The sequence below is a fragment of the Solanum verrucosum genome, unplaced genomic scaffold, assembly GCF_900185275.1.
Source record: "Solanum verrucosum unplaced genomic scaffold, falcon-dt-bn FXZP01000277.1, whole genome shotgun sequence".
NCBI classification, from domain to species: Eukaryota; Viridiplantae; Streptophyta; class Magnoliopsida; order Solanales; family Solanaceae; genus Solanum; species Solanum verrucosum.
The window spans coordinates 1,850,095-1,919,943 of record NW_026019945.1 but is presented as its reverse complement, the minus strand read 5'-3'; the positions used below and the strand labels follow the sequence as shown (position 1 = coordinate 1,919,943).

The window sequence follows — 69,849 nt, the reverse complement described above, 5'->3', positions numbered from 1 at the left end:
CAAAAAAGAACCTGGGAATGTGAATATAACATGTCATAGCTTCAAGCCAACAAATGACGTGATTTTAAAAAGAAAAAGTATGGAGATCGAAGATTATAATAGTATGTAACTGAGTATTACCGTACTCTTAGTAGTATAATTTAGGTATCATATATATAGTTACTTTCTTTTTTATTTTGCATTACAAATTTTTGTCCTTTTTTATTTTATTTATGTACTTGGAATTTTTTATTAGTTTTTGTATGTGAGTGAATTTAGATCGAGATGTTTCAGACATGTCAAGAGGAGGTGTGAAATTGGCTAGTGAAGAGGTGTGAGACGTTAAATATAGCAAGAGTTAGGAAAGGTAGAGGTAGGTCGAAAAGAAACTTGGAGATGTGAATATACATGACACATCATAGCTTCAAGCTGACGGATGACGTGATTTTTAAAAGAAAAATATGGATATCAAAGATTATAACAGTATGTGGTTTATTCTTAGTAGTATAATTTAGGTATCATATATAGTTACTTTCTTTCTGATGTTGTATTAATATTTGTTGCTTCATTTGTTTATTACATGTTTGTTGTCTCTATTTTATTTTTTTGTATTTTCTTGCATCACTAATATTCTTTTAAGTTGAAATTTATGAAAAATAACTTCTCTACTCTACAAATAGAGATATGCGTATGTCATACCTTCCAAATTTCATTTTTGAGACTACACTGAATTTATTGTTATCGAAGAAAAGTTTTTAAAATTCAAAAAATCGATCAAAATCAAAACCATTTTTTTGAGTGAAAGTTTTTCTACTCACAATATTTCAATTTTCTTTTAAGTAAAAATACGTGTCTAAATACAATTTCAACTTTCAAATACTTACTTTTTTCTCTCTTCAAACAGAAAAAAAAAAAGCATTCAATCTATATGTCATTAATTAAAAAAAATAAACAAATAAGGTCCATCCACGTGTAGGAAGTAGGATTTGCAACTGAAAGGACTATTCACTTTATACACACACCAGTGACACAGAGAGTCGGGATTGTCGTGTTCAGTACTTCTCCGATGATCAAATTTCGCCGGTAACGTCGGTTATCGGTCGCCGTGGTTCCACATTTATTGTCTACTTTTGCTACCAAAAGCTTCAGTTTCCGAGTTCTCATTCCTTAAATGGCCACAATCGTCTCTAGTGAGCTCCTTTTTGCTTCTCTTTTAGTGTATCGTAACCTCTTTCGGTTTCCGTTGTGGTTATGGCTTCTGATGTTGTTGATGTATCAAACGTAGTTAATATTTATCTTTTGGCATTTGTCACTTCATTCGATTTTTTTGGGTGTAAAGTCTCTTTAGCTATTATTATCCCTAGTTTTCATTCGACACTTTTTTATTTTGGTTCTCTTTGTGTACATCTAGCTATCAGTAGTATTATCACTGTTCTCGTAGTTTTTTGTTATTATCTATTGTTTCTAGTGCTAAGCTTATTGCATTATTTGCTGTAGCTACTATTTAATGTTTTGCATATTATCTGTCATGTCTTCTTTACTTTGGTTATTTCCTTTCCAAATGGCTTTGTTATGCGCTACTTGAGTCGAGGATTTTTCAGAAACAATGCGCGGGTCTTTCAGAAATACACTTGCTATGTTGTTGTTGTTGGTATACATCTAATCTTTTGTTGGCTAAGATGACTACTGATTCAAAAAAAAGTTCCTAGGACACCGGGCTTAGTTAGTTGTGTTGTGTAGTCGAATCACATATTAATGATTCCCAAAATTTGCAATGATCCACATGGGAAAGACTACCCGTTGACTAGAAATGGACATTTGGCCTAACTCCAAAATCTAGCTTATAATGTGAGGATTGTTCAAGAAAAAAATAATCATTCCCTCGATCAATGTGGATTGACTCTAACACCAATGCATACTCAAGTCCGAACGTGTGGAGCATGGATAACATGGCATAGGATCGCAACAATAGGTAAATTAAGAGTAGTGATGGGTCTAGCTCTGGTATCATGTAAATAAATGAACTTTAGGTCTAACTCAACCCTATAGTTTTGTTCATTAGTAGACAACAACCCATTTCCTGAATCATCGTGGGACTCTAATGGAGCTCTTAATGGTAAATACTAGCAAGTACAAGTTGGACCACTTTTATAGAAGCTAATTAATGATATTTACACTTTGCTTGGATGTTACGTATTGTTTCATAATATATCGTACTGTATTATTTTAATAAGTACAATGTTTGGATGGATCGTGTCATTTTCCGTCGTTATAAAATGTCACACATCAATAATTTGAAGGATAAACCTACAAAAAAAAAACTATGGTACAAGGTAGAACTACTATAAAAAGTTAAGGTAAAGGATAAACAAGATTATTAAATAATAAGTAAAGACAAAATGAGAAGAAGAAATAAGGTAATGATGTGATCACACCAAATCGGTCGTTGCACTAAATAGGACATTTCGCCGTTACCTAACGATGGATTTAGCAATACGATACGATAAAACTTAATCAAAACAAACCTTATATTTAAACTAATAGTACAACATTACAATGGATAACAACCATCCAAACAAGGAGTGAGGGCTTGAACTTTCAGGAAAGCTTAAAAAGATGTAAAACCTGGATATAACATGAAAGCATAATTGAACTAAAATAAACTACATTGAATTGGATTGACAAAAAAGGATAATAAGAGTTGTGGATGTGTTGTGTTGGATGCCTCGTTACCTACTGTAAAAGTGTCGATCATTTTATATATATATTGTAGATTTAGAAAAGGAAATTAAGCTACCCTGACTATCTTTTTTATTTTCTTCTAGACTTGCTCCTTAAGTTTTGTATAAGTGGATCATGCCCACATATTATGGGGATGGTTGATACTTATCGTATAAGTAACTGGTTTGTTCCTTGTCCCTCACTCCTTGGGGAGTTAGTTTCTAACTAGATCCTTTGCCTATAAGTAAGTTAGTTTCTAACTAGATCCTTTGCCTATAAGTTTCTTTGGACTTGGTCAAACACAATAACTATTTCCATGGTAACTTGGACCTTGATTGATTCTACGACGTAGCTACCTGGGCTTAGTTAGCTAAAGGTATGATCACAGTCATGCTAATCTAATTGATTCAGACCCGTTTTAACTTGTTGTTGTGAAGACTCAAAATCATTATCTAGTTGATAGGCTTGCGTAAGGTGTAGAGGTGTTGTTTTCAACTCAGTTGAACTGGCCTTTGTCTCATTGTTTGGGCTGACTTGCCCCTCGGCTCAGCTACACTGGCCTTTGTCTGAACTGAAGTTTTGGATCGAATAAACTACCCCTAATCTCTGTCGAACAATGACCAAGTGGGTTTAATTTAATGTCGGTATTATCACATATAAATCATGTTGTTTCCTTCTTCTGTTTGGGGTCTTGGGGAAGAGGGTCAATTTCAGTTGAAGGGCATGATTCAGTCGTGAGGCTTCTAATGCATTAGGCTGATAATGAATATGTCTCATTTCTAGGATTTGGATGGTTTTACTAAGTTTTAAATACTTTGATTGTCGCGCTTAGTAATTCATTGATGGTGTTACAGATCCTAGTCTTCTTTAGTTTGATTTCCACACGTTAACTAATGAGAATCTTATGCTTCAACTTGCATTTGTGTTTGCCCATTTACTGCTAAGTTCCATCTACTAACTGCTTTTTTCCTTGTCCAGGGAGTAGGTGGCACACAATTAACAGCTTCAAACGGCATACTGCTTTGGAAGTGCATAACCCCGAAGGCGGAGAAGATAAGATCAGCAATTTACATGATTCCATTCTTCTTCACATTCTTTCATATCTTCCTACCAGAGAAGTTGTGGGCACATGTATACTTTCAACAAGGTGGAAGAATCTTTGGACTTGTGTTGAAAACATTGACTTTGATGATTCATTTCTCTACTCAAGTAGGGTTTTTGGTTATCCGATGAAGGTCACTACTTTCATGCACTTTGTTCACAGATTTCTTCAACTTCGAGAAGAATCAGACATAAAAAAGTTTCGCCTTTCCTGCCGTGTTTGCTTCAGTGCCTCTCATGTCTGTTCATGGCTTTCAATTGTCATTAGGCATAATGTTCAAGATCTTGATCTCTGTCTTTTTGTAGAAGAACCTTTTATGTTGCCTCAATGTGTTTTCAGTAGCAAGACACTTACTTCTCTAAAACTTGAAATGAATTGTGTTCTTGAACTACCTACTAGTACTTGTTTTCCTTTCCTTAAGACCTTGCACCTATGTCTTGTCACATTTCGGGATGATAGCTCAACCCAGAGGCTGTTATCTAGCTGCCCTATGCTTCGGGAGTTGGCTATATTAGATTGTGAATGGATGAACTTGAAGCTAGTTGCAATTTCAATCTCTTCATTAAAGAGTTTGATAATCGACGATTTGCCTTTCTTTGGCTCCACTGATGATCTAAATGGCTGCAAAATCAAGATTGATGCAGCAAGTCTTACTTTCCTCAAGTACAGTGGTTATCTCTCAAATGAGATATGTTTGTATAATCTATCTTCCTCAGTCAATGCATCAATTCACATCCCAATTCTGTATGAGAAGAGAAATCAAATTGCTTTTCGTGCTGTTAAGCTCTTTAGAGGGCTACACAAGATTAGTGCTGCGAGAATATCTAGCAGGGCTATTGAGGTAATTACTAACCTAACGGAAATTAGCTACAGAACATCACAGTCTAGAATGTTGAATGTCTAAATATGCAGTACTGATGTTTTTTCTTTTTTTCCTTTTCTGTGATCCCACCTTGTTGCTTGGCAAAGTCTCTCTTCATCGCTGATATAGAGAAAGACCGACTTCCAATATTTTATAACTTGACGCATTTGGAGCTGAGTATGGAACTTGAAAATCATTCCATTGGACCATTGAAGGAACTGCTCCAATGTCTTCCAAAGTTGCAATCGCTTCATTTTTCTGAGGTAGATAGCTTTGGCATTGTGGACTTGTTTATAATTTTTTTTCAATTCACATGAGTTCTTTTCTATTTTTCATACCATTCAGGGACTTGACCCCTGCATGCACCTTTGTGAAGATGACTGGAACTTGAGATCTGTACCACCCTGTTTCTTGTCTAGTCTCAAGACAGTGAAATACAGCAATTTTCATGGTAATGATACAGAGATTTCTTTTTTAAGAAATTTGCTGGAAATTGCATTAGTTTTGGAGAAGCTGAACATAGTTTGTTCAAAGAGACCTTTTGGGGACCTAAAGAAGCAAAAGGAAGTTGAAGATCAACTGCGGAGTGGGCACGGAGGATCAGTGTCTTGTGCTATCAAGTTTATGTAAACCTAAAAGAGCTTTTACATGTGAGTTCCTTTTCCATCAAGAAGCTTATTAGTTTTCCTTGTCATTTTTCTTTCTATGCAGAACTGTGGCATTTGTTTTTTTTTCTTCTGCTTTGGTTCATAATTCGATTTACTAGCTAAATATCTGAATCAGACTTCTCAGTGCAGTAATGAGTTTAAAAGCCCAGATTCTACCCCTTGAGATATGAACTTGAGTTTTACTAAGAAAGCATGATGAGTTTCTCGTCATTTTCAGAAGGTCCGTCTTCGGTGGATTATACATGAGTTACTTTCAAGTTGCTAGGAGCTAGTTATAAGTTGGGATTACAAAAAAGGAAGGGTTATGAATGTTTCAGACTAACATAGAAGTACATCTATCCAGGAATGAATTTTAGCTTAGTAGCTACTACTTGAAAATCACATTTTGCACATATGCTGTCCAGGTCAAAGTAAGATCTCTTGTCTATTTCTATTTTTGTGTATCTATGGTCCACCGAATGAAAATAGGTCTCTTTATGGTATAAAAAGATTTGCCTGTGCGTGCACCAAAAGCTCACCGTGTTAATAAAGCTAATGTTTGACTGGACAATTATATTCAGACCCGATTGTTCCATCTTTCAGCAACTTAACTGAACTTCTGCACATGAGACTAATGTATCAAATTAGATCACCATTAAAAATAGATGGTGGGTAATCTCTTATTGAATATCCGGTTTGTTCTAGTTAGGAGTTAGGATTCACATTCACAGGGTTTCTTATTTTAAAAGGCAGTGTTGCGAAGAAATTCTTGAACTAGAACCTCTTTGGACTTTTACGACTGGAAACATCAAAGAATTCTTCTTTCCTCAAGGAGTTGAGGCCAGAGTAATTGCAATATGCATCGTTAATTATTATAATTACTGTTACATATTAATCAAAATAGTCTCATTCTTTTATAATGATGATAATATTTTGTGTATCTGTGGTCACCAGATGAAAATATGTCTCTTTATATAGTAGAAAAAGATTTGCATGTGCTTGCACCAAAAGCTCACCATGTTAATAGAGTTGAGGTTTGACTGGAAAATTATATCCAGACCCGTTTGTTCCATCTTTCGGCAACTTAACTGATATTCTGCACATGAGACTGTGAAATTAGATTACCATTATAGATTGATTAATGGGAATCGCTTTATGAAATCTGGTTTCTCTAGTTAGGATGTACATTCACCGAATTTCTTATTCTAAATAGCACAGTGCAGCGAGGAAATTGTTGAACTAGAACCTCTTTGGACCTTTACGAGTGGAAACATCACAAGGAGTTGAAAGCACGAGTAACTGCAATATGTAAATCTACTTTTGGAGCCTGTCGAAATTTGTTTTTTCAAGTCTTTCAGCTAGTCAAGAAGCCGCCAATTTAACTAAAGTTATATATGTCATTATACTTGGACTTTGAAGAATTTCATGTTGCACTTACACTTCTTGATGCAGCAAGTAACTTCACCTAAATCGATATCAAACTCATGTCTTGCACTGCAAGATTAGTGTGATTTTCTTTTTCATCTTTCATGTGTCAAAAATATTCTGCTCGCTTAAAAATGAAATCAGTTGACAATTTTAGACACTTGGTAGTGCTGCAGTATTGCATTTTACAAGCCCTTGTCTGTTAAAGAGCATTTAAGATGGTGTGTAGACCTGATACTAACATTTTAATGCTTATTAGCTTCTTATTGTATGTGTATGTGATGCAGTTTCCAACAAGCAGATATTTTGCAAGCATTAGCTGTGGATCCGGCGCTACAATTTTTGGTTCCTTTTACAAGTGCAACACCATGCTTTAGTACACTTCTTGGATCAGTTATTTTTTGTAACAAATTCTGCAGATTCATGTAAATCAGTTGGAACTTCTTTTTTCATTTAGGTCACAAGTCTTTCTGAAGTAGTGGAATCTGACTAGTGGAACAGGTAAACAGTTAACTTAGCGATGGACCCTTTACCCCTTTTTTGTCATTTATTTTGTGGGGGATAGGCATAGGTGCTTGGTAGATGATTTTGTGATTGTTTTTAATTCAAAAGGAATCAAGCATTGTAAATCTACTATATGTGATATAGCTGACTCAGTCATATGAAACAAGGATAGGGAAAATATTTTATAACAAGTTTGGGTTTTTTGGGAAAGAAAGTTACACATGCATTGATCAAGTTCCAATGTCTGTTATTTTGTGTGTTTTACATGAAGTTTTATGCATTATGTCTTGTTTTACAATTGGAGAAATTGAGTTTTATCTTTTTTTTCATACTCTGCTGATATGTAGCAGTCAGAAAAATTAGAAGTAGAACTATCAGAGGGTTTAAACTCTCTTGATAACCATCTTTCAACTTAGTTTCGTAAGTGGAGTTTGGAGAACGTAGAATGTATGCAAATTTTATGCTTATTTTTACAGAGTAAAGAGATTGTTTTCGATAGATTTTCTTCTTATCAAGGGAGGAAAAGCATAAAGAAATGGAAAAAGAATAATTGCTCCAAAAAGCATTTCTTTTCCATCTCGATTTACAAATGTTGTTGTGGAGGGTTGTTATTATACCCTTTGGATAAAAATGTCTTTTTATTCCAATAAAAAGCCACTTATAAGACTTGGTTCTGTCCCATAGAGAAAAACCAGACAAGGGGCAGAGAACAACTGCAAAAAATTCTCAGATGTACCTATATTTATTAAATGACACAGCTTTTAAAATAATCTAACAAGAATATGCCAATTCAGAGAACTTTTTTAAAAATAATAATAATGTAGGTCAAACTTTAGCACTTGATATTGTAATAAATTTATGTTTCTTTATGTCCTTATCAAAGAGCAATTACAATGCACTGAATCCAGTACTGCTTTTTTGATTATTATGTTCATTATAAAAAGAATAAGACTATTTTAATTGATACATTAGACTAATAATTCTAATAATAATAATGTGTAATGATGCAATCTCTTTACTAAATTTACTCAACTAAACACATGGTGTGCCCCTTACGCTTCAAGAATTGAAACTTGTGGGTAAGTTTTGACAGTGAGGGGTTATCTTTGTCAAAGGCCCACTTAGAGCAGTACTAAATATAAATTCAAAAAAGAAACTTATTTGGACATCGTTATTTAATTTATGTGTCTGAAATTATATATGGTTGAAGTTCAAATGTTTAGTCTTGACGACTTCATAATACTAAGTGTACTTTTTTTAAGTGGTGATGTGTGTAATGATATTTACTTGTTTGTGATAAAAGGTACTTTAACATCTTTACGAGATTAAAAAATAAAAAAGCTCTGAGGATTGGGGCAAACGGCTAGTGATAGACTGCTCGAGTTGTTTCCTCAGGGCAAATGACTAGTGGACAACTGTTCGAGTTGTTTTGAGGTGAAAGTGAGTCGTCGTTTATCGATCGTCAGGTCCTCGACGGCTGACTCTGAGGTTAAAGTGAGTCGTTATTTAGCAATCAGGGGATGAACGAGCGTTTCATTCATTGGGCCCTTGATGGCTGGCAAGATAGGTGGGGAATCACTCTGGATCTTCTTTTTTTGGGCTATAACTTTACCGAGCCGACTAGCATTCCTTTTCACTATGCATTTTTTCGAACAAAGAAGACGATTATCAGATCGAAACTGCTCGTCTCATACTTCTGTCTATCTCATATGTGCGGAACCTAATCTTTTTCGGTTCCAATCTCTCCGACGAATAAGATTTTTTTTCTTTTGAGGTCGTCTTTGGGCATTAAACAATAACTCAAAACTGATGCAAACAAGAAAAAATCAATTATTTAATCAAACAAAGAATTGTAATATTTCTTTTCAATAATCATATAATAATATTTCTTTCAAATAATTATAGACAAAGAGAATAATTTTAACGGTCTTAAAATAGCTAAATGCCTTATCATCTAATTAGCAACGCACAATAGATACAAACATTTCAAGGTGAAAGACAATTTCCCAAGTCCTTACAAATAATTAATGAGTTGTTTGATGGAATATTATCTTATCACAATCATATATTAAAATAATCAATACCCAAATACCTTACAAATAATTGTTGGGGATATTTAAGGTATTATCTTTTCCGTACATATTAAACATTGTTAAAAAAATAATTACTAGAAGATTTTATATTTATTTATATCATGTTAGAAGTCAATAGCATGTTAGGTGCTCAATTATTTATTACAAAAATATGCTATCTTTTCTCTTTTGGTATAATATAATTTATGACACAAAATAAAATAAAAAAATGTTACTTAAACTTTATAGTTGGGAGAATTTATCTATTTTTACGAGTTAACCATAGTTGAATAGCAAAAGTATAAATGACATCAAGTAGCTATATTTGTAGAACTCATATTTAAAACATTTTAAAATTTAATCAATTTTGACAAGCTTCAAACTGAACCTATTGCATTTTCTTGGCTTTATCACAATTCAATTTCAGTTTAGACAGTAAAAATTTAAAAACTTTAAATTTGTATATCTGAAGTAAATTCTGGAATGATTAAATTTTAAATATTTAATAAAGGTTTTAAAATTAACTAGTGCAACTTCACTTTGAATATATAATAATATACTCATGTTTCTGTTAGTTTAGTTAGGTTTTTGAATTATTTAATCTGATTAATTTAAATTTGTGTCGGATAAATCACTTATAGCTTGTTTAGACAAGCTTTTGAAAGACCAAAAAATATTTATTTTAGAAAAAACAAGATATTTGATCAAGTTTTGATGAGAAAAGTAATATTTCAGGAGAATAATAAAAATTACTTTTCAAAAACTAAAGAAAATAATATTTCTTCGTACTTCTTTTTAAATCAAATTTAGAAGTTTGATCAACCACCGAAAAAAAATAATCTTTGATTAAAATCAAAGGGTCACAATCTACCTACCAATGTAGTCACTCATATTATGTTAGAATTTGGTATGGTCAATACTCAACACCTATTGAATGAAAATTTTGCATCACACCAACCATCATTTCCCCATTTCTATTCCCATTTATTTCACATTCAAATCTCATGTAATAAGATTTGGAAAAAGTAAAACATATGTAACTTTTATTCCTATTTTATAGTAGGAATTAAGAGATTATTTTTGATAATTTCTCAGCTCAATTTTACAATCAAATTATACAAGTAAAAATATTATTTCATCCTTCGTAATTTATATATATTTAATATATGAAAAAACAGGTCATATTTTTAAAAAATTAAAATTGATTATAATTTATAGTCACACAAATAATTAACTTTAGAGCTCAAATTTTAAAAATCTTCATTTATTTCTTAAAATTGTGTTTATAGTCCAACACTTCCACATAAAATTGAGACTGAAGGAGTAGGTGACTTTCCGTATTTGTTAAAGTGCACTTAAAGGTACTGTCTAGTGGTCAATAATGTGGGTTGAACATCATGAAGTTTTAAATTCAATTCTCAATAAAGAAAATAATGCTTAATAGAGTGTATTAGTAATACTTCCATTAGTAATGTTTGTATTAGTTATGCATATATTATATCTTATGCATTATTTGGTTTTGTGCATTAAAATAGTATTAATTGTATAAAAATATTTATTTACAAAAGTATCTTCACAATTATGGTGAAAAAGATGTAAAAGTACTTTGGATGGGTAATTATGTCTTTAACCATGCTAATGAATGTACTAAATCCCTTTACAATACTAATACCTAGAAATTCATGATATTGGTAATACACTCTTCAATACACAATAGAGAGTGTAACTAATGCAAACATTTGTAACTAATGCAAACATTAATTATACATAACATGTAAAAGTGTACCAAATAATGTATTACTAATACACAAAGCTAATGCATGCATTATTTTAGCTAATACACTCTACCAAACGATCCCTTTAAGTGATTTCTTTTCATTTGTTATATTCAGATGGACAAAATTATTTGATATTTGTTATTGATGGAAGGTAAGAGATATTCCATAAAAATTAATCGAAATTCACAAATTGACCCGAACACTATGATTAAAAAAAAAACGGAGATATTTATAATAGTGTAATATATTTGTAAAGAGCAAGGTTAGAATAAAAGAAAAAAAAAAAAGCATGATAGTGTAATTGAAATATCATCATAGGGCAGGCGTTATAATAGAGGAACCAAAAAAAAAAAGACCCCACCTTCCATCAAAACTCTTCTATACTAGTATATACTTTTTGCCAGCCACCCTAGATTTCTACTATTCCAACATACACTTTCTTCCATAAATCCTTGTTTTTATACTTAAAAACTTTTTTGTGGATCATCACATCACATGGTCGATCTTGTTTTATACTGAGATTTCAATACTCTTTTCTGTGTTGTTTATCAGACAATTAGATCTCCTAAAAATCTCTCTTCTTCACTCACACGGAGTGCACATGATTTTTCAGGCTCTTTCTACGTAGACAGAGCCGTGAAGAGAACCCTTTTTTCAAGTTTTCTGTAAAATCTTGATCTGGGGTTTTGCTGGTATTATATTATTTTCTGATCTTTATTATAAAAAAGTTTTAATTTTTAGTCAAAACCCATCTGAATTTTCGCTTGCCAGCTCAAAGGATTTTGAACCATGATCTCTACAGTGAAGCAATCGGCTTTTACAATCAATGGGTGTGATTTTATTCGGTCAAAGTCTCAATCTTTGGCTTCTTCACGCCGTATCTCTGTACTTCCGCCATTACCGGCGATGAAGTCTCGCCGGAGCTCCGGTGTATCTATTTCTAAGCCTGTTTTTGTTTCTTCTGTTGAGAGTTTTGGGGGTTTGAAGAGATCTAATGAGAAAACTGATAGCGGTTTGGTTAAGTGTAAGGCTTATGAAGCGGATCGGGCTGAACCGATTGAAGGACCTGAATCGAAAACGGAGGTGGCAAGGAAGATGAAGATCGGTGTTTATTTTGCTACTTGGTGGTTTTTGAATGTGATTTTTAATATTTATAATAAGAAAGTGTTGAATGCTTTTCCATTCCCTTGGTTAACATCAACTTTGTCACTTGCTGCTGGTTCACTTATTATGTTGATTTCTTGGGCTCTAAGAATTGCAGAAGCTCCTAAAACTGATCTTGAATTCTGGAAAACTCTATTCCCGGTAAGGAAAATTGTGTTTTTTGGATACCCAATTGTGTAAAGACAACAACTTTATGATTATTTTCTTGTTTTGATGATATTTGTGGACATAATTTTGATGTTTTATGCCTTGTTATTAGGTTAGTTGTGGTTCTTGTGTTCTGTTTTGTAGTGTTTGGTTCTCTAGGGATCTAGTCTATGGTTATTGTGATAGTGAAATTTTTACCTGCCATAGATCTTGGGTTTAGTTTTTTGGGGGCTCTGTGGTTTTGGTTTAATGAAGATATATTTGCCAACATAGTACCTAAATTTGATTTTGATTTTGATTTTGTTTGGATTTAATGTTGAGAGAAATGTTTTCTGGGTTTGGTGACAGAGAATACAAAACAACAAAAGGTGTTGGTTTTGAAGTACACAACAATTGTTTCATGAAAATGAAGTTTTGTTTTCTTGTGGATGTAAACCATAAGAGACCTTCAATCCTAAGTGATTTAGTTTCTCCTTTGTTTTGGTGGACATGCACAAAGACAGGCTTGGATACTGTCATTATCTGAGAAAAATTTGTATTTTTGTGGATGAAAACCGTAAGAGACCTTCAATGTTAAGTGATTTGTTTTCTCCTTCGTTTCGGTGGTCAGAGTTATTTGATACATGTATTAGTGTGAGATAGCACGTAGATGTGCACACAGACTAGATTGGATACTATCATTATCTGAAAAAAGTTTGTATTTTTGTGGATGGAAATGATAAGAGACCTTCATGTTTAGTGATTTCTTTTCTTCGTTTTGGTGGTCGAAGTTATTTGATACATGTACTAGTGTGAGATAGCACGTAGACGTGCACACGGTCTAGCTTGGAACTATCATTATCTGAAAAAAGTGTTGTTTTTTAGTGCCAAACAGAGTCTTTAATCACTGTTTGTTTTCTTCCTGTTTTCTATTCTAGGTTGCCGTTGCACATACAATTGGGCATGTGGCAGCTACAGTGAGCATGTCAAAGGTGGCAGTTTCATTCACTCACATCATCAAGAGTGGTGAACCTGCTTTTAGTGTTTTGGTTTCAAGGTTCCTCTTGGGAGAGTCATTCCCTACTGCCGTTTACTTATCTCTTATCCCCATCATCGGTGGTTGTGGTCTTTCTGCTCTTACAGAGTTGAACTTCAATTGGATTGGTAATTACTTAACTTTTACTAGTTTCTAAGACTTAAGTTCCCCCATCATTTGTGTTGATTCTCTTGCCTGCTGCATGGTAAAACATTTTTCAATGTCAATATACTTGTATACACAGAATTCTATGGAAATTTGATGGCAAATCTTTGGTAGCATAAGAGAATAATACTCCTAGCTGTAACAGCTGTAATATTAGACTGTATTTGGTATGATATGCTATGTTGCTCGGACTCTTCAAAAATACCCACGGGTGCGTATCAGATTCGCCAAAAGTAATGTATTTTTGGTGAATCCAACACGGGTGCGGCATCAAAAGTGGAGTCCGCACAACTAAGATGATATGATCTTTTTTCAAAATTTCCATGAAAAGATAACATTTTTTGGTAACCAAATATCACAATTTGACTTATTCCAGGAAATGACCCTTTCTCTCAGGTAATTCAGACTTCTCGAGTTTGGTAATTCTTCAATTAATGGAAGGATCGTTATGTGATGCATTCAATCATTTTGTGTTTCTAAGAGACCTTCCTTGTGGATGAAATTGTATCTGAGTTTTTACTAGGCTGACCTGTTTTTTTGTTTAATCAGGGGGCAGTGGCCTTGACATTTAGTGATGTCTTTAACAATTAAGTTGGTTTTGAGTGTTGAACACAACTTTGCTTAATGAATTTGTTTGCTGATGATTTTATTTGTTTTTGTTGGTTTGTCCATGTTAGGTTTCTCGGGGGCTATGATCTCGAACGTGGCATTTGTCTTCAGAAATATATTCTCCAAGAAGGGTATGAAGGGGAAGTCTGTTAGTGGGATGAACTACTATGCTTGCCTGTCTATGCTGTCTTTGTTGATTCTCACACCATTTGCCATTGCTGTTGAGGGACCACAAATGTGGGCTCTAGGATTTGAAAAGGCTGTATCTCAAATTGGTCCCCAGATCGTCTGGTAATCACATGACTGCCATCCTATCTGTTTTTACATTTTGTGTCATCAGCACTTTGCCATAAATGGCTCCGGTTAAATAATACTCCCTTCCTTGCACTTTATTTGGCAAGGTTTAGAGTACGAGGGTTAAAGTATTCAATTATTTAAGCTTTTGGAAATAAAATTTACATATTTGGAAATTACATAAAAATTACTTTTATATGTCATAATAGGTGATAAATCAAAATATTTAAGAAAGGTGTGGTCATGGAGGAACCTATTTAATTCCACAAATACTAATGTTGTCACTTAAATTGAAACAATGAGTGTACTACATTTGACTAGAGTAATTTTAATCATTTTAGAGATTTATATGTCAATTGAAAATGTAGAGAACTTTTAGTGCTAGAGAAAACTAGGTTTATCAATATTATGGAACATATTTAAATAGAGCGATAAGGTCTTTCTTGAGATTGAGATATTTGTCATCGTTATTTGATTCCCGTAAGTTGTTGTATGTAAGAGCAGTACATATTTCACTTCATCTGAATTTTACTACACTTAACTGTAGCTTAGCTTTCCCTCTTCTCAATGAGTGAATTGGTATTAAGAATGTGAGGAGGAAGGATTTTGTGAAATCAGTTGCATCACATACTTAATTTAGCTTTGGTGTTGAATGTGGTGAATGTTTATTGATAACAGGTGGATGGCGGCCCAGAGTGTATTTTATCACCTCTACAATCAAGTTTCATACATGTCTTTGGATGAGATCTCTCCATTGACATTTAGTATTGGAAACACCATGAAACGTATATCAGTAATTGTCTCTTCCATCATTATCTTCCGTACACCCGTCCAGCCAGTCAACGCTCTTGGAGCTGCCATTGCAATTCTTGGAACTTTCTTGTACTCACAGGTGATAATTTCATTTTTTGCCTTTCTGTATCAGATGTGATTGATTGTTCGTTCCTCGATATAAATTTTTGAAGTCTATAGCTTTTTCCACTTGAATGGCAAGCAAACTAGTTTTCTCCGTAACTATTGTCATTAGAAACACGAGAATGAGAGATAGCTACTTTCCCTTCCTTTGCACAACAATCTTCACTGGGATCTTTTTAGTTCCTCTCTATATGTGTGTGCATCTTTTCTTCCCTTCTTCTTTTGGGTTAGCACATCATAATTGTACTATTTGTTATTCGAAACTTAGAAACCGTCTTTTTCTCAACGAAGGCAAATCATTTGGAGGGACGTAAGTTACCATATCAAAAAATACGTGATGCCAAGTGTGTTTCCTTCAAAATATTGGAATGAAATGAGTTCATACGGAGGTGATAATTTATATAACCAACTCCAACTAGCTTGGGGTTTGGGATTGAGGTGTTTTTTTGTTGTGCAATAAACCATGGTTCTGCATTTTCTTGTATCACCAATCTTTCAAAACGGATCCCTCTTCGATAATGCTCGTGATTTGCTGCTCTTTCTCTGGTTTTCCTGTATTTTTTTGCGCTAGTTTCATTTTTTCATTGCTTGTCCTCTATTAACTTAAAACTGTTTGAATGTTATGCAGGCAAAACAATGAAGAGTGGAATTTGCATACTGCATTAGGGATAAAAGACGTTGAAGAGACCTTGAGGTGTTGCGATAACGTCTCTCAGGATCCTCAGTCTACCCTTACTTTGGGTTGAGCATGGAACTTATGAGTATGTAGATAGCAATAATGAGTTAAAATTAACTCAAATCCTATAGAGTTACAAGGCTGGTTTCCCTGTTTTGTTATTATTCGTAGAGACATCAACAAGTGTACTAATAAACTGGTTGAGAGTGGTATAAATTAGTTCATTTAAGCATAAACCTTGCAGAATTTGGCTCAAATAAACAGCATGATTGCCTTAACTAGCACTCCATGTTTGACATAGATCGATCAGAGACCGATTAAGGTGAAATTTGGCTCATGAACATATCGAAGAATCTGAACAAAACACATACTTCCTGGTGGAAACACCACTAGTAGAAAGTTAGAAACCAAGTGACGAGAAGTATATATGGACCTTTTAACAATCAAGAGAATTGGGTTCTGGGTTCATGAATCAACAGCTCTATCAACAAAATTTTCGACAACAATCTTATTTAACTTACAAAATTTGTTGTGCCATAAAACAGAAAATACTCTTTTAAGTTACCTTTAAAGTACAAAGAACTCTTTGGGATAAGTATTACCAACTTCTCCATCAAACCTTCAAATATTTAATAGCAGTCTGAACATCTTTATCTCCTCTCCCACTGCAGTTAAGCACGACCTTAGTTCCATTTGCTAGAGTTGGACACAGCTTCTCTAAGTAGGCCAGAGCATGAGATGTTTCCAGAGCGGGGATGATACCCTCTAAGCGAGATAACCTTTTGAAGGCTGCAAACATGAGGCATTAAGTGATACACGAACGGGTTTGTAAGATACATCATAAAGATGCAGCATAAGTGAGCAAGTTATGTAAAGTTTAGAACAAAGAATAAGTGAAATCATGTATCACCTTCCAAAGCCTCCTCATCTGTGATGCTATAATATTCTGCTCTCCCCAGATCTTTCAAAAAGCTGTGTTCTGGCCCAACTCCAGGGTAATCCAATCTAATAATCCGTTAGGGGAATAAAACCAGTTAAGAGATGCAATGATTTGATTTGACCAAACACACTTTATTTCAGTAGCGTCAAGTGTACCCACAGGATTTTGTAATAGCAAGCAAAATGAGCACATTAGTAACAAGCAAGGTTCAAGTAATTACCCGGCACTTATAGAATGTGGCTCAACTATCTGCCCATCTTCATCTTGCAGTAGATAGCTCATAGCTCCATGCAGTACTCCTACCTCACCCTTTGTTAAAGTGGCAGCATGTTTACCGCTATCTAGACCAAAACCTGCTGCTTCAACCCCAATCAACCTCACATCTTTGTCATCAACAAACTCATGAAACAGTCCCATAGCATTTGAACCTCCACCAACACATGCAACAAGCACGTCTGGTTTCCCACCCCACTTTTCCAATGATTGCTTCCTTGTTTCTTTACCAATCACTGCATGGAAGTCCCTAACCATCATGGGGTAAGGGTGTGGTCCTGCAACAGATCCAAGTATGTAGTGAGTTGTTTCAACATTTGTAACCCAATCCCTTATAGCTTCTGAAGTAGCATCCTTGAGCGTAGCAGTTCCAGAGTGGACTGCTCTAACCTGCAATGTTAATTTTGGGAGATGTAATTAAATAGAGTGATTCAAATGCAATGGAAAGATCTCTTACAAAGTATAAGATAAAATTATGTAATCTATCCCAAGAATAAAGAGGGAAAAAGGAAGAAGCTTAACCATTTACATTTTACAGGGACGTATAACAGAAGAAAGGCGATGGTTCAGCGAAAGACGGTCCTCAAGCCCTAAATAGAATTCTAGATGGTCTTCAGATCAAAATAGAGGCAGGGTAATTTTTTTAAAAAGAGATGAATATAGAGGCAGTGTAGGTAATGCAAAACAAGAAAATTTCCCGGCAACTTCTCACTTTGCAAATATCTGACAGATTCAAGTATTTTAATAAGATTGCCTCTGCCCGTCTGTATACATCTTATCCTACTCCCTAAGTTCATGGATATCATTATTCATATCACATTCTGTTCTCCCCTTTTACCAATAGTTTGCAATCAACCTTTTGTTCATGTACCGATGAACCACACTTACTAATCATTCCTGCAATTGAGAATTTATGAATGCAAGAAAAACACAGTACATTTACAGTGAAATTCATCTGTGGAACGTAGGGAAGAAATCACAGGATTTTATTGAACAAGTTAGTGTCATTGCAGATAACCAAGCCAGTTATTAGAAGGTGCAGAGATCTCAGTGAAACCACAAAGTTAATCAGTGAATCTTTAATCAATTTTCAATCTCTCCTCAAGTAAGCTATGATCAGAGCCGTCAATTTATAATGTATGATACAGACCTCAGCTCCAAGCAGTCGCATTCTGAAGACATTCAATGCTTGCCTCTCCATATCTTGAGCACCCATATAAATAACACAGTCCAAGCCAAACCGAGCACAAACAGTTGCAGTGGCAACACCATGCTGACCAGCCCCTGTCTCGGCAATAATGCGTTTCTTTCCCAAGCGCTTGGCAAGCAAAGCTTGCGCAACGGCATTATTGATTTTGTGGGCACCAGTGTGGTTTAAATCTTCTCTCTTCAGGTAGATCATTGGCCCTTCACCATCTGGACGTTTATAATGTTCAGTAAGTCGCTCAGCAAAATAAAGAGGGCTCTCTCTGCCAACATAATCTCTTAATATCCCATCTAGTTCCTTCTGCAGTCAGCATAAATGGAGTACAAACAAGTTAGAAGTTTTATAGGGGTCAACAATTCTTCACAATGCCATACAATTGAAATCAATCAATCCATCAGCGACACCTCAATTCCGAAACAGTTTGGAATCAAGCTTCTGAATCATCTATATCCCTTTCTATCTTTTCAAGTCCATTTCATTCAAAAGACAACATAATTTCTTGTATTACTAAGATTAGGAGTTCGTTAAGAGAATCCCTTTTTGATAAGATAACATAATTTTGTTGATGTTCCGGACAACCTTATTTACACGTGATATACCAAAAATCAGAGATCAAGAGCATAAGCTCACAAGTCATAACTACAGCACTTTATATCAGAAAAAAAACTTGAATTGTGCTAAATTTCCAGCAAAATTGTAGCTCCTGCAGTTTCCAAAGAAATTATGCTCAAGGAAGATACTACCATTTACTTAAAACACACACGCGCACACAACGATATTTGCAGTCTAAGCTAACTTACTCAACTATTTCAACATGTTAACAAACACAGACTTCGAATATCATAAGATACTAGTCAACTAGTTTCATCATTTCATGATTGAATAACAAAAAGAAAAGTTTTTTTTATTAGTTTCACTCTTCATATTTCGAAGGATAAAAGTAATGCCTGCGGTAATGTCCAATCAATCAGATCCACTCTTATTACAGAATGCTGAATGCACGTCAAAAAATAACAATATCAACTAATCTCAAATCCTAAAGTTAGCATAGCAAGCAAAAACGGATTCTGGATTCAAAGTTTACGAGTTTCTATAACAATTTCAAGTTGATATACAATAATAAATGGATTCACAATGAAATATTTAGTAAAATTCTAAATATATATACTAGATCCTCCAATGTAGTTTAGCTAAACTATATATGTATCTTTCATATATCCATTTCATTCAAATAATCGAAGAAATGAAACAAAATCACCAATCCGAGAATGCAGTTAATCAAACACCTGAAAGTCCTGGTCTGTAGCGAGCGAATTGAAGGCGGTTTCCAGTTCATCGAGAGCATGCATTAGAGTTTCCGGTACATACTTACCACCGAACTTTCCAAACCGGCCAAACGAATCGGGTCGTTGAATGGCGGCGGCATCCATTGATTTTTCGGTGAGGACACAAGCTATGGCTGGTGGATTGGTGGGTGAAGACGTCATTTTGATGAATTTGAAGGGTATTTGCGATTGAGATAAGGAGGAGAAACGGTGAGGCCTCGGTAGCGGTAGAGCTATTTGGCTCGGTGAGGAGAAGGCCATGTTTGGATGATTTATGAAAATAAAGCAAATCTAGAATCTTTGTTTTTTTATGACACTATAAGAGGTCAGTGGGACCCAATTAAAATGACGTGGATTATTTTGCCATTTTTAGAAGAAAAAAAATTGGTTGAAAAGATGGGTGTTCGATTCTTTGATTTGATTCTTTTATTTATATATAACATAAAAATCTAATTTCAAGAAAGAAAAAATTAATAGTTATAATGAACTGTTGTTATAAAGAGGTATGATTGTCGCACTAAACTTTTCTTCATATATTCTATTAGTATTACCAAATACAAGAGCCCTTTAATATGGAAAGGTAAAATATCGTGGAAACTTTGCTGAATTTATCATCAACCTTGATTTCGCTATACACTCAATAAGAAAGGTGAAAAGGAAATACAAATATTACATGTTAATGAATTCACTACTCCCTCCTTTTATATACAAAACATAACGTAACAGTAGTAGTAGGAAGAACTAGAAGTCAATAATTGGTTCACCAATAGTAAGATTTCTCTTGACAGACCAAGGCAAGTTAAAGAGCTTTGCCATTATGAACTTAAAGATCTTATTCACATTGATGTTATGTGTTGAACTTGAGAAGAAAAGTGTTGCTTTCATTGCCTTTGCATATGTCCTTGCCTGCAAAACACCAATGTGCCACATACTTATTATATCAGTACAATATGAGATGACGGAATGCAATGGAATGAGTCAGTATGTTCAGAACAAGTGTTGTCTTATTATACGTATATATAGTTCGAGCTGAATTGATAGGGTCAGTTGAACTGACAGAACGTGCTCTAGATTCTAATTTCGTTATATCTTGCCTACTACTTTTGTTTTCTTGGTTTGTTGGGGGTGGGTGGACTCTGTGGTAGGGGACTGGAGGATGACAATAACTAACCCAAAAGACTAGTTCCTTTCATCTTCTCAGTATTTATAAACAAAATTAAATTTTTCATATTCTTGTGAAAACGAAGTTTGCAACTAAAGCAGGAAAATTCGGTTTATAATGCAAATACCACCCCAATATATGTGGGGGTCACCCGTCTTCATTTATGGAGAAGCGAACATTTGAGGAACTTGTTAGGATCACATCGCTTTCCTACTTGCACAAAGTAGAAGTGTACAAACATGAGGAAGAATGGTCTTTAATGATATGACGATTGAGATGATTACATATATTAATTAATCACGATTAGTGATAGAAGGTTCTTTGAGCCGAGGGTCTTATCATAAACAACTTCTCTACCTCTAAGGTAGGGGTAAGGTTTGTGTACACTCTACTTTGTCTAGACCCCACTTTATGGGACTACACTAGGTATGTTGTTGATTAGTGATAGAAAGTGTATATAAAGGGGTGTGTTTTGTTAGTTTGGTGTGTGAGTTAGTTTTTTCTGTAACGAGTAACGACCTCTACATTTATAAGGCTTAAAAACCATTTAGAAGAAGGAATGAAGGAAACATTTAAGTATATTATGTTGATCAGAATTGTACCTGTGTCACCACAGACCATTGAATGTCTGGTGGAAGCTGAACAAAATCATCAAATTTGGTCCCAATTAGTATTGGAATAGCAGTCTGTATTTGTCAATTATAGAAGAAAAAGATTAGACTTAATTACCTTAGCTAACAATGTTTTAAATTCTATAAATCATGTATTATAATTGTTCCTTCCATCCATCATTATCAAGAACAGTATTTGACTTCGTAATCTTTACCAATACATATTAAATTAGTTTTCATTGGTAAAGAACAACAGAACTTAGTGATAATGATCATCATGATTGTTATTCAATTGATTTCTTTTAATAGCCGTGGTGTACGGACCAACTTGGAGGCACCACGACTAATTCCACAGGTATGTACAAGGTAACTCTATCTGCCAAAGTTCGGACATATGAGAGGAAATCACCTAGTGTTTGAACCCGAGACCTCATGGTTCTCAACCCCCTTTATTGACCTCTAGACCACACCCTTATACGCCGTTGTTCAATTCATTCTTCTTGAAAGTTGAAGCTAATCAAGTTTTGCTAATAACGACGTATTCTGGTCATTAAGTTTCAATCATTCAAATCTAAATGAACCAACTGATAAAGTTATCATCTTCAAGAACAAAAAGTAACTAAAGTACTACCTTACTTATTGCCATATGCTACTTTTTATTCAAAAGAGTGAAAGTAGTTCCAACTACTGTCATTACTCAGTTCCTTTCAAAACTTTACTTCAGTATATCAATAAAGTCCCAACCACTATAGTTAAGTTGCTGTTTGTACTACTTTTTCTTTTATTTGGTGAAATGAATTGCTACTGGCTAGTGAAAGTCTCATCCAACTTTTTTCTTTGTTAGTAATAAGTAAAAGATGATTCTTGGTTTTAAAGTTTACTCCTTTTTTCAAGAAAACAACATCAAAGTGAAAGAGAAGTTAAAGTTTCTCACCTGATTCCACTTTCTTGCTTCAGTATACCAACTTATCACACTGAAATTGCAAAAAAAGAAAAACAAAAGCTTTTAATAACGGTGTTCAAGTTTTATGCACTAACAATATAAGAAATACGAATAAATCTTCTTCTTGTTTTGACAGTATCAGATTAAAGCTACATACTTGTTCAATGTACTCCGGCTAGTGAGATCGAACATAAAGAGAATGGCAACAGCATCTTTACAAGCAATTGGAATCTGATCAAATGAGCTATGATCACCTATAAACCAAAAGTTTAATTTCAAAACCGAATTATTCACTGCATTGATTAAGCTACATTAACAACCTTAAAAGTGAAAAAATTGGCCTAAGCATTATTAGCTTTCCAGATTAAGGAAGAAAATTAATGAACATACCTCCTACATCCCATATTCTAAATGCAATTCGTGCACCTCGTACAACTAATGTTTTATCCATTAAGTTCAATCCCTTCATCTGCAAGCACCTCTTTTCTTGTTCATCACCTACATACTTAATCTGGAAAACAAAAATTTAAAAAGTTACCAACAGTGTTAAAAAAGCTGTTTCTTTGTTTAAGCATAAGAAGTTAACATTCTAACTCGGAAATCAAGGGTGTGAACTCGTGATCAATAAAGTGGAAAAAGGCCAATCGGGCGTGTTTGGTGGGGTGAAAAATATTTCCAATTTTCTGATGTTTGGTTAAATAAATTACTTTAAAATGAGGAAAATGATTTCTTGTGTGTTCCCCACATTCCACCCCATCCCAACCCCACCCCTAGATCATCCAAACCCCACCACCTCCCAACCCCACCCCTTGATCATCAAAATCCCTGCCACCTCCACTCCCCACCACATTCCAACCTGTATATTTTGCTAAATAACATATAGTTGCTCTTGGGGTAATATTTTTTTTGGCTTACTTAGAAAATAAATAAAAGATGCACTCGTTTTCCAAGAAAACATGTGTTCATATAAAACATTTTCCTTCATACCAACACACTAGAACTCAAATTTCACTAGAAAAAAAAAATCATCCAAATCTTGGTGAATAGTATTGTTGCTCGGACTCTTCAAAAATATTATCGAGATCCTAAAAAAACATGCTTTTTGGAGGATCCAATATAGGTACATCAACATTTTTGGAAGGCCTGATCAACCCAGGCTCATCAGTTACTCGATAATAGTCTATATGTTCCTAAATTGGTCCGTACACCGGGGCAGAGCTAGAGCTTCGCCTACAGGTTCCACAGAACCCAATAAGCGGTTTTTTTCTAGAATTCAGAACTCATAAACTCAAAATCATAATTCTGTAAACATAACAAAGTAAAATACTAAGCTAAACAGAGAAAATTATGTTAAGCTTACCACAAAACTTGTTTTACCAATCTGACAATCACCCAAAATACTGATCTTCAAAGTAACTAAATCTGAATCACTATCATACCCACTACAAGTTGCAGTTAAAGGATCACCTTCTCCACCACCTACCCCATACCCTTCAACTTCCTCCATAGCCACCGGAGACGATGAACTTCTTCGAGACAAACGCCGGTACCTCACCGGTTTCCGGTCAGTTGAACAAACAATGATTCTTTCCCAAATAAAACGAAAAAACTCCCTAAAGATTGAAGCTTTATCAAATATCTTCCACCTAATCTTGACTTGAACTATTTTCCGGCAAATATTAGTCATTTTTTCCGGTGAAAAATCATGGGTTTTCTGAGCCATGATGTAGTAAATACATAAGAACTGATTCTGGGTTCCACATTTTGACAGTCTTTTTCTAGTTGGAATTTTCTGGTTGGATTTATTTGTGACTTTGTGAAGACGATGACAAATTGTTGACCTGTATGTGTGTGTTTTTTAGGAATGTAAAAAAGAGACGGTCCAATTTGCCGGCCGGCGTCCTGTTTTGATGTAAACGTGGGTATATAGGTCAATTGTTAGGCACTTGCTACAATATATAGAGGTTATATGTAGGGGTAAATGTTAAAAGACCGACAAAGTCTCTAATGAGATGGGTGGACTCCTTATAAGACTTGGGCAATCCTCATTCATTTGAGCTAGCTTTTGGGGTGTGAGTTAGGCCTAAGACCTAATCTAACATGGTATCAGAGCAGGGTCCGTCTCACTCGTAATCTAACAATCATTTTCATTAAGGGTATTTTTGAAGTATAAAATTGTTGAGTTCGATTCGAGGTTTGAGTATAGAAAAAAAATTATATTTACTTGTGTCTTTAATATGAATTCAGATTAACCAGACAATAAAGAAGAAAATAATTTAGAATTGTTGAGTTGATTCGAGATTTAATTATGAGAAAAATTATATTAATGAACATTTTTCACTTGTAGTTGGATAGATAAGAAGAAAAGTGAAAGGAGAAATAGAGAGGGAGAAAACAAGTATCTCGTGAGGAAGGTTTTTTTTTTTTTTTTTAAGTAGATTAGGAATTTGGACATAATTTGACTTCTTACTTGTTAAGGGTCGTTTGGTAGGTAGGGAAGTAATTTATTTATGTATTAATTTTTGATAACTTAGTTTGATAGTATTTAGTTAAGATGTAAGTTTATAATTTAGAAATTTGTGTTATAAAATATAAAATAAAATAGCTAATATTCATATAATTGATACTTATTCAACTAATACATATATCATTCAGCTAGCTACTATATAATCCCTTAAAAACATAATAAAAAATTAACCTTAGGTATGTTTTACATTTTGAGTTCTAAAAATAAAGAACTTTTTTACCAAAAATTACTTGATTTATAACTTATAAGATTATTAATATATTAATTCTTCGTTGGAAATTAAATCTTAATCTATTGAAAAATTTTAATCATTTCATTCACCGCTAAATCATGGCTTTATCGAAGCTTACCAAATTATTTTATCTTAAGATGAAAACATACATTATTTAACTTAAGAGAAATAAATTAATGAGAAAGAGTCAAGATTTGATTGGTGGATACAGATCATAGGATATTTTAAAAATTTTGACATGCTAATAAAAGAATAAAGTTAAACAAAAAAAAGCTGCAAAATAGCATAAGAATGACTCATACTTTTGTGCTTTTCCACAAAAGCATTTTGTTAGAATTAATAAAGTTTATTTATGCTCTACTTTTTTCCCAGCTAATCAGGTCCATAACTTTTTTTTAGTACTTCATAGTGTGAATCTTGTTTTATACTTTAACAACAAATTTAAGTTTTGGTTTTGCACAAAGTGAGAATATTATAGTCTCTGTGTTTTAATTTATTTGTTTTACTTTTCTTTTTAATTAGTTTATTTAATAAAAATTATCTCTTAATTTCAATATTTCACATGACATAGCTAGATTATTCATGTTGATCGAAACTTCTTTAAATCTTGCTCTTTCATTAAAAAAATTCTCTCAATTTATATTATTGTTGTTTGCAAATCATCTACTCGTATTTATTTTTGTTTTTTTTGTTTTCATTCAGTGATCGGTGTTCACATTAGAGCCCGATCAAATATGGTTTTAGGTCAGAAAGTTCCACATTAGGGGTAAAAAATTCCCTAACAAAGATGATTTTCTACTCAAAGAAACTCAAACTCTAAACATCTGGTTAAAGATGAAGGAGTACTCATTTATTCGTATTTTTCCTATTAATAGAGTTTTGGTGTACACAAAACAAAACAAATGGACTCTCTGTGTCCTAATTATTTGAAAAATAAAAGTCATAATTTGTCCTTCCAACTTTAACTATGATTTAAAACTAGGGTAATACTAAATGGTCAGAAAATTTGATCAGAATTTTGTTAGAAAATTTTAAAAGTGTATAATATCTTTTTTATTTTAAAATAAAGTGATCTCTTTCCATTTTTTAATTAAAAAATATGAAGTTAAAAGGATAAAAATGTTCAAAAAGGTAAAATAACATAGGTAAAATACCATTTTGGCCAAATTTTGACCAAATGTTCTGGCCAAAAAGATTTTTCCTTAAAACTAATACTACTAGATTTGAGTGTTGTAGACTAAGGGCAAAAACAGAAGCGATTATTAGGTATGGAGAGGTAAATTTTGAATTTATAAACTTAGTTCCGCCCTTGATTTTTCCCTAACGACGAGAATAGTTAAAATGTAGTATATAAACTTATTCCTTTTTAAAAACAATTGTAATGAACTTCTCTATTTTCTCTTAAAATTTAGAATTATAGTATTATAATTATAAAATTCTAGAAGCCAACACTAATTAGCGGATTAAACAGACAATTGTAGAAGTCAAATGTCTTAATCAACTTTGTAATGAATATAAAATAAGACACAAATTAATTACGTGAGATTCTTCAATCAACCATTAAATAAAACTATATAAAAATAAAATAAACTGACTTTAGTTCATATTTTAATTATCTAAAGAAAAATAATTCATGCATGCATTATTTTATAATATAATAAATAGAATTTAGGTAGAAGGCGTGACCATGAAGAATCCAACATGCCACATATCATTAATTATGTGGATAAAATTAAAACTGAAAACGACCTTCTAGCTAATTGAATGATTAATTATTCAATTTACCTAGAACAAAAAATTAATGATTTGTTAAGAATGTATTTTTTTTTTTTGGGTCATGTTTGCTACTTTCATTAATTCATTTAGGGTAGTAGGGGTAGGTACATTCAAACTTCCAAAATGGACTTTGGTTGATAGCTATTACAAATTAAATCACCTAACTTTAGATATTATAATAAAGTCATTGTGTTGGTTGCAATGTTTGGAACTTGAAGAAAAATGAAAAGTTAAGTATAGTGGTACCAAACCTAGAAGAATGATTTATCAACAATAGATAGATGTATTAATAGAAGATTGTTGTTATAGCTCGATACTTAATATTGATGATCTAAAATTGATAAAATATTCAGTAGAATAATTAACGTGTGTTCGAAAATTCTAGTGAAACATAAGTGATTATACGTTATTCTTTTTTAATTTAGTGATAAATTTTAAGATTGTAAATTTAACGGTGAGTATGCATAAGATGCTTTCAAAGACAAGACGAAAATTACATGTCCAAGAGCATCAACTATTGAAGCTTGATACAAACCATCAAATGGCATTGCAACCTTATACATCGAAGTATAAGATATTACAGTTCAAAATACTTTCATTCAAATAATAGTTAAAATTATTCTATTTTAAATTTATCTCAATGCTTCTTAAACATTCTCAAATATGTCTAAAATGTGTAAGAACAAATTCTTGCATTCAAACAAATCGTTTGTGTTTTCTTTATCTTGGTAGATATTTTGGTTATATATAGCTAACACAATTTCATTGCTCCTAATATATAATAATAGTTTACGTTAGATTACAATATATATTATTCTATTTTGCTTGTAGTCTTTCAATCAGAGTCAAATTATTAGGCAACATTACTTGATAAATGAAATTAATGTAGAACAAACACGTGTATGCAAAACAAACAAAAAAATAAAAATAAAGGTCACATACACAATCTCATCAATGGGGCTAGCCCCAATAGACCGTGGCGGAACCACCTTATTCTGGGGTTATAGTTAAAATAATTTTTTAGGTATATATAATAAATGTCAAATTTTCTTTGATTATTCGTGTGTCTATTTCTTCTTTATTGAAAATTCTGGCTCTAAACGGGCAATAGATATGTTTTATAAATTTGGAAATTTGATTGATACATCTGCTACTAATATATAAGTCTTGATAATCACACAGCTCGAAGTCAACATGTCTGTATCAATTGTGTGGTTTTCATACTCATATAAGTAGATTTATATTTTGCCTTTGATATTCTATATTATTACTTCACTTATTCTATACAGTTTTGTAAATAAAGCCATAATTTGATGCTTCTGCAGTGCTTTTCCAATTTATATTTGGCCCTTAATATTGTTTTTTATTACTTCAGTTGTTTTGTACTTTTCTGTAAATAAAGCTACATTTTTGTGCCTTTTAAAGATGCTTAAATCATTCTTTCTTCCTTCATTATCTTTGTTTGCTACTGTTTATTCCAACTTCTTATTATTAATTAATGAGAAATATAAATAATTGATCTAATTAATGAGAAATATAAATTTTAAATTTAATACCACGTTCATTCCAATTTTAGAAATATTATTTGACTAAATTTTGAAAAAGAAAAGACGACATTTCAAATTTGTATTCTAAAACAAGTCTCTAAAAATATATTAAAATTTGATTAACTCTCCATATTTCACATGTGCCATATAAATTGGAATAATGAAAGTAACATATATTATTTGAAAATTACGTTATGAATATTATAAACCACAACTTATAGTATTTAAAAACATATAAAAAATTAATTAACTCTCAGAATTTCACAAGTGTCACATGTAAATTGGGATAGGAAATAACAAAGGGTGTGTTTGGTACAAAGCCAAAGAAACATTATGTCAAGAGAATTTATATATTATCAAGTAAAATAATATGAATTTCCCAAGATATAACATTGTATGATATTATATGGAAAAAATCCTTTTGGCCAGAAAATTTGGTCAGAATTGTAAAATAACATATTTCACACTATGTTATTTTATCTTTTTGAACATATTTACCCTTTTAAATTTACTACCTTTTAATTAAAAAATAGAAAAAAGATCAGTTTATTTTAAATAAAAAGGATATTCTACACTTTTAAAATTTCTGGCCAAATTTTCTGGTCATTTAGCATTACCCGATATTATATATTGAGAAACATAACGTAATATTTATGTTGGACCGCACATCATTGAAAATTTCAAATTTTATGCATAAATCGCATTTACTCCATGCGTTTTATTCTTTAGTTAATGATTTTCGCTGCATTTCCTTGTTTGTCCTCTTAATTGCATTAATTGAATTTACAAAGTAGCCTATATTCTCCATTATTATACAAGAATTTTACTTTATTGCACATATTCACCAATTTATTAATTTATTCTCACATAAATACACATACATTTAATAACTTTACTATGCCAAATTTAATAACCAATATAGATATAGAAATTGTTTTATATCTTGCTATTTTTGTTATCATTTTTCTTATAATTCTGCATCGAATATTTTTTTTTTTGTGTTGAGGGTTCATCGGAAACACTTTCTACCTCAAAAAGGTTGGGACAAGGATTGTATACATTCTACCCTACTCAAACCATACTTGTGAGATTACACTTGATATGTTATTAATTGTTGTTATTACTTAGCTTATATACTTCTTAATATATATAGTTACAAAGATTGTTTTGTTTCTTGCTATTTTGTTATTTCTTTTGTTATAATTTTGTGTTGGATAGTTTCCTTTTGAGTCGAGAGTCCTTCAGAAACAATTTCTCTACCTCATTAAGGTAGAAATAATGTATGTGTACATCTTACATCTATGGGGTGTAATCTTGACAAAAAAATAAAAGTAGGTCAAAAAATTTATATGTAATATTAACAAAACACGATGGGGTGAAATGTGGGCGTTAGTGAACTTTGTGTTTGAGCTAATTTGCATAGCTTACACATCATTGGTCCCAAGCTTGAATAAAGAAAGAACGGTCGCAATAAACTTTACGATAGTCTTAAAATCATCATGAAATATTAGTCAATTTTATGATAAATATTTATATATAATACAGACATTTTTTTTAAAGAAATATCTGAATTTTGTTCTAGCTGGAAATTTTCCACTAGTAGTATAACTTCCTAATTTCTTTATTCCCAAGTTATATCATTTACAAATTTAATTGTATGGACCTTGTTGCTTGTGGCATAGATATCGTTGCCGTTAATCAATATACCTTAGTTAAAAATATTTAACTAGAGACAACCTACTTGTAGGTTGATGAAAACAAACTTTTAGCGATTAATCTGAGTTGTGGCGGGATGGTCAAAATTTATTTATTTTGACCAGTGATATCGGTTTGATCTATTTTGAAATGGAAATAGAATTCCATTGGAAGCACTGCTCTCAGAAATAGACTCTATAATATGTGAATTTGAATTTAGTCGACCCAATACAAATACCATATATTAATTGAGAAAAAAAAAGAATCTTTTTATATTGATTAGTAAATTTATGAATATAATAATTATTAGTTATATACTTATAAGAAATGGAATGATGAATATTTTATGGCCAACAATAATATATGCAACAAATAGCTAGGTACTAATCTAATTAATGTTTACTAAACGCATGGATCTTAATTATCTTGCAGGACTAGTTGGTTGTGTAACAATTTGAAATTCACACTATTAATTATTATTTTTTGGTAATAGTAGTTGTCAATAATTTTTATTTTCTTATAAGTATCTTGATGACGGTTCCAAATTTATTATTAAATAAACCATCAACATATTTTGATTTTAGAGACAATTCTTCTCGTATAAATAATGATGTTCGAGTCAGCTAATTTGAACTTTTATTTTATTAAGGAAAATGTTATTTTAATGGAATCACTACTCAAACACGTAATTTCCAAGGGAAAGCCCGTTGGAATAGGCCTCTTTATAACATTTTTAAATAAAAACACTTTATTATAAAAATTAGTTTTTTCAAAACTGATTTTTTATGTTATATTTTATCTTTCTATAAGATCACCGATAATAGCTTTAGAAATACCGATCAAATATTTTGATACTTTATTATATTATATGACAAAGAATATTATATGAATATAAGTATCTATCATTGAAAAAAATTCCTTTATTTACATAAAATGTGATTAATTAAGCTACATTAAAATCCTTACATGCATAAAATTAAAAAAATGAAAATTTTAATTTTATGTTTCTTTTTTACCTATAATAGCCAAATATTATTATAATAATTGTATATCAAATGATTTTTATAGCAACCAAAAGTTTTCAAAACAAACGATATTGTTATAGAGATAGTTCGAGAGAAGGTCCAAAATAGTTCCTCATCTTTGAGTTAAGACTTAAAGTCATTCTTGAGTTTTCACATGGAGCACTAATAGTCCCTCATTTTAGCAATATTGGTGCACTTTTGGTCCTCCCCTAAATTTTTGCCTATTTTTTAACATTAATTTTCTTTATAATTTTAAATAAGGAATGTCCCATCATCTTTTTATATATTTAGTAGAAATAATAACTTCATGTGAGAGATTGTGAGAAGAAAAACGCCTTGTTTTGTTTAGTAGAAATCGTATTGCAGGTAAAGTCGAGAGGTTCATCACGACGATTTTACGTGCAATAGTACAAATTTGCATGTCATATGTTAAAATGTTCTTAGTTTAGCTACAGTAATATTTATATTGAATAGAACAAGGTGTTCTTCATCTCACCTTTATTTTAGATATTTTATTTGTGTCTAATTGTGATTCACAAGTCACGCCATTCATGTAATTTGTTATTTAAATGGAAGATTCGTAAATTAATTATGAAAGATAAGGGATAAATGCAAAAATATCTTGTTTTATTCATATAATTTGTTATTTAAGTGGAAGATTCGTAAATTAATTATGAAAGACAAGGGATAAATTCAAAAATATCTTGTTTTGTTTTCCTCTAAAATATTTCCGTTTATTATAAGCTAAGCAAAGCTATTCATCTGGTAGATATTTTAGTCAGCTAGAAATAATATTATTTACAAACAATTTAGCAACGAAGAATTTCAGTCTCTTTTGTAAAGAATTCTCATATACTTTCTTGATCAGATTATTAGTTCATTTTACGTCAATAAGTGAATCGATCTAATAATTAATTATAGAGAATGTAATAAAAAAATAAGCAAACTTTTGTATGGCGAGGTGTTTGAAGGTAACTTTTGATAACGTTGATGCATTAATTCTTTTTATGTTTGCCGTTTATATTGTTATGATAGATAAAGTAGGAACTTCTTTTTGCATGTTGCGGTCCTACCTTTTGTTATGATGTATAAGTACTAACATAAGTATATATCATTCCTATGAATATAAATATAAAAATGATCTAGTGATCATTAACCAAATAATTAAAGGTCTTGTAATCACAATATTATGAATTTCAACAAGCAAAAAAACAACAGATGTAACTTTTCTAAGCTTTGCTTGCAAAAGGTATTTCAATTTACTATAATTAATATTAAATTAAAAAACGTCATAAGTGTTGGCCCACGTTGGGTGAGTTAAGGTAGTTATACAATTAATCAATTAATTAATTAATTTCTGAATTACAAACTGTCATTAGGTGAAATAGCTTTTTCACTTTTATCAATTATTATATGATAAATTAATCAAAATAATAACTACTACATTCACTTGTTGCATTCTTGTTTGATGAGAAATTGATTACTCAATATTTTACTTGTTGCATTCTTGTTTGATGAGAAATTGACTGCTCAATATTTTAAGTTGGTGATAGCTAAAATTAAAAGCAAAAAAATTGAAAAAGAGATAAACATCGTATGAACCAAATATGGATTTTTTTTTAAAAAAAATTATGGTTGGTGAAGAATATAACAATAACTACATTAATGGGGATTGCATATTGAATATTGATAAATCATCAAGTTAGAATCAAGATTAATACGAGTTCGATCAAATTCAATAACTTTGATTCTAATTCATCACCTTTTTATGCATAATTATAGCAAAGCTAAAATTAAGGTCAAATATGAGTTCGATCAAATTTAATAGCTTTGATTCAAATTCATCACCTTTCCATGCATAATTGCTAGAAAGGTCAGATATGAGTTCGATCAAATTTAATAACTTTAGTTCAGATTCAATATTTACATTAACAAATTCATTAAACGTATATAAAAATTAAATTGAGAACACAAATTATTTATACTTGATATTGCTAATTTGAAATTTGGAATTTAAAAGTTCAAATTCCGACTCTACCCATCGTGTTCAATTATACATTCTTGTTTTTGTTGCAACACGTAAGAAACACGAGACTCATGACATAGGTGACTTTTTACATGTCTTATTTTAGTTTGGTTTAGAGATAAAGATGTGACAACCATAGAACATCTTTCTCATTTTAACTAGCAACTTCTAATAATAAAAGATCATAATATAAATGTATATTTTTCATTTGATAGCTAAGTTGTTTAGTTCACAAATAAAAATAATAATTGAGGTATGATACGAAGTTGTGAAATTTACACAATGACAAAATGAGAATAACGTCTTAATATGATGATTGATGGCAACATTTCAACTATGAAGTCCATCAATTAGTGTTCCAATTTTTATTTTATTTTTGTTTTTTCATCCCATCTCGATGTCTGTTACGATATAGATTAATTCAAATTCACATTAAGACATCACCACTTTGAGAGTAAAACACTCTATATCAAAAAGATATTATTTCAATCTTTTATTCTCCTAATTATTCAAATTTCAGATACACTCATAAAAGGTTAATAAAAATAAAATAAAATTGAGCCACCCCATCAAGCCTTATGTTGAAGCTGGATGAATTGACCTCAACGTAGATTGATCTTTAATTTTATCTACAAAAATGAATTGATTTTTATTTTTTACCTTTTAGTAACTAAACTTATATCTTTTCTACTGAAGCATACATTCTTTAGAAATTGAAGTAAAATAAAATATAACTTGAGAAATATCATAATATGAAAAATATATACTTATATCCCGTAAAGAAGTTTTTTTTTTTTAATGAGAAACATAAGTTAAAGACCGACACAAAGTAAAGGTCATAAGTACCAATAGGCAATGACCATTTCAAAAATGGCTATAAATGAAACTATGGATCAGCCCAATGAATATGACCCTTAGGCTTTGGCCCATTTAGCCCATCACATCCATCAAATTTCCTTAGCCCATTGGTCAGACGAATTCAACCCGAACACCTATTGCTCCGCCGCTCGGAGCACACTAGTCGCCGGTCGACGATCGCCGCCCGTCGCCGCCACCGTAAGTATTTTTACTGTCTACTTAGTTTCTGAATTTATGAAGTCTTATTATAGTTTTTCTCTGTTACAGCTGAAATTATGGGCTCAGAGATGGAAGTAATTGAGCAGAGGCTAAATACTTTTGTAAGTCAGCTCCAGACAGAGTTTGCCATTCTCGATCGTCTCGTTTACAAAAACAAAAACCAACATAGAAGATGCTCATATTTTCAGTACCTCTTAAAGGTTGTATGTTTACCAATATTTCTTCATATATGCATGTGTAATGAGCTTATTCTCATAGTTTCTTGTCTTACGATTTCTGTTATTAGTCGTTGTTTTATGTGCTTCGGTTATCACATTATTTGGCTACTGCTATTGTTCCTTGTCTTTATTTCTGTTTGGTATGTGTTACTTGAACCAAGGGTCTTTTAGAAACAACCTCTTAGCTTTGTGTTCCTTGAGTATGTTTCTGCCCTAAACTAAGAAAGAGTATAGTGCTCGTTTTGATAAGAGTATTGCATACTATCTGTTGGAATGTTTTCAACGTCCCCCTTATGCAACTATGGGAATTTCTTCTAGTTCGCTACTATCTTTTACTACGGTTCACGTCTGTCCTTGAACTGGCCAAAAAGCTTTCTATTTGAATGGAATTCCACAATTGCATAAAGTGAGAATATTATATTCTCTGTGTTTTAATTTATTTGTATTACTTTTCTTTTTAATTAATTAATTTAATAAAAATTATCTCTTAATTTCAATATTTAACATGACATATTTAGATTATTCATGTTGATCGAAACTTCTTTAAATCTTGCTCTTTCATTAAAAAAATTCTCTCAATTTATATTATTGTTGTTTGCAAATCATCTACTCATATTTTTTTTTGTTTTTTTTGTTGTTGTTTTCATTCAGCGATCGGTGTTCACATTAGAGCCCAATCAAATATGATTTATGATTTCAGGTCAGAAAGTTCCATATTAGGGATAAAACGTTCCTTAACAAAGATAATTTTCTACTCAAAGAAACTCAAACTGTAAACATCTAGTTAAAGATGAAGGAGTACTCATTTATTCGTATTTTTCCTATTAATAGAGTTTTGGTGTTCACAAAACAAAACAAATGGACTTTCTTTGTCCTAATTATTTGAAAAATAAAAGTCCTAATTTGTCCTTCCAACTTTAACTATGATATAAAATTAGGGTAATGCTAAGTGACCCAGAAAATTTGGTCAGAATTTTGCTAGAAAATTTTAAAAGTGTACACTACTAAAAAACGATGGAAGAAAAAGTGACGGACAGCGTCGCTCCAAAAAAGCGACGGACGGCATCTCTTAGTCCGTCGCTTTTTAATTAAAATAATTATTTTTAAAATTATTTTACAAAAAGCGACGGACTGCATCTCTTAGTCCGTCGCTTTTTATTAAAAATAATTATTTACAAATTAAACAATAACCACGCTGTCTGTCGTTTAAATTTATTTATTTTTTTAAAAAGCGACGGACGGCATCTCTTAGTCCGTCGCTTTTTGGTCAAAGTATCTAGTCAACCATTTTAAAAAGCGACGGACAGCGTCTCTTAGTCCGTCGCTTTTAATTAATTTTTTTAAATTTTTTTTTAAAGCGACGGACGGCATCGCTTAGTCCGTAGCTTTTTTTGGGTATTTTTGCTAATTAATTATTTTATATAGATAGTGATGCAGTCCGTCGGTTTTTATTAAAAATAATTATTTATTATTTTAAAAAAAGTCACGTCGTCCGTCGTTTTTTATTAATTTTAATTGTTTAATTATTTTTTAAATTAGCGACGGACAACATCTTTATGTCTGTCGCTTCATGGTCAAAATATCTGGTTAAATATTTTAAGAAAGTGACGGACAATGTCTCTTAGTCTGTCGCTTTTTGGTCAAAATGTTGGCCAAACATTTTTTTTAAAAAAGCGACGGACATAGAGACGTTGTCCGTCGCTTTTTTAAAAATATATGCACTAGCAGACGCGATTTTCTCCATTTCTCCATATAAAAAAACAAAATTGAGAAATATTTTGATTTAATTTTATTTAAATTGTCTTCCGGATAATGATTTTGTGTAAAATAAAAAACAAAAAAATTATAATACCGACTTTCAGATGTCGGTAAAATTAAATAGTATGTAATAAATTAATATTTTCAATTAACTTCAAATAAATCGTTCTCCGAATGACGGTTTTATATAAGTTAAAAAATAATTTAATATAAAATACCGACCTCCCGATGTCAATATTATTTAATTAACACGATTACTTTTTATTTATCTTAAAATTTAATGTGATACCGAGCTCATGAGGTCGGTATTTTTTATTATATCTAATTACTTTTAATAAAAACGACATCCGGAGGTCGGTATGTTTAAAATATTTCTATTAATCATAATTTTGCTATTGTGCATAATATTAAATTTTCATTTTACTCCTACGATTAATTGTTCAAAAAGTGTAACAATTTTGTATACTTTTACAAATAAAATGTTAGAATTCGTGAAATAAATAAAAAATATCTATAATCCATATTTAGAGTATGAAACTAAGTTGATATGAATTAGGAGATAATTATACTTATATTTATAGAGTAATGTGCAAATCCTATCAGTCCGTCGTCTAATCATAAACTTAATATCTCATGTCATGATGTAGTAGAGGTGAAGAGCTAACATATAATTCATTCTAGTATGAAATGCAAGATAGTATTATTATATACGTTCGATTTTGAATGGATGTCAAGTGTAGTGATCACCTCCTAATTATGATGACATGTAAAGGATACTTCATCGGAGTATGAAATACGTTGATTAATTTTATTTATATATATATATATATTCCTCGAGTAGTTTAACAAATCAAGTCTTATATACTAGTGGTTTAGATATGAAATACATTATCAATTAAAGAAATATCAATGATCAATTAAAGGAGATTTATATATTACATTTGATATTGATAAACTTTTGTTGATCAATAAAATTAAATTTATATAATTAGAAGGTATATAATTTAAATTTATAAAATTAACTTGATCGATATATATATATATATATATATATATATATATATATATATATATAATTTAACTACACATCAACAAAAGTTTAATTTAATAAATTTAATTTATCGATCAAGTTAATTTTATAAATTTAAATTATATACCTTCTAATTATATATATGGCCAAACACATATACAAACCCTCTAACTTGTCCACATTTTTCATTTTGGCACTTTATCTTAGCCTTGTTCCATTTTAACCCTTGAACTCCATTTTTTATGTTCCATTTTAACACGAAATACTATTTTTATGATTTATTTATTTTTATATATATTCTTCAATTGCAACTTCTTATTTTAAATCGACATGTGTCATTTAATTTTAGTTAAAAAATTAAAAATTAACAAAAAATAATTCTTTTTAAAAAATAATAATTTCTTTTTAAGAGTGTTATGTATTTTTGTGTGAAAAATAACCGACGAAATTGTGTTGATTTTCTTTCTTTAAAATCACTGACAACCTTATAACAAAGTCAGTCGAGTTGTAACATTGTTTAGTAGTGTTATTAGCAATGAACAAAAGTCTTTTTTTAGTAGTGTTATTAACTAAGTCAATCGAGTCTTTTTGAAGATGAGTTTTTTTATTCGTATTGATTTATATTAAAAATTAAAGGGCTAACCCATCGGTGGCCCCCTAAATTTGGCACAATCTTTCACTTAGACACCTTAACTAGGCTTTGTTCATTTTAGACACCTCATGTCAGGCTCCGTTGTGTAATTTTGACACTTTTTTCACTAGCACATGTTGACTTCAAGTGCGTGTTAACCAAGCGTCCATGTGGATTAGATGCCCAATTATATCATGCCAACTCATTAAAAGACTATCATATTAAAGAGGAAAAATAAGAATTAAAATACATGACAAAGTAACCAATGAGTAAATGACATGTGGTCTTTTTATCCCAAAAAATTAAATTAAATATTTGACAAATTTAAAGAAAAATGCAACCCCCACGACATCCCCAAACATCTTCTCCATTCATCTTCTCCATTGTATTACTCCATTTTTATTATTTTTGAGCTTTATTCTTTCTGTCATAACCCCACACCCACACAATCTACTCTATCATATTCCTTCATTTTCATTACCTTTTCCGTCACACCCATTACCACACAACCATCTTCTTCGTTTTATTCCTCTTTTTCATGATTTTTTTCTGCCATATTCCCCATTTATATCGCCCTCCCTTAGGGCTAAAAGGTGCAAATGTATAATAACAATGGTTCATATTTTAAAGATTGCGTCTCTTTTTCTTTAATTTTGTGATATTTGCAGTTTAATTAGGGCTCAAGGTTAGTAAGATTAACATTTACATAGTAAAAATTGAGATTTTTTGGCTCCTATTTTAGGATTATTGTGGGTGAACTTTACATGATTTAGGGTGTTGTTGATATGAGTTCGATTTCTTGTTTCTTTTTGGGTCTATCTGAGTTTGTAGTGCGAAATTGAAATTGAAATTATTATAACAAAAAAATTAACCTCCATTGAAGTACTTTAAGCTTTGAGAAATAATGGGAGAGATAATGACTATAAAATGGGAAAGAAGAAGAGAAAAAATAAAATAAAATAGACTAAATAAGTCCCTCACGCGTCAATAGCGAGTGTATAACACTCACTTTGCCATGTCAGCTGAAAGTGTCAAAATGACACAATGGAGCCTGACATGAGGTGTCTAAAATGAACAAAGTTTAGTTAAGGTGTCTAAGTGAAAGATCGTGCCAAATTTAGGGGGCCACCGATGGGTTAGGCCAAAATTAAAAGTGAGTATTTGCATTAAATTTAGATAGCCTAGATGATAAGAAAAAATAAATAAGTAGTGTTATTTAATTTGATTGAATGTTTAAGAAAGAAAATCAAAGAACTTTCGTCAATTTATTTTCATGCGAAAATACAAAGAAATATCAAAAAATAATATTATTGTTTGAAAATTTTTATGTTCGTTCGCGAATGTTTAATTTTTTTAATTAACAGGCACACGTCTATATGTGTTTGGCATATATATATGAATGTATGTATGCATGTATGTATGTATGTATGTATGTATATGTATATGTATATGTATATGTAATTTTAATTAATAAAATCAACCTCAAAAGGTGAGTTTATATTAAAATAATTTAATAAATACCGACCTAAAGAGGTCGCTATATTTAAATAATTATTTTATTTAGATAATATTGACTTCACGATGTCGGTATGTTGACACCCAATTTTGACAGACCTATAACCCTTTCGAAAGTGCTATTTGGTTAAATACGTGTTTTTTAAAAAATATTCTGAGTTTAAATTTTTAATCGATTTTGTCTAAAAATTATATATTTTAGTTTGCATGCTTTATAAAATTATCATAAATATTTTTAAAATTATAAGTAAAACTCGAAATAATTATTTTATTCAAATGTTTTAAAATTTAAGTGATTTTTATTATATAAAATGTTATAATATTTGTAGTATTTTAATTGGATAGCATTTCTTTAATTTTTCTCGAAATCATTTAATTTTTAGCCCATTCTAATCTAATTCCTTTCAATCTTAGCTTTTCCTTATTCAATTCATTGCAATTCTAGCCTCCTCAATCCAATTTCGTTTTTCAATTATAGCCTCTTATATCAATTTTAGTTGCAATTTTAGCCATCCATTCATTGAAATTATAACCCTTTCGTCCAAATTTTGAAACATTAGTTTAAATCTTAACCGTCCATCCTTTAAGTGAATCCTAGATCAAATCCTAGCCGTTCATCTTAACTAATCCAATGGCTCAAATTAAATCTACTAACCTTCCTATTTTTGACCTAAAAAAAAACCAAACCCTCTAGTCCCTCTAATCTCCTCCCGTCGCCCTCCCCCCGCCGCCTCCTCCCGCCGCCCTCCTCTTCTCATCTCTTCTCTCCTTCCTTCCCGTCTCTTCTCACCGGCGAGACAAATCGCCGCCTATCTCTCGTCTCTCCAATCAACATCAACAGCCGGCGAGGAGAGCAACATCTCCGGCCAACTGACCCCGACGTCGATCCACTGCCCTTCTCCTTTAATTGAAGGTTAGGGTTTCATAATATTATTTTTAATTTCTTTCAATGTGAGTATTGAATTTGTTAATTAGTGTATTGAGTGTGTTTGGTATGAATCAAAGTATTTCTCAATTTTATTTTTTACAATAAACTACTTAATTCAAATGTAGCCATAAAACGACTTGTTTAATTTATGGAAATTTTATTTTGTAGTTCAAATATGCATTTAATTAGTGTCTTTCACTTCACTAATTAATATGGCCCTATCTACGTTATTGGCTTCCACATTTTTTGCTCATTCAAATTTTGAATCTATATTTATTAAGGAAAGTATACCCAGTGAGGTGACTACTATATAATTATTATTAGGGTTTTTGATGGTTAGTTTGAATTAGGGATTATTTGATTGTTAGTTTGTGTTTGTTGATTGTGAAATGAAAATTTTAATGTTGGGGTTTGTTTGAATTAGGGTGTCTTAGGATTTGTTTGAAATTTGGTATTTCTTGAGTTAATAAGTTCGATTTTGAAATTGTAAGATTAGATTGAATTAGGGTATTTAAGGAGTTGTTTGAATTTAGGATTTTAGCACTAGTTAGATTTTGGGATTTTAGGACTAGTTTGAATTTGTGATTTCAAGACTAGTTTGAATTTTGAATTTAGGACTAGTTTGAATTATTATTGAAGTTGAACTTAGAATTTGAACATGAACTTGAACTTGAACTTGAACTTGAACTTAGAATTTGAAGTTAAACTTAGAACTTGAACTTGAAATTAGAACTTGAACTTGAACTTAGAATTAGATCTTGAACTAGAACTTGAACTTAGAACTTGAACTTAAACTTAGAACTTGAACTTAGAATTTGAACTTGAACTTGAAATTAGAACTTGAACTTAGTTATTGAAGTTGAACTTAGAATTTGAACATGAACTTGAACTTGAAATTAGAACTTGAACTTAGTTATTGAAGTTGAACTTAGAATTTGAACATGAACTTGAACTTGAAATTAGAACTTGAACTTGAACTTGAACTTGAACTTAGAATTTGAAGTTAAACTTAGAACTTGATGTTGAAATTTGAACTTGAACTTGAACTTTGAAATTGAACTTGAAATTAGAACTTGAAATTTGAATAGTGAATTTGTTAATTAGTGTATTGAATTAGAACTTGAACTTGAACTTAGAATTTGAAGTTAAACTTAGAACTTGAACTTGAACTAGAACTTGAACTTAAACTTAAACTTAGTTATTAAAGTTGAACTTAGAATTTGAACATGAACTTTGAATTAGAACTTGAACTTAGAATTATAATTTGAACTTGAAATTATAAATTGAACTTGAACTTAGAATTATAACTTGAACTTGAAATTATAAATTGAACTTGAACTTAGAACTTGAAATTAGAACTTGAACTTAGAACTTGAACTTGAAATTAGAATTAGAACTTGAACTTAGAACTTGAACTTAGATTTTGACTTGAACTTAGAACTTGAACGTGAAATTAGAACTTGAACTTGAACTTAGAATTTGAAGTTAAACTTAGAACTTGATGTTGAAATTTGAACTTGAACTTAGAATTAGAACTTGAACTTGAACTTGAACTTAGAATTAGAACTAGAACTTGAACCTAAAAATTGAACTTGAACTTAGAACTTGAAATTTGAATATTGAATTTGTTAATTAGTGTATTGAATTAAAACTTGAACTTGAACTTAGAATTTGAAGTTAAACTTATAACTTGAACTTGAACTAGAACTTGAACTTGAACTTAAACTTAAACTTAGTTATTGAAGTTGAACTTAGAATTTGAACATGAACTTGAAATTAGAACTTGAACTTAGAATTAGAACTTGAACTTGAAATTATAAATTGAACTTGAACTTAGAACTTGAAATTAGAACTTGAACTTAGAACTTGAACTTGAACTTAGATTTTGACTTGAACTTAGAACTTGAACTTGAAATTAGAACTTGTTGTTGAAATTTGAACTTGAACTTGAACTTAGAACTTGAAATTTGAATATTGAATTTGTTAATTAGTGTATTGAATTAGAACTTGAACTTGAACTTAGAATTTGAAGTTAAACTTAGAACTTGAACTAGAACTTGAACTTATTGAACTAGAACTTGAACTTAAAGACCGACACAAAGTAAAGGTCATAAGTACCAATAGGGCAATGACCATTTCAAAATGGCTATAAATGAAACTATGGATCAGCCCAATGAATATGACCCTTAGGCTTTGGCCCATTTAGCCTATCACATCCATCAAATTTCCTTAGCCCATTTCTCAGACGAATTCAACCCGAACACCTATTGCTCCGCCGCTCGAGCACACTAGTCGCCGGTCGACGATCGCCGCCCGTCGCCCGCCGCCGCCGCCGTAAGTATTTTTACTGTCTACTTAGTTTCTGAATTTATGAAGTCTTATTATAGTTTTTCTCTGTTACAGCTGAAATTATGGGCTCCGAGATGGAAGTAGTTGAGCAGAGGCTAAATACTTTTGTAAGTCAGCTCCAGACAGAGTTTGCCATTCTCGATCGTCTCGTTTACAAAAACAAAAACCAGCATAGAAGATGCTCATATTTTCAGTACCTCTTAAAGGTTGTATGTTTACCAATATTTCTTCATATATGCATGTGTAATGAGCTTATTCTCGTAGTTTCTTGTCTTACGATTTCTGTTATTATTCGTTGTTTCATGTGCTTTGGTTATCACATTATTTGGCTACTGCTATTGTTCCTTGTCTTTACTTTTGTTTGGTATGCGTTACTTGAACCAAGGGTCTTTTAGAAACAACCTCTTAGCTTTGTGTTCCTTGAGTATGTTTCTGCCCTAAATTAAGAAAGAGTATAGTGCTCGTTTTGATAAGAGTATTGCATACTATCTGCTGGAATGTTTTCAACATCCCCCTTATGCAACTATGAGAATTTCTTTTCGCTACTGTCTTTTACTACGGTTCACGTCTGTCTTTGAACTGGCCAAAAAGCTTTCTATTTGAATGGAATTCCACAATTGCATAAGATTCGGTCTCGAACAATTATACGTTTGGTTAATTGGTTAGGTGTCGATAGCAGCATAACCTTTGCTTTGGTCTATACTATGCGTAAGGGTAAAGGTCTGCGTACATACTACCTCCTCAGACCTCACCTATGGCATTAGACTGGGTATGTTGTTGTTGTAATGGGCCTTGCTTTGTTTAAACACAAAGAACTATCATAGAAGATGTTCCTATTTCCAATACCCCTCAAAGGTTGTTACCAAGGTTTATTCATGTATATATATTATCTGCATAGAGGGTATTGATGGGGTTTGCCTTTTGTCCTAAGTGCAATGCTTACTTTATATGTTTGTTTTGATGATAATATTAGGTGCGAAGAGATGTGAGACTCCTCCAAACAGCTAACTTGGAGGAGGTTTTGAGTTCCTCCTTTCAAGTTCTTAACGGAAAAAGACCCAAGCAAAAAGTGCAGCTTTTGGAAAGGTACTTTTGACCCCTTTAAAGTACCTACATTTTGTTTTAAGGTTTTTATTATTATAGTTTTTGTAGTGATCATATGCCAAGTTTTGGAATTTTGATTACATCATAAATGTATACCACCTTTTCATATCTGTCAATGAGTAAATTTTGATTGGAGATGAGCGCTTCTCATACTCTTGCATTTTTCTACTCCTATATTGATGTCTACCACTTTCTGTCAGTGAAACAATTGAACAGACCTATAGGGAAGCTTACTGAAATTGCCTTCCCTACATATATGATTGTTATCAATAATCATCAATCTCTTTGTATTGTTTGCAAGTGCAAATGTTTGCTGATTATGATGTTTGAATGTTGCCTGGCTCTACCATTTGTTTAATTAAATAGTCTACCATCATGCTGTTGTTAAAAATTGCTGTTTATGTGACCTATAACAATATTTTTGCAAGTTTTATCCATCCTTTCATTAACCGACATATTGGAGGGTAATACTCTAACCAATAACAAGCGAGATTAATTTTACTGATCCCACTGTCATGGAAATAGAATTGCCATTATTTATGTCTTGCTCTTCCATTAAACTATACATACAAACTTTCACTGCTGCTTTCTAACTTATGATGATTTTATATATATGGAACTTTCACCCTCATTTTCTATTGGCCTCAGCCTAAAGAGGAGAAGATCTAATGGTGGCAAATATAACTTTCTGGAGCGTCTTTCAGGGGTTGCACACCTGTTGTCTCAGGTATCATTGTTTCTTTTGTTCTTACTTCTTGTTGTTCTGCATCTAAAACCACTCATCCAAGTCTGTAAAGTAACTCATGATATTGAATCGCCAGTCTCAGTTTACCATGTTAGCGAAATCTCCTGCTAGCATTTACTGGCAATACGCCCTAGTTTTCATTTATAAAAAGGGCAGTCCGGTGCATGAAGCATTATACATTCACGTTGGGACTTGGAAAGGGTCGCACTCACACCCCTTAATATAGGTAGTCTATCCGGATGCAAGCTTTAGTGGTCGATTCCAGGGCTCGAACCTTGTCACATGGAGAAAACTTATCATTGCTCCAAGGAACGTTTACCAGTAGAAAATATAGATGACTTCTATTTAGAGTACCTAAGGTATTGAATAGAGACGAGTCTTAATGGAATAATAGGATTCATGTAGCTGACTCTAATTCACCTAGGATTGAATCGATTGATGCATAGTTATTGTTATTCCATATAACTACAGGAATGATGATTTCTCTCTCTCTCTATTGAATCAAGTGTCTTAACATACGGGGCTTAATAAGAATCATATTACAACAAGGAAAACTTGAAGTCATCATTTTATGAAGTAGTAATTCCTAATTCACTTGTTCTTTCTTGCAGATGGTTGAGCCAATGTTAAGGGCCGCTGCGTATCCTTCTTGGTTTTTTTTTTTTTTTTTGCGTATTAATACTTCCTTTTATATGTTGATTATGGGATAAGATTCACTTATGGAAGTTGATGGCCATTAATGCCATTGGTGATTTCCTTTTAGACTTTTTAAATCTTTAAGTAATAGGAAGAGCAGAGCTTGAGTTGTTCATTTTCTTTCATAATTCTTAGGGTGTGTAGGTGATTGGAGTAAAACCAGGGTGTGTTTGTAAACACCGTGAGTGCTTACTTATGTGCATATAGCAAACCTTTTCTGTTCTTCAAATTACTAGATTTTTGCACAGCTAATTCTCTGTAAACATATTGGTTTGATAAATTGGTGTAGTTGGATATTTATTGTACCTCCTTTCTTCCTTTTTATTTTCCATTTCTTCATAATTTCATATGTATAGTCTTTGTCTCATTTGTAGGTTGACTTTGTTTTTCACCTTGTGCGGATTGCTTTTCATTTCAAAGTAGACACTCAATCATTGCGCCTGTTTAATGCAAATTCCAATGTGGATTGTTAGCCATGTATGATTGTTTTTTACCCTTAACAGTAGACAGGGAGATATCAACACTTCTTGCACGATCATTTTTTATGGGATTTTCACTGACAGTATTGTCCTTGCTCTCCCGAATTAGAGTTCTTGTTCAGCAAGTAAGCATTCTCAGGATAATTTTATCATTTTCTGAAGTGTGAAATGTTATGTGAACTCATGAAGAATGGCACCATTTTAAAGCTCATTCCTTAGTCATACTTATAATAATAAAGGTCTTGCACATGGATTATGTTCTTTTGAAATTTGAGTTTGTTGAAGTTCTAGTTTCCAGTAGAATACACTGGAGTCATGGTAATTTCTGGAGCTTATTAAATAGAGAAACTAATCTAATTCAAGAGGGGAATGGGTCATGTATGACCTGAGAATTTTGCTCTTTTAGAGCATGCAATATTTAAGGAATTGAAAAGCTTATTATGTTGAGCAAATTTCCTTAGGATTTCTGGTAATTGAATAGGAAATTCTAAGCAAATTTTCTTTGTTCATTGCAGATGCTTCTTGATGTTGTTTGTGTATTCAACAATGTCTCCTCTTTATCTCAGAGGGAACAGGCCATAAAATTGACTCAAGATGGATTTGAGGTTTTTTCTTTGCTACTGACTGCTCTCTGTTTTTCTGATGCAATGCAATAAATTATTTCCTTCCTTATATTCCCTTTGTTTACTTGCGTTTTTGATTGGTTAAATTAGTTCTGTTAATGTCAAGAAATGGTTGGAAAATTTATGAGAATTATTCTTCTCACAAGTCCAATGTTGAGATAGGAAAATTGATAGTACTTCCTTGATAGTTGTTAATAACAACTCTAAGATGAAATCAAAGAAGCAAATGTTCAATAATTTGTGCATTGCAGGTTTTTAGAGAATACTTTCCGCCAAAGCAGCAGGTGATCTTCCTCGAATGTATATGGGAATCTGATAAGTATATTTTAGTTGAGAGACAAAATCAGAAAGATGTTGGAAGCCAGGAAAAGGAGGTTGGAGAAGATGTTTCTGTAGAAGCATCTAAGGTTCAGTATGAAAGCATTGAGCTTTTCCTAGGAGGTAACCATGAACCACAATTTCTTTTTTACTGTCTTGTTTTCTTTATCAAGTCATTCTATCAGTCTGAGATAGAAGTGAACTCAAGGTTGCACGTGATGATTCCATTTGAGATAGTAATATCCAGAGTTTTTCTGTTTGCCAGTTTTTATCATTAAAAAAGACAGCCCAATGCACGAAACATCCGGTGTTCACATAGGATTTGGGGAAGGGCCATATACCCAGGGGATGTAGTGTAGGCAGCGTACCTGACACCAGTTTTAGTCATTCAGTTTGACAATAAAGTTCATGGAAGAAGTGTCTGTTGCATATCTTTCTAGTGTATTCATATATCTAGTGCTTCTTACTCCCTACGATCAAGTTCTTCATTTGTTGCTGAAATCCAGTGTTATTCGTCTATAATTTTGTACGTAACTTTTTCTGGGGTCTTGTGTAGATGACAAACCTGGACAGACGGCCTCTAAAGATTCGGCTGAGGATGGTCAAACTATAAAGGACAACGATATAGTAGATTCCTTGGAGGATCCTATCCAAGATAGTAATGATGAATCTCGAGCTCAAGTTGATTCAACTATTGCAGGACCTTCAGGCAATAGTTTTGATGCTCCTGAAGCCGGAGCACATCCAAGTACATCACCCGACAAGAATCCTGCCAAAGCCAAACACGGATCAAGAAATAGTGTTGCATTTGTTTCAGTGAAAAGACCCAAAGTGTCAACAAACAATGAGTTGGGGTTTGACATTCATAGAACAGAAAAGGATGATAATTCTGGTGTAGATAAAGAAGATCCATTTTTCAGTTTACTTTTTAGTGGAAATGTGAAGACCAGTCTATTCTGAACTTCACCTAAATAGTTTTTCATTTCTCCTTGTTTTTCTCTGTTAACTAGGCCGCGGCGCATCTTTGCATCCATATTTGTGAGTTGATGCTCAATCATGTCCAAATTTGGACAATTTATCCAAATTTGTTTTAAATTTTTAGAGTTGATGCTCAATCATGTCCTTTTTTGAGGGTAGGAAGAAATTTGGAGCATCTGTGGGAGCTGAAAATGAAATGGAGTTTGTATCTCTTAACACAGTGTCATTGTCCTGATTTCATGAAGAACTCAACTGTTAACGGTATTAACACTTTCCAGAGAGCTTACATGCCAGCAAACAGGTATTAATTTAATGAACACTAATATCATGTACCAAATAAGGCATCTACTAAGTAAACAAAAATACAGAAGAAAATCCTTCATCAAATAAATGTTAATGATTCCAACATGCTATTTGAATTTCATAAAGTAAAACACTTGTATCAAACTGAGGTGAACTAAGCTAGACCCAAGATGCTGCTGAAGCCTTCTCATTCTTGTCTTTGTTTTACACACAAATCAAAATGCCAAAATTCTAACCAATGCCTCGGATTTATGGGTTGCTGTATTGTATGACTCTCCTCCATCCAGCTGTTGATTCTGTTCCAATAGTGTCTCTGAAAATTGCGACATGGTATGAATTTTCAATTTTACTCTGTTATGTAAGAAACAACTACAGTGATGTCGTCCAGCTTCCCACCATGGTAATCAAATCCAGCCTCACGAGCTCCATCAGAGAAAGGCGAAGACTTAGTATGATCCATTGCTCTTAGTTGTGCCAGTTCTGCTATCCGCTGAGCAGTCATCTGAGGCCCTAAGCCAGCTTCCATGGCCTGAAATACAACTCCACTGATATCTTCGTCATACAAATTATCAAAAAGCCCATCTGTACCGACAATTAGGACATCTCCAGGTACAACAGTAATGTTGAACACCATGGCAGAGCTAGGTGAATCACCTGCGTTATTGCAATCTAGTTGATATGGGAAATTAAACCCATGCTGTTGTGAAGGGGATTTAAATGCAGCACATCCATTTCTAACCAACATAAATCCGCTATCTCCTAAATTAACTGCATAAAGACCTCCTTCAGTGAGTGCAACCATACACGCTGTAGAAGAGCCTTTTGCTTTTGTTCTCACGTAAGCTTTCTCCAGCACCCTGATTAGGTCTACAGAACCTTTTGGTTCATCTTGAATTGCAGATAAAGAGTGAGACATCAATTCACGGGCATATAGTCCAGCATCAATACCAAGATCAGCCCATCCACCAACACCATCAGCTACACCGATTGCTGGTGTAAGGGTACAAATAAAATGAGCATCCTCTCCACCAGTTTTTGCTTTAGCAGGATGAGGTAGGTAAAAAGATCCCGAGTTTAGCTGCAAGGAGATCCTTGCTTCAGAAGAATTAACAACATCTACAACTTGTTCCGTGCCCTTAGAATTATCAGAAGACACATTAGAAGCAGAGGCAGTTCCAGAAAAGAAACATTCGTGGGATAAATTGCGAAAACCTTCCAATCCAAAGCCTTTGTGTGGGTTGAGGTTAGTCCTCCTCTTTGCAACATTAGTCGTGAAATATTGGTAAAGCATGAAGTTATTGGGCCGTCCTTTGTTTCCCAAACTGATGTTAGCTTTACTAACATTTTGAAAGCCTCTTTTGTTGTAAGAAACAGTACAGCTCTTTACTGACAAACTACACTGCAGGCGCCTAGCAGTCATATTGCCAACGAAATGGCCAATATGAGTCCTTGAACCACAAACAGCCATTATGCCTTTCTGAGTATCAATAACAAAAGTAACTCGGGAAGCAGCAAACCTTCAAGTGCAGAGTTCTGCAAAACCACAGAAGGAAACAACATGAGGTTACATAAGTAGATTGCATTTTCTTCTTTTTAATGGACATAGTAGATAAAGCTAACTGACAAAGCAAGACACACATAACACAAGCTCCTATATCTCCCTTTCAATTGATCTTTTGAACAAAAAATTATACTGAGGAGATTGTGTTATCATGTGCAGGCTAGAAAGTGCAAGTTGTAAAACCTATTAACTTTGAAACAAAAACGTCATACGAAACACGAATATCAAGAAAATTGACTTGGTCAAATTAAGAGCTAAAAGCACATTCATGAATACAAAATTCCTGGGAGCTCATTAGCAGCCAAAAGTTGCAAAAGAACTTTCCAAAGTGGAACTATTCCAACAATAAGCTCAAAGGCAACAAGAAAACTGTCAACAGCCAACGAAAGAGTGCGACACAGTGAGGCAGCGACAGATAATCAATCGTTAAGGGGCCTAAAGGAGAACTTAGAATTTCAATTGGTTTTTCTTCTCAATCTCTATGTGGAACTCTTAAACAAAAAATCAAAAGAAAAAATTTACACCCTATTTTTATCACAAGTTAAAAAATCAAAAGTTTTGAGCTTTGTTGTCTTGGGGTAAGCCAAAAATGATGTAGTAACTCAACAACGCATGCCTGTAGTGATAGTTGACCCACACACACACACCAATAACTTAATACTATCAACTATGCCTGAATCCCAAATTAGTTGACCATATAACAAAAGTGGGTTTTGAGAATATCACCCTTATTCTTTCCTGATAAACGTGGTACCTAGATCAGCTTGCACATAACTCAACTAACTCCACGACTACCTCTCACCTCCTACCAGTAAAAGTATCATGTGACTCTGTCCATAAATTGATTGATTCCGCTTTGGAGTTTAAAGAACTTTTCATACTTGTTGTACTTGTTCATTTTCAAAATTACAATTTCAAACGGTTAGAGTGGTTAGAGTCTCACACTGGTTGGGGAACAAACGGGTAATGAACCAGGGGTCTGTTTATATGGATTTGGGAGATCCTCCCTTCATTAGCTAGCTTTAGGGGTTGAGTTAGGCCAACCTGTCATATCCATCTTTGTTTAGGCTCTCGGTCCACGCTCCAGTTGGTCTGTTTAACACTTCCACAGATGTGAAAAAATTACCTAATATTTTTTACTCCGCCACGATTTGAACATCAGACCTCATGATTCCCGACCCATTCATTGACCACTAGACCACACCCTCCGATTAAATATCACCCTTATTCTTATCAAATCAGCACAATATAATTAACATATAAGAGCACACTAGAAGGAAACAAAAACTGCTGAAAGAAATTCAAGAAAAGACCTTCTGAGTAATACAATGAGGGAATTGGGATTTTCCACTTTCTTTATCAACAATGTCTTCCTCATTCAAGAACAACAGATAACAATTAAAATTACTACAACTAAACAAACAGAGCAAAAGGGTATCATAAAACTTCACCTGATAACTGTTTAGCTTATGAAATTCTTTCACCGGCGGCAAAGTCTTTGCTGCCTGAGAAACTATCTTTATCCTTTTCTATCCAAACCCCACTTCAAATATGCCTCAATTTTCACTGTTTGGATGCAAAAGCTGCAATCTTTTTCACTCTATGGTGCAAATTGGAAGCTTTAATATAAGGGTTCACTGTAGATTTTCTCTTATTTTTATTAATATGTACTTATAATTTATTTTTTTCTTTTTCTTTGGTTTGGATAGGAGCCTTATTTTTTAGTTTAACTAATATTCAGAGAAAAAAAAAATATTAGGTTATATCAGGGAGTTCACGAGTTAGATTTTTAGTTGTTTTCGAAATGAATTCTCAAGATATATTAATTGGAGTCTTATTTTATAAAAATACTTTTAATTTAGGCATGGTAGGTTTCTATTTGAAATCATGAATAAGCTCCAAGAAAAATTTATATATAATAACATATAAAATAAATCAAGCAATTTCATAGCAACAAAATCAGAGTGGCGCAGCGGAAGCGTGGTGGGCCCATAACCCACAGGTCCCAGGATCGAAACCTGGCTCTGATATGCAATTCAGTGAGCTTCCAAAACCACATTTTTTTTCATCATCGGGCGGGAGAGCCGAAAATAATAACGTGTCGTTCTTTTTGAGACGTGTAGTTAGGTGGCATAGTATGAAAAACTGATAGTAGTAAACAGGTGCTGGAAACAAGCAACATCAACCCAAAAACAAGATTACCAGAACAATTTTCGAATCAAAATGGATTGAGTTAACGAAACCAGCCAACTCCTTTTCATCTCTTGTCACAAGAGAGAAAGTAATCGATGAAGTAACAGCCAATGATGACAATAAAACAGTTGCCAGTGTTGAAATGAAGTTAACTGAATGCAGATGCAGTTAAAAGTTGAGCAACTTTATTAACAACACATGTATAAGGTGAATGCCAGGCTGCTCAATTATCCATTACATTACTTTCCAGTTGATTACATTGAGAAGATATGGTAAAGAATTCGCGTAAAAGCACTTTGAATTTGAACCTAACTGACCAATTCTCATGTCAGGCAGGACGACATCTCTTCAAACATTACACAGGACATAACAGCTTATGATTTACTGTTGCTAAGAAGATGACTGCAAGAATTTCTACAGTTGAATAGGCAACAGAGGCACAATTGGATGCCTCGTCTTGCAAGAAATTGTTAACTTTAGTAAGCTGGAAAATAGACCATCAAGATTATCTGTGTAGCAACCTTTGGCAACTTGCAGATAGGCCTTCACCTAGCAGTTACTCGAGACAAAAGCTTGGATTGTTTCGTTGGTCATAAAACAAATAAAGAATGGGAGCAGTAAGCTCATAATCAGCATCTGTTCTGTGGTGGAAGTTGCAAGAATATGATCCGCCCAAAAGCAATTTCTTGATCCACTTACAAGGTTCACATGCCTAGACAGGGCTCTCAGAAAGTTTTGAGAAGCTATTCTTCTTCAGACTATTCTTCATAAGGTTTGCATGTGTTTTTCCCGAACTACCACATTTTATGTCCACGATTTCCACTAACGCCAGTCCCTTTCTATCAGGTTTCTTCCTAATAGGAGTTCCATCTACTGAAATGTTTTCTGATTTTAGCATAGGAATTTGAGGAGTTCTACAATTGTAGTACTGCTTCGCCTTCCTGACTATCTCGGAGTCATTTTTATGATCTTCAGATGCCCAGCTGCAGCTAGCTTTATCGATTGATGTTCTTGGCTTTGTTCTTTTAGGACTGGTTGCATCACCAGCAGCAAATGAACAAACAGTAGGAGACCTATACCTACGTGATACAGATGTCGTAGAAGCAGATGGTTTTGAATCTAATTCTCTTGACATGAGGGCACTGATTGTACCAGTTGTTCCAACTTTAATCGAACCTCCACCACCCCTTATAGACTCTAATGTCTGAACCATAATTCTCTCCAAATATTCTGAGGTTGCTCTACCAGATATTTAGATAAACCTGTGAAATAACAACCAATACGTGCATAAGTCCAACTGTGATGAGATGAGTTCAAACAAAATCTAACTCTTCATACAATCATGGTTGACATGAGCTTATATATATGGACAAAAAATCTGGTCAATCAAGGAAGAGCACAGCAAAAGAGCTAAGAGCACAGTCACATAAATGCCAATATCCTAAATTTATCAGGAATAAACACATAAACACAGAAATATCTATAATTGTAACGAGAACCTAGAAAGCTGCATAATAAGGACCTGAAAACCATATATAAGAGAAAATAAAGCTCACTGGTCGACATATTCCAGTAAATATTCTATCAGATTATAAAAGATCAAATGCCAAAGGGAGTCATACTGGACATTTTTGTTAAGGGGTATACAACTGGGAGAAACATCTACATGGTTTACCAGTTATACCAATTCTTAAGATTGAAACAGAAAAAGAAAAAGAAAAAGAAAAAAAGATTGAAACAGACTAGACATGTCTAAAAGATGGAACATAAAACATTTTTTCGGTTTTCCACCCGGTGTCATGTACATGTTTGGTCTGACTAATCTGGATTCTCGCTGCATAAGGCCCTTTTAAAGGGGAATCATCCCCTAGGACTCGAACCCAAGACTTCTGCTTAAGGGTGGAGGGATCCTTCCCATTCCACCACAACCCTCGGATGGAACATCAAACATGTTAATCAAATTCAACATCACAAAGGGAAAACAAAGAACTATCATGCTAAACAGAAAGAGTTCTTTCTCCTGACCAACCATCCCTTAACAAATTCTTGAAAATGCAAAATGAACCTTGAAATTAGGAGTTCTTTTATCCTCCTAAACAGAAAAAGTCCTCCAAGTTTTCAATCTATGCATCAACTTGACAAGTTTCATAGACCCATAAATCCCATATAACTAATACTCCTACTCAAGAATCACAAGAAGAAGCTGAACATTTGAAAACACCACAAAGATTGAAACTTTTGGCAAGTCAACATAGCAAAGACCTCTAGTTAAAGACGGAGGAATTCTAGGATGGAACACCAAACACATTACCTAATCAAACCCAACATCACAAAGGGAAAACTGAAAAGCCTAACTGTCTTGACCCTCAGTTAACAAATTCTTGAAAATGCAAAGACAAGTTGAATCCTCCTAAACATAAAAAGTCCTCCAAGTTTTCAATCTATGCATCAACTTGACAAGGGCAATAAGACCCATAAATCCCATATAGCTAATACTCAATAATCATAAGAAGCAGCTCAAACAAAATATGTGAAAACACCACAAAGATTGAAACTTTGACAAGTCAATAGAACAGATAGTATTATCTTGGACTGAAACCCAATGAAATAACAAAGAAAAAAAAAGCTGCCATTGGAGCCCTGAAAAAAGGTTTACCTAATAAAGATGAGCAAATCCCCTCTGTCAATGGAGGGGGTTTGACAGCAAATATTCAATGCCCTTTGTGTCACTCTGCAGAAAAGCATATTGTGTTACATGATTCATCAATAATTTGTAAAACTTTTGTTGTTGGGCCCCACCCACACCTTTTGTTGCCTCAGATGTGGGGAAGAACTACTTTTTTGGTTGTTAAATTAGTAAATTTTAGCCTTTTATCAATTTTAACTGCACCGATCCTTCTTCAAGTAAATTGTTCTTATATTCGAACTTTACACATCATTCTTGGAGTAAATTGTTCTTATAATTTAAAGTGATAATGATTTGAACTTCATAAATTCATTCATGAAATTTCACTATTTCTTGGAGTTTGAACGTTCAAAACGTCTACGGTCTCTTTTAATAAGTAAAATCTAGCAAAAGTATGCTCAAGATGAAATACATAGATAGATACAATGTTGTGCATAATCCAAAAATTCTCCACCAAATGCATAATATATTGAATAAACTAATGTCCACTTACAAAAGTAATTAACTTTGAAATATCATTAGTGTTTGGTCCTCCACTAATTCCTATTATTTGCTAAATAATTTCATTGTTATATAATTTCCGTGATATAGTCCCACATTATTATATAATATTACTTGTTAATGAATCAAAGAATCCTAAAAAAGGTTTACCTTTTGAGGTTCCAACATACACTTAGATTCATTTACTATATAGGTAAATGTACACAAATCTCACTTCTACCTTAGAGGTAGAGAGATTGTTTATGATAGACCTTCCGCTCAAGAAAAAATAGTCCAGAAAAAGAATATATGAAAGTGAAAGCATAACAAAGCATTTTGAACAATAACTACAATTAATAATATGATAATCGAAGTAGTAAATACACACCTGCACAGATAGGATGGGGAAGACATCATCAGAATGGTAAGGTGCAATTTTACAAAGATTTTGATACGAAAACCAAGACTACATACAACTTACTCAACCAAAAACACACAAAAAAAGAAAATATGTTACATTTACACAAATTAAGGTCTCTACAGGCTTAGGCTAATCTATACCTGTTGAAAAATAAGAGTAACAGCAGCAGGTTACATGACACAAAAAGGGGGAGGGGAGGAAGGCAGTTATAGTTTGATGGTCGCGAGAATCATCCGTTTGCTGTGACACACAGGGACTGGGTTAGATTAAACTCTATACATTTCATAGCACAAAATAAATGCAGGGAATGGAGCCGAGTTGATATAAGTTCGCGTATTTTTGTCGATGAAATCCACCATCTACTTGGCAGAATACCAGTTTTTAGCACATTTAGCATCGACAGATAAGCCTACTCTGAGAATATTTTTCCCATTAAAAGGATTGGACATGCAGTGAACCACTATTGCCATGGCTTCTTTTTCAGATTCTTCCGGTCCTTCCAAAATAACTTCATCATGAACCTGTTCCAAGACGAACAGTTAAGTACAGTGTCAAATGACGCACACAATTAACTGGTACTGCAAGGCGCATACAACAAATAATTATAAGCTATGCAAACATAAAATTCTAAATGTGTCGTGCCCTTTCTATTGCATGAAAAAACAATCTTTCTCATAGTAAATATTCATGAAAATTCTGGCTATAATCTTTTTGTCTGCAGTTAAGCACAACAAATGGTAAAAGTCCAACACTTATCACCCGAATTAACAGTAATTGAGGCATCTGACCAAACTTAACATGAGGTTAAACTTGAGGGGTGAGCTCGAAAGTTGTAGGTGAAGCCTACAGAGAGAGAGTTATCGAGAGATGTACCAACACATAAAAGATAGAAGAATACAGTTTTTTCTGTTATTGTTTGTTTTTTCTTTTCCTAAATGAGATGAATCCAGTAAAGGACAACGGAAGGTAAACCTGTAAAAGCAATTTCCATCCAAGCTCCTTTAGTCGTGCATTCTTTGATATCTCTAACATGGCGCACATAGCGACATCTGCAGCACTTCCCTGTCAAAAACTTCAGAAGTCAGCATGGCGTACATGGGGACATACATGCGCAGACAACTTATCAAAAAGAAAAAAAGAGAGCGGGTGAAGGTGTATTAAGATGGACCTGCACTGGAGTATTGATAGCAGCTCGTTCTATGTGGCCTTTTACGGATCCAGTTGCATTTTTTACTGACGGAAACCAGCGTGCTCGTCCTAGAAGTGTGTGAACACGTCCAAACTCGCGTGCTTCAAATCTGCGTTGTTCCTGCCAATCTGACACTTCTTTTCTATCACTATACCAACGTTCAACTGTTTCCTTTGCTTCCTTTACAGATACCTGAGTATGAAATAGTATTTATTCAGCTCATACAGACCTAAAAAACTATATGTATAAAAATCAAGGTAATTAAATAGATATTGTCAGATACACAAAAAAAATATAAAAAACTGTCTCAAAGATGCTGAAGTACCTTCCAATCGCGTGAGAGTCCAATTGTAGTTTTTCCGTACGCAATTGAAAAATTGAGCATCTTTGCCTTCCTTCTTTCAGAGCCAAAAGCATCCTGAAAAGGAATTTGTATTATACTGCATTAAAATCCCACTTAATCATACTTCTTGCACTAAATTTCTTGTTCATGGAATTTCCCCTCATGGAAGTAGCTGACCAGGTGTATAATACTATATCCGACAATCTCCTGTCTTCTGCATATTAATAGGAAAGTTTCACCATCCACAATAAGTGTTTGCAGTTACCTTTAGCAGAGGAACTGGTGGTTTGTCTTCACCTGGTTCAGGATGCCACTCAAGAAGTACCTGCCCTTTTTCAACGGCTTCACGGATGTGAGGATACATATTCATAGCAGTCCTTGAATGGAAGTCTCCACCAGCTTTGAATGCACCCAACATGCTCTTACAGTTGGCAAGATGTGCAAGAATCCTTAGTTCCAACTAATTTTGAGAAAATTGTTAGTTTTTTGCAAGCAATTCAAGAAATACCAACTATTATAACCAGTAAGCAGCTAGATACCTGCCCATAGTCAGCCACAATCAAGGAATTCCCCTCTGCAGCTACAAACCCTTGGCGAATTTTATACCTATCTTTCTCCAGAGCAGGCTGGTTCTGTATTGCAAAGAAATAAACATTGAAACAACATTCTAGTAAAGTAATGGAACACAAGTGATGACCGATGACCATTGAAGTTATTACTTGATTTCTCTTTACCTGAGCCATGCAATACAGCATGAGCCCAATTAATGATAAAGGAGAACATTTACAACATTTTAGTAAATTTATAGGGTTTATATCAAAACTTGAAAAGTGGTCAACACCTAAAACAAGATAAACCAGTAGCTGGTTGCATATTTGGGAATCAAAATGCATGACAATCAAGAAGTCAGTGAAGGAAATAAACCTGTAAATTTGGTCTCCTTGCAGACAAGCGCCCAGTTTCAGTATTAATATTCAGGGAGCAATGAATCCGCCCATTTTCACCTGACACATCATGACCCTGAGATAGAAAGAGAAATGCTTTTAGAGAACAAATTAGTCAAGACATCAATTTTGGAAAAAACCATGACGGCATGGAAAGATATAACTCAGTTTGCCTCAAAACCATCTTCCATGGTGTTATGGCTACTCTACATTCCACCCTCAACCAAACACCTTGTTGGCTACTTCCATCTCCAATCCCTTGCTAACCTATCACAATCAAGAGTCCAAAGAAAGCTCTTGAGTAACCTGTCCTATAGAAAACCCTCATTCAACGATTGTGAACACCTAAACTCCTTGAAACAGTGGTGAGGCAACAACAACAATCCATACTAAGGCCTGATTAAACAGTGAGCCGTGAATAACTAGGTCAGGGTAGTTTTTGTCGCTCAAACAAACTGCACCTGAGGCAAAAAAATTTCTCAGAAATACATAATTGATGAGTAATTTTACAAATACTGGGAAAAGCTTCCGCAGACGAGGTACATAATTTCAGTTATTCATAAATGAGAGAGGGAACACAATAACTATTCTTAATGTCTCATCATGTAACTTCAGGAAATATCATTCTCACATACTATTACGTTAGTAGAAAAATTATTTTGAACAATCAGTTGAGGATTAGTTTCTCTCTCCTTTAAATATCCCAGGACCCCGCGCAAACTTAGTGCAACAACAAACAACAACCATGCATCAGTCTCAAACAAGTGTTGGGGTCACCTATATGAATCCTCACTGACCACGCTTCTCCATTTAAACTCATCACATGCCACAATCATACCAAATAAAAGTAGAAGTAAAAACAAATACATGGTAGCGGATTAACTAACAAATTTGACAGCCAAGTAAAACTTGCCCTGAACTTCTTAGCTTGTTCCATGAGGAAAGATTATATACTACATCACAGAACAAAACACAAAGCAACTTGCCTGCAAGGGGAGGATAAAGTTGGATATTAAAGAGTCTATGGAGCAAACTTCACATAAGGCTGCAATGGCATGGCAAGCCTCAATTCCTTTCTGCCCACCTCCAAAGGCGTGGTAGGCTGTTCCATAAGCTGAAATTTCTGGGTTTTGACTGAGAGCTTCGTTATTTGTAGTTAAAGCTTCATTAACGCTTGTTTCAGGAACTTCCTCAGCATTGCCATCCACTTCATCAAAAATATCAAAGTCTGCAGAAACTTTGCCAGCGAGAGCCTTCAAAGCATCTCCACTAACAGAAGGCCAACCACTGGCAGTGAAAATCTCAGTGTTGATAGGATCACAAATCCTATGTAGATGGATTTTACGAAATTTGGTGGGAGCCTTCTTTCCTTCTTCAATTACTTTATCAACATTTGGAACTTTGAATTCTTTCTCATTTGGTAGACTCTCATCAACGTTCCTTCTGTAAAGCAATTATTTTTGGGAAGATCAAGAACATCAAATGAGAGGTATTTATAGACTGAATAAGCATGAAACAATCTGAAGGAAAAAAAGAAACTAAAGACATTATATGCTGCCATTACTCAACGTGAAATTGTAAAAGAGAAAATATAGCACTCCCTAAGGAGATATCTTCAATTGAAGCCAGGGAACTTGTCTATACTGGTCAGAGTTGGAAAATACTCATCTTCTCACTTGGAAGCTAACAACAGTTTCATAATTTTATTGGTCCATACAGGCAATGAAAAATGTTGTACTCCCTTCGTCCCAAATTTATAATCCCTTTTTACTTCAGACCCAAAGGACGGAACAATTTGACTAAATCATTAAGATGCATAGCATTTTGGAATGAAAAAAAATTGCAACCTCTAGTATCTTTTGTGTAGCTTATAAAACTATAAATTCTATTTTAAGACAATGAATTAACCTATGTTTGTGTACACTCTACCCTCCACCCTCCCTAGACCCTACTTATGGGACTACCAAAATTTGCCAACGCCTTCGAAAAGGGACTCTAATTATGGGATGCTGGACAGAGGTAGTATTTCCTCTCATTGCTGGTACGCGAAAAGAGTCAATGTTAGTATGTCACCAACAAATATTTCAGCAACAACCATTGATCTGAGCACACATCTTGACACAACAACTTTCAGATGCACAGCACAAAGAAAAAATATCATTGAGATTAAAAGCATGAAGGACAGATTAGGTAGAGTGACATTTCCCATATCCTATCATCTGGACTGAAATGGCGCTACCATTCTAGGTGAACTGTCTCCTCATTCTAGGGTGTTAAAATTTATATAGTGGGGTAAAATATTGCAACTGCAAAACTCCAGAAGTAAACTGGATTTCAATGTAGCCGTATAAATGGCATCTGCAAATTAATACTTTTGGACTGCAGTAAGAACATAGATCATCGAAAGTTGAATCTCATGCACAAGCATGCCATCACCTCTCGCACAGGTGAAATCTGCATAGAAGCAACACAGAGATATAAATATAGATGTTTGTACTTCTTGGTTTTTTGGTGTAGTGATTTAGGCACTATACTTGACTCCTCAACTCCCTCCACTTTTGTGAAGCCTTGAGTATTGGCAATATATATATTTCGCACCTCTCATGTATCTTAGATAAGCAATTAAACCTAACTTTATTAAATAACAGTTATATGGTGGGATAATGTTAAATCAGCAAAAGCATGACTGCATTATGGCCTGTGTTCTTCATGTGGTGACTACACCTTCTATACATATTTTATTCCCGTCTGGCCTTGCATTTGGATTTGCCAAGGACAGCTACTCCACCATGGATGACTTGCATACAGCAAAAATCAATAATATCCACATTGGTGTAAGATTACAGAGGGGGATGCTATTTGGCAACCAGTATCAGATGAACGAGAAATGTGTTGTAAAATGCAAGTTATTTGACACACAAAAACACTTTTGATTAAGTTGCTCTGCAAGAAAGTACTTTTTGAAAGCTTTATACCTATTCTGGATGCCACCAAAAAACAGCTGACGCAACTGTGTGTCACTTCCAACATTCATGTACTTTGCATCAGCACAGTACTTAGCTGCCCAGTTACGAAATCTATTCACAGCAACCAGCTGCTCAGCTTTAGCCACTTTCTCAATCTCAGCAAGATAGGCACGGTCAACCAGCACACCCTCAGTTTCCATTTGAACTAGAAGCTCACCAAATGGACGCCAGTATTTCTCATAAAATTCATACATGGATCCTTTACGAACTCCATCGAATGTCCAGATCCGTTTAGATAGTTTTTTCTTCAAGCTCTCATAAAGCATCAATGTGCTGATGGAGTCTAATGCAGAATAACAAATCCACAATTCTCGTTCAGTCCTTTGCAACTCTTCGACAGAAGGAATCATGGTTACTTTACCCTCAGTTCCATCTTTCTTCAGCTTTTTCCGACCAAAGATAGTTTTCATAGATATTTTACCAAACAGACCTTCATCATGGAACAGCCTTTCAGCATGGACCAGTCTAGCATCACACATGACATGAGAATCACCTGTTAGTGCCTCTAATGAATAACCACCCAAAATTCGTCTAGAGGAATCCCAAAGTCGTGCCATGTGCATCGTGTCAGCATGAAAACCAGATACTTTAAACCCATAATTTTCTATGACGTGCTTGTCGAAGCTATAATTGTGCCAGACCTACAGATAAACAACTGCATATTATAATTTGTATGTTAATGGTATGATATGCGGGAAGTGACTTTAGGTGAAACAAGCCATGAACAAAGATCTTCAATAGACAGCCACGAAAAAGACATTTAGAGGACCAACAATCAGTCAATCACCCAAATAAAGATACATAATAAAAGGGCTACCTTTCTTTTTTGACAAAATAAAAGGGCTACCTTTCTGATGGATGGGTCTTGGAAAAACGGAGCAAATTCGACTAATAGGTCCTTGCCACCTCCATCAAGAACATCTACCCAGATACAAGATTTCCCATCACCAAAATCAGCCTCTGGTCCAGAATAAATACTGAAGCATATAACTTCTCCATGATCAACAGGTGTTTGCTGCTTAACATCAATATTCGCTACCTATGTATGAATGATCAAAAAGGGTAAATAAGTTCTAAAGTGGCTGGACAACAAATGTAATAGCAAATGAAGAATTCTCCATGTGCATGGAAATCACAGATTCCCAATAAATCACAAAAACCAAACAAAATTAACATAGACATGCCTCTGTATCACATGCATGGACGAGATGCTTGTACTGACTTGTAAGTTTGCTGACAACTTCCTTGGCTGCTGATAAATTGTCAACTATATGCACTTTTTCATACATTGCACCCAGCCTCTCACGGAGGGTAATCTGACCTAAACCTGTTCCTTCATCACTGACAATCTTAGTCTCAGTCCCATTCACAAAATCAGTTGCCACGGATTTAATTGCATTCTTTTCCCTTTTATTAGTTGCTTGCTCCTGGATAACACTTTTTGCTTTGACAGTAACCACCTTGGTATCAGTCCCATTCACACTGTCTCTTATTTGATTAGATGGATTACCCTCCCAAAGTTTATTTGCTTTTTCCAATTTGGCTTCCATAATTTTGCTCGACAATTGCCCATTAAGAAGGGAACCTTTTGACAATGGTTTGTAATGAGATACATTAGGACCATCAACCTTATTTATTGATGTGACTTCATTGTTTCTTGAATGGTTGATACCTACAGATAGTTGAGGCAAATGGTTTTTATACTCTCTCCAGTTTCCAACGTCTTTCTTCTCTCCTCTATTAGGGTTATAAGGTGGTTTGCTTTTTGAAGATAAGCTGCTTCCTGAAATACAGGTTGTAGCAGAATAGCTAGAGGTGACACGCTCACGCATCATTCTCGTATTGACTTCAATTGGAACATCAAAATTTTCATCTTTCACCTTCCGATTTGTGGAGGCGCTAACACTGCAATTTGCCGCTGAAATCTTTTTAAAACTATTATAGGCGCTTTTTGCTTTAAGAGCTTTAATAGCATCAATTTCAGCATTCCATCCGTAAATACTGTCTTCTTCAATTTTCTGTTGTAATCCACTAGAGAATAACTTCCTTTCATGACTTGATATTTGTTTAATGGGATCGCCAAGCACAGCTAAGCTGGAAGATGCATTTTCTATACTCCGAGTTTTGCAATCTTCCCCCCTGCAAATGATATTCAATTTGTAATCGGAAAATAATGAGAGGTTAAATCAATTAGCTATAAACTGGGACTTCACAACCTACATTAAATAGCTGGCATTATGCTTTCAATTCTCTCCCCATTCATCAGATCATACATGGTCAAAAACTCTTCACAGATATCTAACTGGAATAATATCAGCATTACAGTACTGGATAAAGAAGAATAAATTCCTCCTCTTTGAAGAAAACAAATGGCATTCTTTTCAAAAAGAGATTAGATGATATTTCGTGATCACCAATACGTTCCAAATTCCCATAATAAACACAAAATTGACACCCTCCACGGTAATCACAAGGGATTTCGGGGCTGTTCTAGCTCTTTCCTGCATACATTTTCTTATTTTAAGATATCATACAAAGATCGTGCCAGAAAGGATCCTTCTTTTATTTTTATCACCCTAGCTTATAAGACAAGACAAAGAACGAGAATAAGAAGGAGCCCCACCTATAATAGAAGTTAAGAAACAGCACTAGAATCTTTCTCCATTGGGACCTGATATTTCTCTTAGGAGTCGTTTGGTATGGGGGATCCCGGATGGGATAGACAAAGTTATCCCACGGATTGCGATATCCCATCATATCTATGGGATAACTTATCTCATCATCGTAGCACAAATGATGAGATAATTAATTCCGGAATTAATTAATACTTCTAACCTCCTGCATTATATCCCGAGATTATTATCCCTTATTCCTCGTACCAATCGACCCCTTAGAAAACTGATTATTGACTTGCACATCATCTTCGTCCAAACTGTATTATCAACTACTTACTATAGTACTTTTTTTTATAACCATGGTGTTAGGCCAGCTTGCGTGAACCTCAACTAATTCCGCGACGTACCTGCTACCACCCATAAGCACAGGTACTACATAACTTTGTCCACCTAGGCTTGGACAAATGGGAAGAAATCACCTAATGTTGATTTCGCCTCTGCTTGGAATTGAACCAGAGACTATCTACTATAGTACTTTTAAGCAACTAAATTAGTTAATTAACAACTTCAGCAGCAAAGAGGTATTATGGGTGTACAAAAGCATTACTCCACTTGATTCCAAGTGTCTATGGAGTATCAAATTCCACTCTCACCTTACAGAAACTAGCTATAAAAATATTAATGCCAGTAATAGTCCAATTATAAAGTCAGATACATCATCAAAATCCTTCACAAAAATCCAACTACACCAAAAACTCATTCCTGTAAGCATTTAAACATAACAAAGGACAAGAAACCCAAATAGTATTATTCACCCTGAAATCCAAAAGGGGACATGGAGTAACCAAATAAAACAAAAGATAAGCACCCCACATAGGGAAAACTCCCAAAACATCAGTAAAACAGAAGAACAAGAAGTTAAAAGTGTAAAGATAGAAACTTTATCAAAACAACAGTATAATCACATAACATAAGGTATAAAGAATGAACTTTAGTGAGGAGAAGAGTCAAACCTGTGAAGGGCTTTACCAGAAGAAGCCCAAAAAGTGCGAGAAGAGAAAGAATGAGGAGAAAACCAAACATAAGAAGTGGGTTTAAAAGGGGAAGATTGAACAGAAAGACCCAAAAATGCCATAGCCACAGCAGCAGTAGCTCTACTTCTTCTGCCAACTAGCTTATTGCTAGTGCAGCTCAAAAGGGAAGACTGAGCGGCCGTGTTGATAAACTTCACAAATATTTATTTTTTAAAAATTTTAACCACACAATAAACAAAATGAGTAATATGGGTTGAAACTGTAAAAGTTGGAATCTTTTTTTAGGGTTTTACAAGGGTTTTAATTTCTTGTTTGTCTGCAAGTGATGATGGAGAAGAACAGAACAAAGACAATCAGTACTGTGTATACTGAGAGAGACAGAAAGATAGAAGAGAAAAAGGAGTATTGCTGTATTTAGTAGCTGAGGAGTCCACTAAAACCCTTTTCTTGAACAAAAATAAGGCCTTTAGCTCTTCTTTTTCTTTTTTTTATCACTCGAGTCAGTTTCACTAATTATATATTTTGAGCTATGGAAAAATATTAGATTATTAATCACTTTTTGTTAAAGTTTTTCATTATTGTATAATTATTAGAATACATTTAAAATTTTAAGGGGTTGTTTGGTTTTGAAAATTAGGGGATTATCTCGTATAAAGTTGTTTTAAAAGAGAAATTTTAAAAAAATATGTGAGGGGAAATTTTATTATTTTGTTGTTTTTAATCTTTGTTTTATTAATACTCGTATTATTTATAAGATAAAATAATAAATAAATTTATGTATAACTTATACATATATATTGTTTATAGGTAAAAGGCAAAAGGCAACCAAACAACATATTATTTAAGTTGAAATTTGCACTAAGATAATTTTGTTTTATACGTTAAACCAAACAGTCCCTATTATTATCGCACATAATTCATAGCAATATCACAAGATTGCCACTAGTGTATGCCAATTTTTTTTTGAAAAGTTTTATTTAGTTTTATCAAGTTCTGGGTTTATTCATATGAGGTTTTGAAATTGATATAGTTTTTAGGGAATTTATTGAACTTTAATATAAAGGGAAATAATGAGTAAATAATAATCCAAAAGTGTGGTTTCTTACAAATAAATAAATATATACTTTATCAAGATCTAATCCAAACACATAACTTTTTTCCAAAAATACAACAAGAATATACTCTTGTAATCCCACAAGTGAGGTCTGGAGATGACCGTAGTGTACTTTGATGATCAATACAAGTAAGTGGTAAATGATCCGATTTCCTAAGTATTTAAGTTATACACTGAATAAAGAATTTTTACATTATCAATGTAACTCGATGACCTGTATATAAGAAATCTATGGACATTCATACTGACAAACACTACACAAAACCCAGAAAAAACACTCAGAAATACAAGTGTTTCGTGCCCAGAAAACGGATTTAGTATCTTTCTCTAACACATTTGGGTTTATTACTTGAAATACGATCGACATGACTTGTAATAGTTTGCAATGCAGGTGGAGATTTATAAGTATCATCTGCAGTTTCCTCCTTACGACCATCGTCGTGTTTCTTGATATTCAATATATAGTCTAAAGCAGTCACTACTTCACTGATTAATGGTCGCGTACTGGCGTCCTCTTGCAGGCACATTGCTGCAACTGTTAGAGCTTTATCCAATGCCTTCCTCGGGTAGTTCCCTCGTAGCAATGGATCTGCAATTAAGTGCAACTTCTTATCGCTGATCAGTGGTCGTGCCTGCCCATCAATTTGTCAAATAAAGAAAGGTTCCTAACAGCTAGGCACGTAGTTTAACAAAGAGACACTTTTGGCACTAACAGACTAGAAAGGAAAACGTGTCATATAAAATGAAATGATGGAGTTTAGTGACATTGAATTCTTGAAACTTACCCACTTGATGAGGTTCTTTTCTTCGCTGGGTCTGGAGCTGTCGATGACTCTTCTTCCTGTGATTATTTCTAGAAGGACTACACCAAAGCTATAAACATCGGACTTAACGGTCAATTTACCTGTGCAAGCATAGTCAGGTGCACAATAACCATAGGTTCCCATGACCCTGGTGGACACATGAGACCTGTCACCTGTTGGTCCTAGCTTGGCAAGTCCAAAATCAGAAAGCTTGGGATCAAAATTCTCATCTAAAAGTATGTTGGATGATTTAAAGTCCCGATAAATCACCGGAGGATTAGCCGTTTCATGCAAGTATGCAAGTCCTCTTGCTGCTCCAGCTGCAATTTTCATCCTTGTATACCAATCAAGAGGCTTTTGATCTGGACCAAGTTCTGCCAAACAATGGGAAATTATATTATTGTGAATGACACTCATTAATCAAGTTATTGGATATGCATATTTTTATTTTTATTTTGATGACAAGGGAAACCCGCAACCGCTACCCTTTGGGTGCGCACAGGGGAAAACCCCAACTCCTATGCAATAGCTCGCAAACCACATAGGAGAGGTAAAACTAGGCAAGCCCGGTGCGACGAGCTTGACCCAGAAGGCAAACCCCTTGCTTTCGCTGGCAAGGGGTTTCGAACTTGAGTTCTTCAATTAACGAAATTTGGAGATGGTCGGTTATGAATGCATACCAAGAAGGTGACCTTCTAAAGAATCATTTGGCATGAGCTCGTAGACTAATATTCTCTGATCACCGTCTGAACAGTATCCTATCAAATTGACAAGGTTAGAGTGACGGAGAAGACTCAACAGTAGGACCTCCACAAGAAACTCTTTAGTTCCTTGGAAACCATTCCTGTCAAGTTGCTTCACAGCAACAGCCTAAGCAACATGAAAAAAACAATAGTTAAATCATTTTCCCTTTGTTTTCTTTTAGAGTTGAAGAAAGCTTATCAATTTTCAAACAAACAAAATGAAGGGAGAGTACCATATTCTTGCTTTTAATGTGGCCTTTGTACACTTTCCCGAAACCACCTGAACCAAGCAAACATTCATAGTCGAAGTTTTGAGTTGCAAGACACAACTCACGGAACGTGAAGGCTTGAGCTGAAATGTTCCCTTTTCCAAACTTTTCTATTTCTGTAGCTATGTATCTCCTTCTGCTGCTATCTGAATATTTTGCACAAATAGAAAACAAACAATTACTCAATGCCTTGATCGAAAGCAATATTAGTGAACAGTGTTCATTAGTCATTTGCAAGGTTTCAACCAAAAAACTAATGAACAACAAATTGTGGGTTAACATAAAAGGAAGACCATCAACTCAATAATATAAGGGAAAAGTATAAAAGTACTCCTCTACTCTACGGAATGTCTGAATTTACCCTTATTATACTTACTAATCATTCATATGCATGTTGTTAGCAAATAGTTACATCTCGAATTTGCCCCCAACATAGGGTAATTTCATATCATAATCAAAGGAAGAAGAGTAACTTTGGACCTTTTTCTTGAAGTATTTTGACACGTAGAATCTACCCACTCCACATTGGAACTGGTTAACGAAGGGCATGAATGACATATGACGGAGAGTAAAATTACGATATATTAGTATAGAAGAAGGTACATTTTGACATTTTTCTTGAAGTATTTTGACACATAGAATTTATCTGCCTACTCCACATTGGAACTCGTTAGTGTCAAGGGCCAATAGTTTGTTAACAACAACAGCATGAATAACGTATAAAGGAAAGTAAAATGATGATACTTCACATAGAAGAAGGTAAATTTGGACATTTTTCTTGAAGTATTTTGACATGTACAATCTACCTACTCCACATTAGAGCTCATTAAACTCGAGACCCAGGTAATTTGTTAACAACAAGAGCATGAATGATGTCTAAACGAGAGTAAAATTACGATATTTCATATAGAAGAAGGTAAACTTGAACACTTTTCTCTAAGTAGTTTGACATGTACAATCTACCCACTCCACATTGTAACTCATTAAAGTCGAACAACAACAACATATCCAGTATAATCTTATAAAATCGGAGTTAGTTAAAGTCAATGTCCAATAATTTATCAACGCCAAACGCGCAAATGACTTATAATGGAGAGCAAAACTGCCATATTCCAAGGTAAATTCAGACATTTCCCATAATATAACACAGAAAAAATCAGAGGAAGTCATATAACAAATTGCAAAATGTAACACAACAACAATATATCCAGTTACTGTAATCCCACAAGTGAGGTCTCGAGACCATACCTTTTCGAGGCTGTTTCCAATAGAGCAAAATTACACAATCTTACACTACGAACGATGAGAGGAAAAGACGCATAAAAATTACCAGTTTTAAGAGAAATGTTGGCAAATTGTGCTGGAGAATTGGCGTTTTTGCATTGATGAATGATACTATCTTCCAAAGAACTAATTTGATTATTATCATCCATCGTCATACAACATGGAAACCAAATCAGCCAACCTCTTTTCACTAATCTACCTAATATCATATCTTAGGCACAAATACAATTCCTCAAAATCATCAACAATATATTCGCCTGAAATTTCGACCTAATTTCAAATTATTTTTTTTCGAAACGAATTCAAATAATACCAACACACACTCATGAACACTATCATCAAAATTTTCAATTGGAAAATTAGAACGTTTTTTCGAAATTCCCAAAAATTAGCCCTAATTTTCCCGTCGACGGTGAACCGTGCGGCGACGGTCACCGGAGAAAAAAAAACTAAGAGAAAAAAAGACTATTTATCTCTTAAGTCCTGTTTCTCAGGTGAAAAAAAAAAAAGAAACAAGAAATGCATTGCTCTTTTACATATTTTTTGTAATGAAATGAAATGAAAAAAATAAAATATTTTTCTTTTTTAAATAATAAAAAAATAATTATTTGTTTTGATTTTAAAGCCAAGAATTTCGGGGATAAATGGAAATAATACATTTTGTTGACTTTAACTTAATTTGAAATGTCAGTTTACAATGTGAGTATTGTTCAAAAGTATATAAAAAACCTCACCTCGCCTATATTCAATCAATAAATATATATAAAGAGTGAGTATTGTTCAAAAGTATATAAAAAACCTCATCTCGTCTATATTCAATCAATATATAAAAGAGTGATATATCAAAATACCAAATATCTTACTTTCACTCGAATACTACTTATCTACGCGATATAAAAATATTTACACTATTAATGTATCTTAACCTATTATAACGGGAATACATCTCATTTACACTATATGAGTAGTGGTGGAGTGATTATTTGAGCTTTAATTAGTGGAGCAAAAGCACTTTTTTTTAATCCCAG

At 33.4% G+C, this 69,849-nt stretch overlaps 9 protein-coding genes across 9 annotated transcripts in view; 3 read left to right on the top strand and 6 right to left on the bottom strand.

Moving 5' to 3' along the window:
• LOC125807523 (F-box protein At4g22280-like) overlaps positions 1 to 7,444 on the top strand; it is a 9,488-nt gene extending 2,044 nt beyond the window's left edge. The window contains exons 2-5 of the mRNA XM_049487250.1: positions 3,679 to 4,643; positions 4,772 to 4,927; positions 5,010 to 5,314; positions 7,024 to 7,444. Of these exons, the coding sequence (XP_049343207.1) occupies positions 3,679 to 4,643; positions 4,772 to 4,927; positions 5,010 to 5,294 (1,406 nt within the window). The 3' untranslated portion in view covers positions 5,295 to 5,314; positions 7,024 to 7,444. The remainder of the gene's footprint in view (positions 1 to 3,678; positions 4,644 to 4,771; positions 4,928 to 5,009; positions 5,315 to 7,023) is intronic.
• Positions 7,445 to 11,404: 3,960 nt separating this feature from the next.
• LOC125807694 (glucose-6-phosphate/phosphate translocator 1, chloroplastic) lies at positions 11,405 to 16,311 on the top strand. The gene is made up of 5 exons (XM_049487427.1): positions 11,405 to 12,395; positions 13,319 to 13,544; positions 14,259 to 14,481; positions 15,163 to 15,376; positions 16,028 to 16,311. The coding sequence occupies exons 1-5, from the start codon at positions 11,880 to 11,882 to the stop codon at positions 16,037 to 16,039; spliced, it is 1,191 nt and encodes a 396-aa protein (XP_049343384.1). The 5' UTR covers positions 11,405 to 11,879; the 3' UTR covers positions 16,040 to 16,311.
• Positions 16,312 to 16,633: 322 nt separating this feature from the next.
• Positions 16,634 to 20,088, bottom strand: LOC125807672 (tryptophan synthase beta chain 1-like). Its single transcript, XM_049487411.1, has 5 exons — positions 19,782 to 20,088; positions 18,439 to 18,795; positions 17,236 to 17,678; positions 16,986 to 17,080; positions 16,634 to 16,864 (listed from the first exon to the last, which is right to left on the bottom strand). Exons 1-5 carry the CDS (start codon positions 20,079 to 20,081, stop codon positions 16,689 to 16,691), a joined length of 1,371 nt encoding a protein of 456 aa, XP_049343368.1. The 5' UTR covers positions 20,082 to 20,088; the 3' UTR covers positions 16,634 to 16,688.
• Positions 20,089 to 20,331: 243 nt separating this feature from the next.
• Positions 20,332 to 24,404, bottom strand: LOC125807740 (septum-promoting GTP-binding protein 1-like). Its single transcript, XM_049487481.1, has 6 exons — positions 23,897 to 24,404; positions 22,927 to 23,047; positions 22,694 to 22,790; positions 22,528 to 22,567; positions 21,585 to 21,668; positions 20,332 to 20,726 (listed from the first exon to the last, which is right to left on the bottom strand). Exons 1-6 carry the CDS (start codon positions 24,257 to 24,259, stop codon positions 20,562 to 20,564), a joined length of 870 nt encoding a protein of 289 aa, XP_049343438.1. The 5' UTR covers positions 24,260 to 24,404; the 3' UTR covers positions 20,332 to 20,561.
• A 9,950-nt stretch (positions 24,405 to 34,354) lies between these two features.
• Positions 34,355 to 48,007, top strand: LOC125807713 (uncharacterized). Its single transcript, XM_049487446.1, has 10 exons — positions 34,355 to 34,391; positions 42,827 to 42,855; positions 42,925 to 43,076; positions 43,844 to 43,956; positions 44,623 to 44,701; positions 45,331 to 45,359; positions 45,926 to 46,019; positions 46,410 to 46,499; positions 46,769 to 46,958; positions 47,392 to 48,007. Exons 3-10 carry the CDS (start codon positions 42,933 to 42,935, stop codon positions 47,793 to 47,795), a joined length of 1,143 nt encoding a protein of 380 aa, XP_049343403.1. The 5' UTR covers positions 34,355 to 34,391; positions 42,827 to 42,855; positions 42,925 to 42,932; the 3' UTR covers positions 47,796 to 48,007.
• A 134-nt stretch (positions 48,008 to 48,141) lies between these two features.
• On the bottom strand, positions 48,142 to 51,330 carry LOC125807723 (probable protein phosphatase 2C 55). The gene is made up of 2 exons (XM_049487457.1): positions 51,129 to 51,330; positions 48,142 to 49,649 (listed from the first exon to the last, which is right to left on the bottom strand). Exon 2 carries the CDS (start codon positions 49,582 to 49,584, stop codon positions 48,463 to 48,465), a length of 1,122 nt encoding a protein of 373 aa, XP_049343414.1. The 5' UTR covers positions 49,585 to 49,649; positions 51,129 to 51,330; the 3' UTR covers positions 48,142 to 48,462.
• Positions 51,331 to 52,545: 1,215 nt separating this feature from the next.
• LOC125807750 (uncharacterized) lies at positions 52,546 to 53,188 on the bottom strand. Its single transcript, XM_049487492.1, has one exon. It carries the CDS (start codon positions 53,081 to 53,083, stop codon positions 52,583 to 52,585), a length of 501 nt encoding a protein of 166 aa, XP_049343449.1. The 5' UTR covers positions 53,084 to 53,188; the 3' UTR covers positions 52,546 to 52,582.
• A 2,192-nt stretch (positions 53,189 to 55,380) lies between these two features.
• Positions 55,381 to 65,002, bottom strand: LOC125807608 (DNA polymerase I B, chloroplastic/mitochondrial-like). The gene is made up of 12 exons (XM_049487348.1): positions 64,588 to 65,002; positions 62,140 to 63,098; positions 61,807 to 61,994; positions 60,909 to 61,600; positions 58,920 to 59,376; positions 57,914 to 58,009; positions 57,529 to 57,621; positions 57,255 to 57,449; positions 56,972 to 57,064; positions 56,626 to 56,838; positions 56,430 to 56,519; positions 55,381 to 55,978 (listed from the first exon to the last, which is right to left on the bottom strand). The coding sequence occupies exons 1-12, from the start codon at positions 64,707 to 64,709 to the stop codon at positions 55,817 to 55,819; spliced, it is 3,360 nt and encodes a 1,119-aa protein (XP_049343305.1). The 5' UTR covers positions 64,710 to 65,002; the 3' UTR covers positions 55,381 to 55,816.
• An 892-nt stretch (positions 65,003 to 65,894) lies between these two features.
• LOC125807704 (probable serine/threonine-protein kinase PBL23) lies at positions 65,895 to 69,330 on the bottom strand. The gene is made up of 5 exons (XM_049487437.1): positions 68,868 to 69,330; positions 67,502 to 67,683; positions 67,206 to 67,395; positions 66,508 to 66,899; positions 65,895 to 66,354 (listed from the first exon to the last, which is right to left on the bottom strand). The coding sequence occupies exons 1-5, from the start codon at positions 69,028 to 69,030 to the stop codon at positions 66,037 to 66,039; spliced, it is 1,245 nt and encodes a 414-aa protein (XP_049343394.1). The 5' UTR covers positions 69,031 to 69,330; the 3' UTR covers positions 65,895 to 66,036.
• Between the last annotated feature and the right edge of the window lie 519 nt (positions 69,331 to 69,849).

What these genes read in the sequence shown, in the direction of transcription:
- LOC125807750 (XM_049487492.1), bottom strand. Translation starts at nt 53,083, where the DNA reads ATGGTTCAGACATTAGAGTCTATAAGGGGTGGTGGAGGTTCGATTAAA.
- LOC125807713 (XM_049487446.1), top strand. Translation starts at nt 42,933, where the DNA reads ATGGGCTCCGAGATGGAAGTAGTTGAGCAGAGGCTAAATACTTTTGTA. An exon ending in CCAATGTTAAGGGCCGCTGC is followed by an intron (nt 45,360 to 45,925) that starts GTATCCTTCTTG and finishes AACAGTAGACAG; the next exon opens with GGAGATATCAACACTTCTTG. An exon ending in TTAGAGTTCTTGTTCAGCAA is followed by an intron (nt 46,020 to 46,409) that starts GTAAGCATTCTC and finishes TGTTCATTGCAG; the next exon opens with ATGCTTCTTGATGTTGTTTG.
- LOC125807723 (XM_049487457.1), bottom strand. Translation starts at nt 49,584, where the DNA reads ATGGCTGTTTGTGGTTCAAGGACTCATATTGGCCATTTCGTTGGCAAT.
- LOC125807608 (XM_049487348.1), bottom strand. Translation starts at nt 64,709, where the DNA reads ATGGCATTTTTGGGTCTTTCTGTTCAATCTTCCCCTTTTAAACCCACT. An exon ending in ACTTTATCCTCCCCTTGCAG is followed by an intron (nt 58,010 to 58,919) that starts GCAAGTTGCTTT and finishes TTTCTATCTCAG; the next exon opens with GGTCATGATGTGTCAGGTGA. An exon ending in GATGGAAATTGCTTTTACAG is followed by an intron (nt 55,979 to 56,429) that starts GTTTACCTTCCG and finishes GTCTTGGAACAG; the next exon opens with GTTCATGATGAAGTTATTTT.
- LOC125807694 (XM_049487427.1), top strand. Translation starts at nt 11,880, where the DNA reads ATGATCTCTACAGTGAAGCAATCGGCTTTTACAATCAATGGGTGTGAT. An exon ending in TCTGGAAAACTCTATTCCCG is followed by an intron (nt 12,396 to 13,318) that starts GTAAGGAAAATT and finishes TTTCTATTCTAG; the next exon opens with GTTGCCGTTGCACATACAAT. An exon ending in ATTGGTCCCCAGATCGTCTG is followed by an intron (nt 14,482 to 15,162) that starts GTAATCACATGA and finishes TATTGATAACAG; the next exon opens with GTGGATGGCGGCCCAGAGTG.
- LOC125807704 (XM_049487437.1), bottom strand. Translation starts at nt 69,030, where the DNA reads ATGATATTAGGTAGATTAGTGAAAAGAGGTTGGCTGATTTGGTTTCCA. An exon ending in CAACATTTCTCTTAAAACTG is followed by an intron (nt 67,684 to 68,867) that starts GTAATTTTTATG and finishes CAAAATATTCAG; the next exon opens with ATAGCAGCAGAAGGAGATAC. An exon ending in AAAAGAACCTCATCAAGTGG is followed by an intron (nt 66,355 to 66,507) that starts GTAAGTTTCAAG and finishes ATTGATGGGCAG; the next exon opens with GCACGACCACTGATCAGCGA.
- LOC125807672 (XM_049487411.1), bottom strand. Translation starts at nt 20,081, where the DNA reads ATGGCCTTCTCCTCACCGAGCCAAATAGCTCTACCGCTACCGAGGCCT. An exon ending in TGCGACTGCTTGGAGCTGAG is followed by an intron (nt 17,679 to 18,438) that starts GTCTGTATCATA and finishes TTAACATTGCAG; the next exon opens with GTTAGAGCAGTCCACTCTGG. An exon ending in AGATGAGGAGGCTTTGGAAG is followed by an intron (nt 16,865 to 16,985) that starts GTGATACATGAT and finishes TCATGTTTGCAG; the next exon opens with CCTTCAAAAGGTTATCTCGC.
- LOC125807740 (XM_049487481.1), bottom strand. Translation starts at nt 24,259, where the DNA reads ATGGCTCAGAAAACCCATGATTTTTCACCGGAAAAAATGACTAATATT. An exon ending in TTGGTAAAACAAGTTTTGTG is followed by an intron (nt 23,048 to 23,896) that starts GTAAGCTTAACA and finishes TTTGTTTTCCAG; the next exon opens with ATTAAGTATGTAGGTGATGA. An exon ending in AAGCAAGAAAGTGGAATCAG is followed by an intron (nt 21,669 to 22,527) that starts GTGAGAAACTTT and finishes TGACAAATACAG; the next exon opens with ACTGCTATTCCAATACTAAT.